Raw genomic sequence first — 72089 nt, forward strand, 5'->3', positions numbered from 1 at the left:
TAACCTTGCCCTGCATTTGCCCAGTCAGTCACTTCAGTCTGCGAAACTTACACCCCATAATAATCATTCTGCATTTGTAAGAAATCGGTATTTTAATGTGGATCTCCCTGCCTATGACCCTGGGCAGGGGCCTTTTTTGTACTTTTCAGCACCTGCTAAGCACATTCTTGTTTAGACAAACTTACCTACATATGCAAAATGTTGGCATGTGTTTTAATTTATTTTTGGTCTATAGCTGATTTTTTTAATTTTTAAAAAACCTTTTAAATAGTTGCTTTTAATTGTTTTTACTAATAATTTTTTCAGTAATTATTTCAGCAGTTAGGAATACGCTCCCTGGCTGTGCGCAGAAGAAGGGAAATGTTGATTTCAAAGATTTTTAAATAGACAGTTTTCAGCAGAGCGTGGAATCCAATAGTGTTCTGGGCACAAGGCTTCAGATGAGAGTCAGGTTTGGGTCTCTGCTTAGTATTCCAAAAGTTGCTTCCCAAACAACTCTGCTTCTTTTCTTTGCTAACTTCCTGGGATCTTATGGTGCTTTTGCCGCCATTTTAAAATGACATGAACACACTTGTACACTTAAGATGCCCATTATACAAAATCAAGGATGGTTGTGTTTTTTTAAGTTTCAGAGAGTTTTGCTTTGTGCCTCTGAGAGGATTAATGCAAGTACTCGCCATTTCAAAAGACTCTCCTGTTAGGGCTTGCTGAAAGTATGGGCAGCTTTGAAGACATGTGTTTTCTATTTATAGCTGGAGTCTTCGTAAGCAGCAGAACAAGCTTTTCTGCTCATGTTGCCCCATCAGATGTGCATCTCTACTTAAGGTGACTCATTTGGTCTTGATATTAAACACAACAGCAAAGGAGGTGGAGGCTGAATTAATATGGATCATCTACCTAGAAGCCAAAAACCTATCCCCAGTTGCCTACAAAAGCAGATTTTGTGTACACTACCAGAATGAGATGGTATCTAAAGCAGTGATAGGAAGCATTAATTTGTGGGCCTAATTAGGCCTGTTCAGGGTAAACTGCAGGAAAAGTTTGAGTCGTTTGCAAAAGAAGGCAGCTGAAATTAATCATCTTTTGAACCTCATGGCTTTTTTTGTTCAACCTGCATGGCAACAAACTTGGCATGGCAGTAGTATGCCTCTGAACACGAGCTACTGGGGAGCAGTAGTAGGGAGAGTGCTGTGCTCTTGTCCTCATCTATTCGCAAGGTTCCCAAAGGCATCTAATTGGCCAGTGTGAGAACAGGATGCTGGGCTAGATTGGCCTGATCCAGCACAGCTCATAGACCAGGCTGCTTAAAATATGAGAGAGTTTTATGTGCCCCTCCCCTTCCCAGTTTATGATTCTTCTCCCACAAGCATGTCTACACAGCTGCAAGGATTATAGCTTTACTTTTTAAAAAAACTGAAAGCAATACTTCAAGGCTATACGTACATTTCATGTACTGTACTTGCACTGCATGATGTGGAGATTTTTGGCTGCTCTCTGGAATGAAAACGAGGAGGGCTGCAGGCTAGAGCTGTAAGCCAAATTCTTTGAAGCAAAGCTTATGCACACAAAGTCTGAGTCCAATAAGCTCTGGCAAAAAAACCATTGACAAAAGCCACCTTATTCCATGCATATATTTAAAAAAAAAAAAACCTACAAGGTTATGTTGCATTTTCTTCTAATCCAAAGGCTTGGTAATGTTGTAGCATACAAAGAAGTACCTGCAGTGAAACAATGGATATAGTTTTGCTGAATTTGGTTTAAAACATTGCTTTGGTTTTGGGTGTTCCAATTGAAGACAACCTTTTATTATTATTTATTAGTTGAACAGTTACTGTACAATCCTATGGTAGGGTGTGGTGGTGACCAACGGCAGTAGCGCCTGTCCAAGCAGGGTTGGAAATGAGGTTTGAGGAGCGCTCCTGCAATCTTCCCTCTTTCTTTATCAGTGTCCCTGCCCAAGGAAAGTATTTTCCTTCCCATTTGAAACAATCTCCTGTGCTGGCTTAAATTTGTTATGTATTTAGGGGGGCTGTTAGGCACCCAGGAAGGAGTTGGATCCTTTGGGAGCCAATATTTTATCCTAGTCACTCCGAGACCAGATGTGCCAGCTTGCGAGGGTGATTTGGGGGAGTTGAAGTCATACGTGCAATGCCAGGACATCAAGAGGAGCCGGGGGTGGAGCTGAATGCAGCGGCAAACCATCCCCAGTGCATCGTTTTTTTGGCTGTACCGAAAAGGGCCATGACCACAAAAAATTCCACAGCAATGGAGCCAGGGGCATCTGACATCAGCTTCTGGAAGAAATCCAATTTCTCCTTTGGCTCCAGGGATATTCTCCCCAGGGCTTGACTTTTAAAATTAAACTTTGGAGTTCAACTTTTTATTTCAATTTGTTGCCTCACAGGATGAAAGAAAACCAATAATTTCAAAATCATCTCTTGTCAATGGGACTTTTGTCAGAGCAGACATTTTACGCAACTGCAGTCAAAATTACTTTTGTTCTTCCACAAATGAAGCTTCCAATATTTCTCATATGGCAGGTACTGCAAACCAGAAGCCCTTCGCAGGCTTTGTCAATAATTTACAAGTGGTAAGTTACTGATTCCTTTGGTGTTCATTAATGTTTAAAAATATAATATATTCTTTGCTACAGCAGTTACATTGGGTACCAATCTTTGGCAGTACTACTTAAATGTTTAATATATGGATATGTGGATTAGAATCCTATGCTGTCTTATCTAAGAGGAAGACCTTCTGAAAACGGGGTTTACTGATGACATGTGCTGTTAACAATAGGATGCCATGAAACGGTCAGGCTTTGATCCTGAGTTCTGTGGTTCATAGAACACCGACACAATTTGAAGCAGGGGCGGCAAAATATTCAGTGTTGGGAGTATTAATTTTGCATTGGTATTGCTCACAATTTCTGTGCAAAGCTCTTCAATGAACTATATGTATCATGCTGTGCTCTTTTCACACTATCACACAAGAAGCATGCATAATGATGTGCAGAATCATGCACCTTCATGGATTAATGCGTCCAACATAGATGTGACGGCTGCCAGTATTACAGCTTGTTTAGTACTCTGCATTGTTGTTCATGCCCAACTCACTGTGGATTATAGCCACTAACAGTAATATTTGCATTCTCATTTACTCAGAGCAGAAAAGTAGTTTGGAATTTATTGCATTTTTATCGAATATTATCACTATCGAAAAAAGAAAGCCAGTTATTTTTGATTGTTCATAGAATATATGGCAAATAAACACACTATGTCTTTTACAAGTACACACACTTATTGTAAAATTGTTTTTTAAGTGACTATAGTTGAGAATCATTCTTAATTTTAAGGCATTAGAATATTGCGTGAAATTTACATATACATATTTCCACACATGTACACACATTATCTGGAAAAGTGTATGGATGCAATTCCATATACACTTCCCTGGGAGCAAGCCCCACTGAACTTGCACAAGACTTACTTCTGAGTAAACATGTATAGGATTGCACTGTTAGTGAACTAGAGAGGAGATGCTGCATATGGAGAAAAATTAAAATGTGCATTCAATATGCTTGTCTAGGGTTGCCATATTCCAAACAGTGAAATTCCGGAAAGAAAAGTTGTTGAGCTCTTTTTGGCAAAGTTGTTGAATTTGGGTTTCTTTTGGAGGGGGGGTTTCCTGGACGTTTACCCGATTTCCGCATGGACAGCTGCCAACTGCAGTATTCCGGATATGTCTGGGAAATTCCAGAGGGATGGCAACCCTATGCTTGTCTCAAAGTGCTTTATTTTTCCACAATACAATTTATTCTCTACATGTTTTCGATCTATTTTACAGTTCTTTACATTGCCTTATGATGGCAAACTACTACACAAGCTTGTTTCAGTTTTATAACATTTAAAAATATGGTGATCTTTTACAAGTATTGGCAATCTGAAATGAATTGAAAAATCCTCGATAAGGGCTGAGAATACAAGTCGCTTGTTCCCCTATCTCATACAGATATTTGCTTAGCAGCAACTAATTTAGAACATTGCATGTCTGGAAAAGGCAGCCTCCAAATCAATAATACAGGCAAACCATGCATGCAAGTATAAGGCATTGAGACTGTTTCATGTTACATTTCCCCAACACTGCTGTACATTGTGCGGGGGGGGGGCTATAATGTTTGGAAGACACTCGAGGGACTTGTGTGCATAATGGAGAGAGTTTTGCAGCTTCTAAACATAATGGTTCAGGTCTTGAAATAAGTTAACTTAAGGAAGCTCATGGAAATAAAGTTTCCCATCCCTTCCTTCCTACCCACAACTCATCTGCTGGGAGGAGCGCAGGGAGAAAAAATACCATGGGGCTTCTGCAGCAGCACAACCAGATGTCTTCATCTGCCCCAGCTGCAACAAAACATGTCTCCCCTGCATTGGTTTCTACAGCCACAGTGGGTGCTGTGACTCTCTAACAGTTTGACTTCGTTCCCAAAGGAGCACTCTTCTATTGTCTCCAGAGACAGACGGATGTCATCAACAACAACAAAATAAATTGACCTGAGCCGAGACTAAATGAGACATGGCTTTATAGGAAAGAGTGTTTGTTCTCAGGCCAAATCAGCAAGATTTATATGAGTGGTATCCAGCTAAGTCAGACTTTGAACAGAGCCATAGAATTCAATAGTCGTACGTTAGCCACCCTGCACATTTTATTGTTTATGATATTATCTACAAGTGTGAAAAGCTATCCAAGAGGAATAGCTTCAATAAATAATAATAATTGGGTATGTAATAGTTTTCTTGCACAATCCACAATTATTTTTTTTGCGAGGTGGGGTTCTTTTTTTGTTTTTTGCAGCCTTGAAAGTCGCTGCTGCTGCATGTGTCAACATGGGACTAATTTAGGAATAAGATATCCAGGTTTATCATGTAATCACTGACAAAAACATGACACTTGTCAGCCATTAAACAGAGACCAGACCAACAAATTCAACACATAGAATGAACAGCTCTCATAAATGGGCAAACAAGCCAAAGTGGGTTAATGCAATCCCATAATTAGCTTTTTGGAAGTAAATCTCATTGACTCAATAAAACTTACTCAAAGGATCAGGCTGCAAGTCTCACATTTACAGAGCTGAACTTTAAACCTGCATTGCTTCCTTGATATACATCAATATATAACTTGGATTTAATTTTTATAGGTGCCAGCACCTAAAGTTTTTAATGCCCCATAATGTTAAAACACACACACCTTAAAACCAAACTGTTTGGTGCCCACTTTGACATCTTTTGTCACTTTGTATGTAAGATGTTCAGACTGCAAAGGAGATGGGTCCAATCTCCTTAAAAAAATTCCAGGACAGCAGAAGAAAGATACAGCCTTTTACGCCTCCCATTCTGTTCTTCTGCCCATATCCTGTTGCTTGCTGTGATTAGTTTTCCACCACAGTAGGCAAGGCAAAGGTGAAAGGACCAATGGAGGCACAGGTCAGGGGTCACAGTGACTGTTCTTTTAAGGAGACAAACAGGATCTCCAGACTGCATCCTGGCAAATATGGCATTTCGACTCATTTTATCCTGGTGCAGTTTCTTAATTAAAACCTCTCCCCAAAATTCAATTAACAAGTTGCATTTTAAAGTGACAGTAATACTCTTACTGTCTTAATATTCTGTATTTGTATTGTATGGGTATTAGTGAATGCTGTGAAGTCTCATTCTCGTCTCTAGAGGTGAGTCATACAAAACGCTAAACTCCCTAGTCTAAAAATTTACCTGTAGAATTGTCTGAAGAAGTTGCAATCTCAATTATTTCCAATGGATTCAATAACACCTGGGTCTGACAATGCCTCCTAGGCTAGCAGACTTCTCTCAAGGTTCCTGTGTTTTTTGTACTTGCATGACAAATGGAAATCCAGTAAGTTTGGCTTTTTCTGACATGGAGATGCAGTGATGGGAAAAAAATCCTAGCAGCTTAATTTTTCTCTTTTTGTGGAGTTATTAAAGCAGGGACCAAGAACTAATGGCCTTCCAGAGGTTGTTGACTTCCAACTCCCATCAACTTCAGCTACAATGGTAAGAGATGATGGAAACTGAAGTCCAACATGACCAGGAGGACCACAGGTTCTCCATTCCTGTGTTAAAGCCACAGCTACCAGAAAAAGTAAGCAACATTAGTCCCTCTCATCTATTTGCTTTCTTCTGCTTTATCCCTCTAAACCCTTCTTCCCCTTCCCTACTACTATGCCATCTTCTTCCAACCACTAGGCTCTTCAAATTTCAATTCTTGGCCCCACATACCTATTGGGGCCACTGCCATTTAACTCTCCCACTTAACCTTGGCTCCTGCTCTCCTTTTCTGCAGCTAGATTCCTCTTCTGTTCCTTGCCTCCCACTAGGATGAAGGCATCCATCCTTTCTTTGCTGCTTCGAAGTGTCAGATGCACTTCAAGAAGGAAGATGGTGCTGAAAATTTCTTCCATAAACTGCTAGTCTAGATATAATCTTCTACAGGCCAAGCTGGCACTAGTCACTAGGAAGTCTATGTAATTACTTAAATGCTTTAAGCAAAGGTTGCTGAGTGGCTATGTGGCATAACTTGCCCCCTTATCCATTTTGCACAGAAGCCCTTAGAACTCATTCTTACCTTGTCCCTAATAACTTACAGTCTATTTACAAGCGGACGCTTGGACTACTTTCAGTCTAGGACAGGCTCTTGTGCCTCATTTTACAGCTATCAAAGGAAGAGCCAGAACAAAGCAGAGAGGACGAGGCCTATAACTTGGCCAAAGCTGGTGCAAGACGATACAGCTTCCTCGTACATGCCTTATCGAAGACCTCCTTGGTATGAATAAGAAATGGGTTGTCGTGCTCCAGGCCTGACGGTAAATGTATTTGCAGTTCCACTATATTGTTGATTTCCATGAGAGGATCTGAAGAGGGGAGGGAGAAAAACAAAAATGTCACCACATGAATGGAAATAATTAATTATACAATATAATACAAAGTCCTGAGAAGCAATATGGGATGGGAAAGTAAGAAAATGATTTTTGCTCAGCCCCAGCTCAATGCAGATTGAATGTTTTCTATGCAGTCAATACCCTTGGCAAACAGACATGCTGATTTTAAGAGGAAAAGTGCTTCACATGTGCAGTTTTCCTTGCTCTTCACCTAAATCTGGTATTGTGACTACATACCCTTCAAGAGTTCTGATTTTCCTGGGACATCCCAGAATTACTTTGATCCCAGAATGTCCCGTTTCCCCCCTCCAGTGCTGCCACCGACAAGCTCAGAAAAGAGGTTTTGTTGGCACTTGCAGTGGTGCTTCACTTCTGCATGAGTCAGCTGGAGAAACAAGGCTAATATTCCAGAAGTCCTTGTCTTAGACTCTGTGAAAGGATTCTGTGGAACTGTAACAACCCTTCATGTGGATTATTGGACTCTAGGAACTGACAGGTGGAATAGACACTTATACATGTATGGACCTGATGTATGAACGGAATATAGAATGAACTGATCCACTGGGTCTTCTGCTTTTTTCATTGAATTTTATGAGACTTCTGTTGAAACAATGGATAGTATACCGTATTTATTCAAAAGTACAGTCGGTTACGTATTGTGTGGGGTACTGAGAAGAATGTGATAAAAAAATGGCCCGTCATGGATTTTCTACTCTTCTCTAGAGAGGGGGAAAGGACTGGATCTACTAGGTTGGGGGTGGAGAGCATCGGGTCCACAGAGCCATACATAAGCATTTCTAAGTTTTACATGGCTGGAGTGGAGCCAACTGTACAAACATAGGAATCATAACCCTTGCCCCCACCCACTACTGGCAGGCGGTCCCTGGAAGGTTGCCCACCGCAAGCGTATGAAACCCCTGGCTTGAAAAGGGTTTCCCCACCCCCACACTAGACAGTGCGTACTGGAGGATTTTATAGTTGTCGCCTGCATGCCTACACCTTGCCAGCAGCACTTTCCTTGAAGCTCCCAGATCACATTACAATTCCTGCATTTATGGCAAGTGGAACATACCTGCCAGCGGCTGCTGTGTTGCTAGTGTACTCTCCGTTCTGGCCTTTATACATGGCTTCACTAGCAGCATTACTGTAAGTCACCATCTTCCCAGGTAATTCCAGGGACACCCTTCGCCCTTGTGCGCTGTTTGGACCATTCCTGTGAGTGGAGTTGGCCCGGCGCATCCCTTCCGCGGCCTGAGAGTTGTATGACATTGTACTGTGGCCGTAGGAGGAGGTGGGTGTGCTCATGCTGCGAGAAGACATGGTGGGCCGGCTATACGACCTATCCGTCTCTGTCACATAGAGGCGCTTCTTGATCAGAGGACGGCTGTTGTCATAGGAACTGAGGTAGCTGGAGGAGTAGCTCCCACCTGGGTAATGGTGACTGTATCCACTGGGTCTCATGCTGTTTTCCAGAATTGATTTGGATGTCAGGGAATAACTGTTACTGTAGTTATAACTTGAAGGGTTGGAATTAGGTTGCTTATTTGAGGCCTGGTTGCCACCTGGGATATTGAGGGCTTTGTGGTTCTCCTCCCCTTTTGAAGAATCGTCTGGGACCACTTGGGCATCGTTGCTGAACTCGGGTGGAGGGGGAATGATCTCATAATCAAAACCCTCTTCCACCTCATTGTTGTGGTCATTGGCATGGTTTTGGGGTGCTGTGAGAGAGTGCAAGGGAGCTTCCTGCCTGCTGTGACTTAGGAGGCCTTGAACTAACATGGAAGTCCCATGCCTGTTTGATGAGGGAAGATTCTGGGAGACATTCATCTCCTTGACCTTCTGCACATTCCCACATTGTTCTGAGGCACTGGAAAATGTCTGAGGCTTCTGATCCCTCTGCCCCTCTGACAAGCCCAAGGTACTGCTGTCAGGTATACTTGCTCCATTACGCTGCTTGTTTTCAGAGGCTGCAAGTGATTCCTTTTGAGGAGACTTTGGTACAATCGTGACAGAGTTGGGCTTGGAGTCACTGTAGTAAATAGTGGGTGACCCAGTCTCTGACTGGCTGTTGCTGTGCAACTTCTCTGATAACTTGAACTGGGGCCTCTCTGACAAGTAGCTGTTCTGTCGGGATGCAGAGGCAGAAGATCTACCTCTTTGGGCCCTCTGTTGTGCAGCTAAGAGGAGAGCCATTGGGGATCCCCTCTCTACTTTTTCTCCTGTAACAGGGTGAACCAAAACTTCACTATTCACTTTCTCTGTCTTCCAAGAGGATGTGGATGTCTCTGAGGGCCTGCGCTCAGCTGAGTCTCTTTGGTTTTCATTATGATTTGTGCTGGTGGTTCCATCTTCTGTCGTTTGGGAAGAACTCGCAGAAGCCAGGCTGTCAATGGAACCGAACCTCGTCCTATGCATCTTGTATTGGAAAAGAGAGAAATCCATGTTAGGAGATGCATTTGGTAGGGGTGAGGCCGTGCCAGAAGAGGCCGGTGAAGGTGCAGATGGAACCAAGAGTTCATTCTTTGGTTTCAGAGGAGAGGCTGGGGGTTTACAAGTGTTGTCAGTTGCCGAGTGGCCAGCAGAGGTGCTAGGAATCTTAGGCTCTTTCTCTGTCACTTCCGTCTTTGGTGTATTCGGACTTGCTGTGGGTTTTGGAAGCCCAGGCTCACCACTATTGGTCTGGCTGCCACCAAACTGAAGAGTAACTTGTTTCTTTGGTTCTGGAGTATGTCTTAGGTTTGCAAAAGCCAAAGGTGGCCCCCCGTCCTTGGTTGGTGACAACAAGGCTTCCAGTTCATCTTTGAATTTCAAAACACTGTTTGCTTGCACAGAGGTGGATTTGTTGTCTAGTGTTGAGGCAGCATCACTGGGGGATGCTTTGCCCATGGAAGGTGTATTAGCAGACCTGATTCCTTTGCTTTCGCTTTCTGTAACCGCTGGTGATTTTGGGCTTCTCATGGCAGGCCTAGCTTGTTTTGGTTCATCTGGAACAACTTGGTTGCTATTGGTAACGTTGGCTTTAGTCTTGGGAGATATAGTTCTGTCTAGTGGCCTGTCTTCCTTTCTGCACGAAGAGGACAGCAGGGCAGACAATTCATTCTTTAGCTTGTCCAGGTTGCTGCGTTCCTTCCAGTCTTCATCATCAGAGGATGCCCAGTCCGAAGAATCTGTTTCTTTGCCTGGGGGTGCCTCATGCTTCAACAGGGAGGCAGAGGAGCCATTAGAATCTGATGTCCATTTTGAACTTCCAGCCTCTGTGGTTAACATGGAAGGCTTTTCCACTGTGGCTTTCCCTGCGACTTCTCCCTCTGGGTGAACCGTGGCTGCACTTCGTACAGTAAAGTTAGATGGCAGGGCAGGTCGGCTATGAGGAGTCAACTTGGGGAGCTGCTCATCTCTTGGGCTGGATTCTTTTTCTGCCGAGGATATAGAGGACGTTCTCACGGGAGTCGGGGGAGGTACTTTTAATGACCTCGGAAAGGTAAGGTGAGGCTCTGGGCTGGATTGTGGCAATAGTGACACCTTATGGGTGGGAGTGCTTGGAGAAGCAAGGTTCGGATTGGGGGAAATGGTTTCGGGCTGCCTCAGGTTCAGAACAGTCTCAGATTTCCATTTGGACACACCATTGGAGAATGGTGGGGTGTGAAGTGCTGGTGAAATGGGAGGCATACGAGGGGCTTTGCCATCCCTAAAAGCCAGAGGTGGAGGAGTAGGAGGAATGAAGTCTGGTGGGGATGGAGTACTGGGGGAAGACAAATTGGAATATGAGAATGAAGGTGGAGCCAGGGATGAAGGAGATGACGCTGGCATTCCTGGAAGAGGTGGCGGGGGTGGAGGCACCATTGGTGGGGGTGGGGGCGGGGGTTCCACAGAAGGTGGAGGTGGAGCTTCCATGGGAGGTGGAGGTGGAACTTCCATCGGAGGTGGTGGTATGTCAACCGTTGGTGGTGGTGGTGGAGGAGGGGGAACAGGTGGTGGTGGTGGAATGTATTCATCATCCAAGTAGTTCTCTTCAAATGCCTTGGGCCTCAGATCAAGAACCGAATTGTACTTTCTGTAATTGCCATTGATCTGAGAAGCTAGTCCTGGGGAGACAACAACACATACAGTGGTGTTAAGGTGGCCTCTCATTTTAGTCAACATTAAGGCATTTTTTCTGGGAGGCAATGCTGAGAAACTCTTTAATAAGATGGGTAGGTGGGGATAATAATAAATAATAATAAAATAATCATATAACCATCATCATCATCATCATAATTATACCCAGCCACTCTGGGCGGCTTCCAATAAAACACTAAAATACAATAACCTATTAAACATTAAAAGCTTCCCTAAACATGGCCCCCTTTCCCTGAAAAGAGAAGAAACAGACATAAAGTCATACAAGTCCATTCATAATAGTTTCTACTTTTGGTTTCCTTCCATTCTAAGTAACACATTCTGTTTGCCCCCCTTTTATTCACCTTGAGCAGACCAGAGTGAAGCCTGCTCACTCGCGGTCCGCTCGGCTGGCCCCGCCTCCACCAAAGCCACTGATTGGATTATTTGAATCAGAGTTTGGTGGGAACCCCCAACAACTGCAACATCAGGGGGGAGGGCCAGCACAACCAGCTGGCAAGTCTCACGTGGCTTGGGGGTGCTGCGCGCGGTCCTGCAAAAGGGCACTCACAATCGGAGGAGTGAGCCTTCATTCTGTCAGCACAAGGCTTGGCAATTGCGTACTGGATCTCCCTTCCCCCACCCCTGGGGGGCAGGGTTCCTCCCAACCCTTCAGAGCAAATTTGGGGAAGGTGCAGGGTATAGGAATCAACTCCTAGGGGCCCTGGGGGCTTTGGCCTCCACAATAAGCACCCACAAAGTTGCCAAGCACCCGCAAAGTTGATGGGCATTCCCATTCAAATGGTGTGTGTACACTGTGCCATGTGATTGATTATGTGGGGTGGGGTTTACCTGGGCCCCCACAATATTTTATTCAAGTTGGCACCCCTAATGCAGGGTGTGTGCAGGGAGAGGAGCGGGGGCTGAGTTCTGTTATGCAAGTGATAATTTTTGTGCTGATGGAGGGCATTGGATAAGTTTTGGAATTCCATGAAACTGAGAAGACTGCTTTGGTCCCTGACAGTTTTTTCTAACTAAATAGCTTTTATCACTTTTCAGAAACTCTTTCAGATTCTGTAACTGATACAAGTTGGAGATGCAAAAGGGAAACTTTATCAGTAACATGGCAACCACACAGCAGTTCTTGTCTCATTCCAGAGAACCATGTGTGCTCACATGTGGTTCAGAATCTCCTGTGCATGCGAAGGAGGTCTACGCAGGTAATTGGAGGGAGCTCAATCATCTGGATCAAAAAAATCATACAATCATAGAGTTGGAAGGGACCCTGAGGATCATCTAGTCCAACCCCTTGCAATGCAGAAATATGCAGCTGCCCCATATGAGGATTAAACCTGCAGCCATGGTGTTATAAGCACCACGCTGTAACCAACCGAGCTATGCAACCTCCCAGATGATTAGATAACTGCCTTGTTTCTTTTGCTGAGGCAGAGTAAGGGCCAAACAAGATGTAGTTCATTAAATGGACATTTACATCTAATTGAGCAGGTTTGTACAAATGAAAACAAGATCAGCTGTAGGGGGTGGGAGCTGATTATTGGGACCGCAAAAGGTGAGGAGTGGGAGTTGAAGTCTATCGTCCCCTGCTGCAGTTTTGGGGAAGATCCTTCCACTGAATATGCTGTTTGCTTTGGAGTACCCTTCCCCAGCTAGTGCTATCTGCAGTTTTAAAAAACCTGCACAGTAAATGCAAATATGCACTGAGCAAGTCACATCTAGTTTAGAGCTACAGAGCAAAACCACACATTATGGAAACACAGGAGTCATTTGAATGGCCAGTTTTCTCCTGAAACTGCTTCTTCCTAGCTCTTTTGCTGCCGGTGCTGGATCACCTTCCAATTTGAAACATCGCTGCTTTAATTCTAGGGTGACTGGCACAGGTGAGGGGTTAGCTCCTTTTCTGGCACCTATCTGTCAATGCTCTGGTTTAAACAGCCCCCAACATACCATTCATGTAGCCTGGGTGGTGACCCAACAGAAACATTCATCTACCACTGTAACAGCTACATTTGGATTTTCTAGAACAACCAGCAAAGCAATCTCAATGGGAATCTAATGGTTTTTTCTAATAGCTGCTCTGTGAAACTACATTCAGCACTCCACATAGCTGGTGTCCAGGAAATGTTCCTCCCAATGCAGGAACAGATACTGGAGCCTGCAAGACTGGCAGCCTTTTCCTGGGCTGATATCAAAACAAGCAGGGCGAATACTTTCCCGTTTCCTAGTGAATATGCAGCTGTAGCAAACATTATTAACAGGGAAGTAACTTTATATTTTTAAATATGTCTGATAATTGCCATGGCTGCCTGACTGCAGAAACTAGCTGAACGTGCTCTTGAAGAGGTTGATTCAGCTTTATGATAGCTGCCCTTAACTCGGTGCCAAGCTGTCTTCCTGTTAGCAACACTAAATATTTTGGGTGATATCCAACCAAGTGATACTCCAGGTAGGCCTATGGAAACAAATGGACAAAAGTTAGTCATCATGAGTAACTCAAGTCCATTGCTTTCAGCGAGTCTACTCTGAGTCGGACTTAGGTTCAGCATAGATTTCTAGAAGTTCTCAGACATGTTCTCAAGCTGGAACATGTTCTAACAGAAACTACTGAACTAATGATGAATATTTTAAAATAAATGTAAAGTGCTTTCTGGTTTGTTTTTCATTGATCATTAAAAATGTCCTGCTATAAAAAATAACAGGATGCCACATTAAAATGCTCATTATTGCTTTGGTATCTCATTTGCTTTGCAGGTTCAACCCCAGCATGAGAGAGAACCCTGCTTGAAATCCTGCAAAGTCACTGCAAGTCTTTGTTGACAATAACACTGAGGTTGTTTGTTGTTTAGTCGTTTAGTTGTGTCCGACTCTTCGTAACCCCATGAACCAGAGCACGCCAGGCACTCCTGTCTTCCACTGCCTCCCGCAGCTTGGTCAAACTCATGTTTGTAGCTTCGAGAACACTGTCCAACCATCTTGTCCTCTGTCGTCCCCTTCTCCTTGTGCCCTCAATCTTTCCCAACATCAGGGTCTTTTCCAGGGAGTCTTCTCTTCTCATGAGGTGGCCAAAGTACTGGAGCCTCAGCTTCAGCATCTGTCCTTCCAGTGAGCACTCAGGGCTGATTTCCTTCAGAATGGATAGGTTTGTTCTTCTTGCAGTCCATGGGACTCTCAAGAGCCTCCTCCAGCACCATAATTCAAAAGCATCAGTTCTTTGGCGATCAGCCTTCTTTATGGTCCAGCTCTCACTTCCATACATCACTACTGGGAAAACTGAGGTAGGTGGACCAATCACCTGACTCCAGCTTCTGTGTCCCTATGACTATGCGGTACCAAAGTGTGTGTCATTGTGCTGCCTTTGCAAGGAAGTCAATAGTGATGTTAAAAGATAATCAGTACAAAGGTCTGGGACAAGCTGAATTGAATGGTGTACATGTGCAAAGCAGGAGTTGTTGATTTAACAACTGTCATCTTAAGAACTGTCATCTTACCTAGAGCTGTTTTTTCCTCAAAGCCTTCTGGTACTGATGGCGTTGGCACAGCCACTCCATGAGGCTCTTGAGCATTCTGAAAAACGTTGGGAAAACAGACTTCAAAGACCATAAACAACAATTGGTGGAAGGCAGAAACATTCAGAGATTTAAGCACATGGCAAACAACAGGCTTCAGTTTCAAAGCAAACCAGAATCTATCTATCTATATCTATCATCTCCTGGCATTACAAGAGTCAATTCCATTGATGTATGGTTCTCTGGCTTTTGGCAATTCATTATTTATTTGGCATTTGTTATTTATTGATTTTGCACTGCAAATATTTGTAAATTGCTTATTGGTGTATTGCTAAGCATTAAGCAACATGGCAAAATACTGAAGAAAAGGACCTGAAGGAGGGGTGGCTAAACTTTCTCAGCGGAAGGACCACATTGCAGGATAGACATCCCTCAGAGGGCCGAATGTCTCTAACGCACACAGTACATATATGCTCATGCAGACATACATATGGCTCACACGCTCAGCCCAGCTACATACATACAGCACATGGGTACAGGAAGCAATCTGTCTCCCAATTTCCCAGCTGGGAGCAAAGCCTTTTGAATTCCCCTGCTCTAATCTCAGGAAGTCTTTTCAAGTTTCCCATCAGAGAAAAAGGAAATTCAGGTCTGGGACTGGTGTGCTATAAGGCATGGCTAGGCAAACTAAGGCGCAGGGGCCAGATCCGGCCCAATCGCCTTCTAAATCTGGCCAGCGGACGGTCTGGGAATCAGCGTGTTTTTACATGAGTAGAATATCTGCTTTTATTTAAAATGCATCTCTGGGTTATTTGTGGGGCATAGGAATTCGTTCATTCCCCCCCCCCTTCAAAATATAGTCCGGCCCCCCACAAGGTCTGAGGGACAGTGGACCAGCCCCCTGCTGAAAAAGTTTGCTGACCCCTGGTTGGCAGGCCTGATCTGGCCCACAGGTTCTCCAGCACTAGTCCAAAATGAACAGATTCATATATTGATCTGAAATATGCTAAGTTGGTTCCCAGATGTGCTCTGTTCACAAGTCAAAAGGGGACCTTTTACAAAATGGCCATGTTCCCTCTTTGCAGGCTGCTCCCTTGCAAAGCTCAAAGCAGAGTTCGCAGTTGGCCTGGGTTTTCCCCTCTGCTCTTTATGACAATTAATAATAATAATAATAATAATAATAATAATAATTAATAATAATAATAATAATAATAATAATAATAATAATAATAATTTTACTGCCGTATACCCGCAGGTCTCAGGGCCATTCACAGGATAAAAACACAAAATATATAATTAAAATAAAAACAAAAACAACCCAATAACCCCTGTCCCAACACATTTTAAAAGGGCATTGAATGTCAACCGGCCAAAGTGGAACATTATTGCCCGGTGCCTAAAGGCATATAATGAAGGTGTCAGGCGAACCTTCCTGCACCGCAGATGTGGCTTGGCTCAGGATGCTAAGCCTGATCACCTGCAATGCTTGTGAAAGATAATATTAGGCTATACTGGACACCCACCTTCCTCTGCTCTTTCCCTGAAAGCCATCTTAGCAGTCCAGAATGCTGAACAAGGGATTCTGCTGGAATCCAGCCCCATGGAATTGGACTCAACTCGCCTCTCCACTAGTGATTCACTATTGCCATCATTCCACAAAAAAAGGCATTTAATGCTTCTGCTACTCTCTGAGCCTACACTAATGCATCTAAATTACAGGGAGGTCAGTGTCGGGAGTTGAAGTCATGCTTCCTTCTTTTGGGGACAGTGATTTATTTAGTAGCACTGAGTTTCTGCCCCACCCAAGTGCAATGAATCTGCATCAACACCATTCCTTCAGCGGTTTAATTCACATATGAAATTGGGACCCTGCAGATGTTGTTGGATTCCCACTCCCATCACCCACAGCCAGAATGGCCAACAATCACTGATGATGGGGGCTGCAGTATGACAACATCTAGAGGACCATGGGTTCCCTAAAGGTAAAGGTAAAGGACCCCTGACAGTTAAGTCCAGTCGCAGATGACTCTGGGGTTGCGACGCTCATCTTGCTTTTCAGGCCGAGGGAGCTGCCTTTGTCCGCAGACAGTTTTTCCGGGTCAGGTGGCCAGCATGACTAAGCTGCTTCTGGTGCAATGGAACACCAAAACCAGAGCAGCAGACAGAATAGCCGTTTACCTTCCCACCAGAGCGGTACCTATTTATCTACTTGCACTTTTTGGCATGCTTTTGAACTGCTAGGTTGGCAGGAGCAGGGACCGAGCAACGGGAGCTCACCCCGTTGCGGGGATTCGAACTGCCGACCTTCTGATTGGCAAGCCCAAGAGGCTCTGTGGTTTAGACCACAGCGCCACTCACTTCCCTGACATGAGTTCCCTACCCCTGTATTATAGTTGCCCCACTACTAGTCATGGGGCAACATACTCCACAGTGTTTGCAAACATGAGTTGATCAAGGCAAGAGTCTTCATTTTACTACATAGGCACAGCTAAAAACATCATATCAGAAATGAAGCCGTTCCAGGTGCAAACATAATCTGGAAAATCTTTAAGCACCCACATTATTTTTAAGACATACAGTGGTACCTCGGGTTAAGTACTTAATTCATTCTGGAGGTCCGTACTTAACCTGAAACTGTTCTTAACCTGAAGCACCACTTTAACTGTCGGTGCCTCCTGCTGCTGCCACGCCGCTGGAGCACAATTTCTGTTCTCATCCTAAAGCAAAGTTCTTAACTTGAAGCACTATTTCTGGGTTAGCGGAGTCTGTAACCTCAAGCGTATGTAACCTCAAGCGTATGTAACCCGAGGTACCACTGTATATGTAATGTAGCTTTCGGTGCACCAGGTAAAGGTAAAGGTAAAGGTACCCCTGCCCGTACGGGCCAGTCTTGACAGACTCTAGGGTTGTGCGCCCATCTCACTCAAGAGGCCAGGGGCCAGCGCTGTCCGGAGACACTTCCGGGTCACGTGGCCAGCGTGACATCGCTGCTCTGGCGAGCCAGAGCCGCACACGGAAACGCCGTTTACCTTCCCGCTGGTAAGCGGTCCCTATCTATCTACTTGCACCCGGAGGTGCTTTCGAACTGCTAGGTTGGCAGGCGCTGGGACCGAGCAGTGGGAGCGCACCCCGCCGCAGGGATTCGAACCGCCGACCTTTCGATCGGCAAGTCCTAGGCGCTGAGGCTTTAGCCCACAGCGCCACCTGCGTCCCTCGGTGCACCAAGTTCAGCACAATTACACAGCTGAAAATGCCGGAAGTGTGCCTGGAGAATGCAGGTGCCTTTCCCTCTTGGAGACACTTGCGCCCATCATAGAAAGTCCACCTTTGCATGTTGCACAAGCTGCCACTTCATCCTACCATGTTCCCTGGTCATTTGTGTGAACCAGAGAGGGACCAGTACATAGAAGCATTATATGGGGTGACCACATGTCCTTCTAGAAAATGCACCACGAACACCTCCCTTGTTCTCTTATAATGGCAATGGCGCCCACCTGAGAGGTGCTGGAACTGAGTCCTGGTAAGTTCCAGCTGAAAAAAGCCCTGTGTCCTTCTTTACAGAAGATCAATCTCTATGTGAAAGGCTAGCAGAAGGCCTCTATTTGAGGGTGTTCTCTATTTGAGGGACTGTCTGATCAAAGTCCTGTTGAAAGACTGAGAACTCTAAGAAGAGAGAGCAGCAGAGGTCTTAATGATGCCCATCAACATTTAGCACCCAGAAAGAAGCCCCAGCAAGAACATGGGTCACCATGTCTCTATGATGAGGTGTATTTTATTTGAATTTAAATTATAGTAATTATTTCTAAATGTGCACTTATGAATTAACATGTAAACACTATGCAAATCTTTGTACTGTTCTGTCCTGTCCTCTTTTTTGGTCATCTTAAGTGCAATGCACCTGTTTCAAGGAAAACAAGAAGTGCTCTTATGATGCTTTTCACTAAAATGCTTTTACTCTACATCATCTCATGCATTCTTTTAACACTGGGTGTTCTTACAAATAATGAGGAAATGGGAATTCTTACTGGCGACATTAAAATGCTCTGCTTCATTTCGAGTGTTTTTAACTGCTTTGCTATGCATACACCCTTTGGTAATTATTAAGCCAAAAATCTGTGCTTTTCACTGAGCAGTTTTCATCATTCAAGGAGACTGCAACCAAAGACACACCACCCTGTACAACTCAAACCAGAATGTCAAAGAGCAGATAAATTGTGACAACCTCCCTTCTCTCTCTTTCTTTTTTGGTAAAGCAATGAGCTATACCAATTGATGAAGACCAGAACAAACATCATGGTATCCTGCCACAACCTACTAACCAATGAAATAGCTGTGTGGCCAAAGACCTTGAACTGAGGAAAGGTTTCCTTCTAACCTATGCAGGCGTGCAAATAATGTGGAAGCAGAATGAAAACAGTTACCAGTAATAAATTGTTGCAAGTATTGTTTTTAAATCTAATCTGGTAGTCTCAATTTCACAGTGTTAATTGCATGCTCTGAAGATGTGCATATTTTAAAACTTTACTAGCTTTGTAAATAAAACTTGAAAACATTCATTTGTTTTATCATTTTAAAAAGTTAGTAATTTCAATGTCTTAGGTGTTACGAAAATGTGCACATAATTCCTCATTCCCATTGCCCTGCTCTCTGCTGTGGAACCACCCTATCCTGAAATCATCTCTTTTAAACCAATTTCAGCTTTTGCCCTCATTCCCCATATGTCTGTCACAGACCAAAGCTAACCCTCTGTCTTTCATTATATTTTAAGGCTACCTACCATTTCTGTATTCATGTACCTGAAACTATTATTAAGCCTAAAGTTGATTCACTTGGCACACACCTCCGAACCTGTCTCACCCGCATGTCTAACCTGCTTAGGCCCATGCTATACATTTTTTAGGGACAGAGGAACACGAATAGCAGGATTGGGTTCGTCTCACAGTGACTAGAGGGCTTGAGAAGCATTACTTCCCTACTTTAAGGAAATCCTGCAGCTCTGAAATGCCTCTGGCTTCAAAGTTGGGAAGAGTCTGGAGCTGTTAGCAGAGTCGATTGTATACGGTGTGCCTCTCAACCAAGTGCCCAATGATGCTTTGATCCTCGTCCATTCTCACCCCAAAACCAACACCACACTTCCTGCTTCTGGTTTCAATTACCTTTTCCAGTGGCCCCAATCAGTCAATTCTCATGTAAAGTTGTTTGCAAGTGTCAGACACACCAAATCGGAACATCTCACACCGACATGGGGATGCTAGTTACAGGTGTTGGTCTGCTGTAGTCAAAAAAAAATTTAAAAAATCCTTCCAGTAGCACCTTAGAGGCCAACTAAGTTTGTTATTGGTATGAGCTTTCATGTGCATGCATACTTCTTCAGATATGGGGATGCTGATGATCTCTATTATGCTGGCTGCTGCAGTGCTAATACACACACACACACACACACACACACACGTTCAGTGTGGTGAGTGTGGCACCACTGAAATTAAGAAGTAAAGCATCAGCCAGTCCTTTGCTCTAGCTGGCACCTTATGGATTGAAGTACTTCCTCATTGAAGAGAATCAATGTGGTGTAGTGGTTAGCATAAGCCACTAGGGCCTGGGTGACCAGAGTTCAAGTCCTACCTTACAGGGATTTTGTAAGGATAAAAAGGGGAGAAGGAGAACCATGTTGCCACCTTGAGCACCTTAGAGGAAAAAGATGAGGTATAGCTTTTAATAAGAATAAGAATAATGAATTGAAAATGATAAAAGAAGCTGTGATTGGAAGGTTGTGTTTCTGTTCCAAAGCAGAAGGTAGCAGGAAAGGCACAATATTTCTAATCTAAGTCTTATTTCATGCCAAAAGAAATGTAAAAAAGAGAGAGAGGTTTCCCATCACTGAGTTTGTATTTTTTTTAAAAAAACAACCTATTTTACCAATACAGATACATACAATGCTTAGCCAAGCACATGACCAAGCACAAACACGTGAATCTGTCTTATGGTTGCAGGTTGTTGTTAAAGAAGAGAGACCTTGATGATGATCCTGGGTTCAGATGGCCCACTAAGCCAGATCTTGACATAGCTGCTGCTCTCGTGTGCTTTTTAGCCTGGTGAGGAGCTAGGTGAGTGTGAGCTCCTTTGCAGGAGCCAGCATAACATGCCAGCATAACTCTGGCTTACAACGATGGGCAAACCACTTCAAAATCCATGATTATTTTACCCATATTACAGAAGGTGGAGCTGTGTCAGAGAGAATGTGGATTATTGTGCCAGCCTTGCAAAGTAACCCAGTGTTATTATACTCATTCTGCTTGAAGGAGAGGAGAGAGAAGAGCAGTGTGTAAAAGCCCTGAAGTGTAAACGAGTATTGTTATTTTAAATTCTGGTGTGCTTTTTTTTTTAAAGGGTAGTGTAGTGCAGTTGATTGTATTAACTGGACAATTAATTAAGGGCTGGAAGGGCTGAAGGGAAGGAGGAAAAGAACTGAAAGTTTCAGCTGTGAATGGAAAGGCATCATCTGGATGTCAGATCGACTCATAGATGGACAGCATGTCTAACTGTTGAGAAACAAGAAAGATGATAGACCTGAAAAACATGTTTCTCAGAGGCCAGGTCTACCCAGGTCTCAACGCTGTTCGGTCACCAGATCTACCAGAAATAGTAGACATGCTGTGGTGCTAGTTATGAATGATTGTTTATAGTGTTGAACTGAAAAAAATTCTGCTGGCATCCATGCTTTAGTCTCTTCTCCTTTGTTATCTATTATTACACTAGGACCTTCTATTTGGATTCCTTTTTATGCTGTAAAATTATGCCTGTATTTGGGAATTGTTGCTTTGCACGTGTATAATTCTACCACATTTCTAATTTCAGCAACCACAAGGACTAGAAACATGACAAAGCTGTTTGGATTAAGCACAGATGTCGCATGTGCATTATTTCAAAGGGCTAACTTTTATTCTAGAACATCACATTGTCTCTATCCTACATTATAGAGACCAACATGCCCCTGACGAAGTGGCCTCTGGCCCATGAATGTTTATGCTTCAATATATTTGTTAGTCCTTAAGATGCTGCAAGAACTAATGTTGTTATTGTAAACCATGGGTGTCACTTTAATCCAAACCTAAAATATTCCTTGGATTTCTCTTTAAAAAGAAAGAAACTCTGGATACTCAGGAATTAAGCTTCTTTTCACTCCAAAGTACAGGAAAGTTATGATACAAACCACAAGTCTGCAACAGTACAATAAATAAAAGCTTGCTGAAAAATAACCTGAAGTCCCATACAAAAGGTTATTGATTGTACAGTGAAATATGACCCTTGATTTCACAATTCCAAGTGTGGCACACGCACACACATTTGAACACACAAATACTTCAAATTCTCAAGCTAACCTTAAGAGATTCTGCTAATATTTAACAAGCATTATTCCAGGCCAAGGTTGAGATTTGTTTGATGGGTCCCCACCCCCCATCTAGCAATGGGAACAGTTAAACTTGGCTCCATTAAAACATTGTGGGCTGTGCCAAGGAAGGCTGTTCACTGCATATAGAGTGCTTTTGTATTTGTTTTATTAATTTAGTCCACCTTTCTTCCATGATGAAACTCAATCCCAACAGTCTGGAAGTGCCAAAGAAAGAAAGAAAGAAAGAAAGAAAGAAAGAAAGAAAGAAAGAAAGAAAGAAAGAAAGAGCCACTCAGCAACAACAGAGCAAGTGATCACCATGAAAAGCTTAAAAAATAATAATTGGGTTTTAGGTAATTCAGCTGAAAAGTATGATCCCTGGCACGGAGCTGCTCTCTAGGGACCACTGAGAAATACACCTCCTTCATCATTTGGTCATTTCCTCATGGATATGTCTTGTAAGCCCTTTGTCACCTTCATATTTTAGAGAGTGCTGTGAAATAAAGAGTCAGCAGTAGTAGCAGGATCAGCCTTACCCTTACATTTATCTGACTTATCAAGGGTCACTTTCACAACACTGGGCGACTTAAAACCAGCTTTTCAAGCTTGGAGAATGTAAATCATGAGCAATTCAATGCATCAACCATCCTCTGTGGGACAAGTCTAATAGCAATACTGAAAAGCTATGTGATGGATGTTCGGGAGTAGAATACACCTTGGACAAGACCCTCATTGTCACATATGAACCATCAGAGGCATTCTCTGCACCCCCTCTTTCCATGGAAGTATGGTGGCTGTGTAAAAGAGACAGGGACCATTCTGTCATGGACCAAGACAGCAGAATCTTCCTCTTGTCCAAATGTTGCCTGCCTGGCTCCATCTCCTTCTGCCATTTTGGTGGGCAGTGATATTCCACTGTGTCTTTGGGATGTCTTTTGAACTGGATGTCTTGTTTTACTATTATTGAGAGAGAGTGTAACTTTTCCTGCTGAATGAGGTTTCAGAGGCAATATTCACAGCTGCTTTGGGCCATTTTGTAAAGGAAAATGAGACAGAAATCAGCATGTGGTCCACAAACGTAAGTGTCAAGATGGGCCTAAAGACATCTTGCTGTTCCATGTGACTGTGGCATACAACCCAAGGCATGCACTCAAGGATGCTAGGCCACAATTCTTGGATCACACATAGTTTCACTGGTGCCATTGAAACCCATCTTTTTGGCTGGTTCTACTGTTTGGCCATCACTACCGTAGAGGGGAAGAGCCAAATTATCAGGGGTGGTAGAACACATGCCCTGCGTGCAGAAAGCCTCTCTCAGCTAGAGCTAGGAATGTTCCCTCCCTGAAACACAGAACTGCTAGTCATGGAAGGCAATACTGAACTAGGCAGACCCATGAGGTCCCCTGCTTCCAGATTCTTAATGCAAGTAACTGGGAGGAGAAACAAGATGGCAGCATTAATCAAACCCTCCAGCTTTTAGTTAAGTTTTTATGGTTTTAGCTCCATTGTTTTTAATGTTTTTAAACGTTTTACGGCATAGGCCTATTGCTGCATCAGTCTTCCCACCTTAGCTTACTTAATTGTAATGCAGGTAACTACCTTCTCTTATTTCTTTTTAGAAAAAGAATCTGGCAAGTTCCGATCTAGTTTTTATATCATTGCTTCCTCTTACATATACTCTTCTTCCTTGAATTGGAGCAAAGCGGTAGAAGGAGAAACTCTGGATATGCAGAAAGTGGGACAAGGGGTTGTTCTTAATTTTGTTAGTTATTTATACCTAGGGTACTCTTCAACAGAAAGGCTCAAAGGCAAAAAAGTTTAAAATGAAATTATAAAAACAGTCCCATTTTCAAGCTTTATTAAAAACAATATTAAAAGGGCACAAAAGTGACAGTGAAAAGCCCCAAGTAAATTTTCAAAAGACTAGCAGGATGTTGCTGTTGCATCTTAAAAAAAGAGAGAGAGAGAGAGAGAGAGCAGATTTAAATAATAATAATCAATGTGTCAGCAGGTTTCACCTCATCTGATTTACAGAGCAGAGGTTGGGGCTCTGGGGGATGGGACAGGCATAAGAGATAGCAGAGCACAGATGAGGCAAACTGATATGCACAAGGGAACCCAAGAGAAGCAGACTGGCCCTGTGCAAATCTGCAGCTACGGATGCTGGCTAAGACATGCTCCGGCAAACATTGCTTAGAACACAATTCATTTCTCACAAAAATATGAAAAAAAAGCTTCCTGGATGCTTCACTCTGCATGTGTGAGACAGGTGAGAGACTTGGCATGCGCGAGACACATGCCAAGTTCAATACAGGGCGTGGCAAGGAAGTTTTAGTTTTACAGGGGGTTATTTTCAAAGCAAAGGAATATGGATGGGCTTCCATCCAATGCTGGGTGTACACAGTTCTTAAGCCAGTTCAAATACTGACTCATACCTACATCCATGGCAGCTGGACAAACCCTCATTCCTTTCTGAGACAGAATTGCACAGCTCTCAATGTCTGTCTAAAGGAAAGGCTTGGGCTTTGAAAGTTTCAGATTTATACATGGCTGAAGACATGGGCTTGGGCTCACGTACTTCATTTTTTAGGCTCATTTATCCCTTTAACCCAGTGCTGAAGAGCCTAACTACACATTACATAAAAATGCATGAAATGAAGCTACATGGCCATTCTTTGTAAAGAAAAGCATCTTCTGGAAGGGTGGGTCAGAGGACAGATGCATCAAAAATGTCTCTGTGGGATTTTCTCTTCCTTTTAATCTCTGTGGAGTTCCAGATACATGCTCACAAGAATAGCATCTGCCTGAAACCAGTGCGGACTGGTCCATTAGAGTGAATGGGGCACTGCTCCACCAACCTCAGTTTGCCCTCAGCCAGCGCTCACTTGCCGGCCTTCTTACTTTCAGCCAATCCAGGTGGTGGCACTGCCTGACGGCACCATCCGCTTACAGCTTATCCATACTTCCACTGTCACTTTCCCTCATGGAAACCTGCTCTTTAGCATCAAATTGGAACAAATCAGGTTTTCTGTGGATTGCCATTTGGTCCAATTTAGTGCTAAAGAGCGAGTTTTCCAAGGGAAAGCAGTGGGTCACAGGGCTTATTATTTATTTGTGTAGCTTATTTACTACAGCTGCAATCCTAAACACACTTACCAGTGACTGAACACAGTGACTTTTGAGTAAACATGCATAGAATTACACTACAGTTCCCCTAGAACCAGTGGCGTAGCGTGTTTGTCAGCACCCGGGGCAAGGCAAGTAATTTGCATCCCCTAACCCATGGATTTGCGCCCCCTAACCTGTGGATTTGCACCCCCTAACCCTAACCCCCAGATGTTGCGCCCGGTGCGGCCAGCCCCCCCCTGCACCCCCCACGCTACGCCACTGCCTAGAACAGTCAACCTCTTTCACCTAACCTATCCCACAAGATTGTTGTGATGATAAAATGCAGGGTTTGGCATATGGAGAAAGGGAAGGATTGTCATTTTCCCTGAGCAAAGCCAGTCTTAGTCTTTTCTGCTGCCCAGGATGAATAGTCTCATGCCTGCCACACTTGTCCACGTCACCGAAACACTTGGTTGGCCACCTTGTCTTCTGGCAACGGTGGTGGAAAAGTGTTTTCAAATTACGCTGGGCGTGCACATAAGCTTCCTAGTTAATTGAGGATGATGTCCTCTTTGCCTTCAAGCAACCACACTAGGATAATTTTATGTTACCTCAGCAGCATGGGAGCTGCTGGAGTGTTTCTCATCACTCCCATATCTCTGGGCCCAATGGGAGGAGGCTGCTATTTTGTTCCACACCAGGGTGAATAGGTCAGAAACATTCGCAGCTCACATCTTTCCCAGAGTGAGATAAATTGAGCTTCAAGGGCAAACAACAACACTATATTAAAATATACATAATGAAGTCCCAGCGTTTTTATTTTGAAAGTGGAAAGTAGCCTGGGGAAACCATTTGAGTAAAGTAACAGCAACCTTAGCTGCTTCCTACCACTCATCTTCCTGTTCAAAATCCCCCATTTGCTTTCCTACCTTTATCAAAACAGATCTAGATCCCTCCCAGGTAGTGGGGAGCAGTATAGTTGGGCAGGGAGCTTTTGGGTAGAAAAATGGACAGCAGGACAGGAGTTAAGCACTCCTTCCCTCTGCCACTCCTGTAGGCAAAACTGGATCATCCCCAAGCTGTTTTTCTTTGCTTTTTTAAAATGAACATTTGTTATATGCACTTGCCTGCAGATTTCACTATTGGGGGAAGATGCATACCACCTTTTCAGGGTTCCACAGGAAGCCCAGAAAGAACAAATGGTTCTTGTTGTCCCCACCTTTGCATTGATGTGTGACCCTGAAGCTTCCCACCCAACTAGCTAAAGACTGCAGGAAGCGGGAAAGGAATTGTGTTGATGTAGTTTAGAGCTCAGGGACTGCCCCCCCCCATCAAAACAATTAGTCAAATCTATGTGATTCAAAATCCAGTGCTCTTCTACCAAAAAAAAAGGTCTCATAATTTCTTTATCACTTTACCCTTACACTTTAGTGTAAGTTCTGATGTAGCAAACATGGATCTATTTCATGACAATGCTTGTAAGGGAAACAGTTGTGGTTTCTCTCCACAACAGTGTAAACATGTGGGCAGTCCCCAAGTGAAATGCATGCATGAATTCACCCCAAAATGTATGCTGAAATATTTCCATTTCATTCAGCAGCATTATGTGAGGCATCCTCAGAGTTCATTCATTTATTTCCTAAATGACACCTGAGCCATGATATTCCCTCCCACTTAATGATGCCTTTGGAGCCATCTGTTCAATGTCACTGACTTCTAATAATGCCTTCCCATGCCCTTTCTCTAGTCAGCACCACTTCTTGGTATTGCAGTTATTCAATGGACAATTCAGTTAAAGAAACAAAAGAAGGAACAGAAGCCAGTGAAACACATGTCTGTCTGGTAGGCATTAGGAACTGGAAGTGAACATTCAAGGCATCCTGTCTTCATATCACGAAATGCACCACTTGACTTGCAGCTGGATGTGCAAACTGACTTCATGGAAAAGCATTATGCCTGTCCAACTTGGGGGCGTTTGATCTTTGCCAGGCCTTTCACACATGCTGCAGTTATCAAGTGATGGACATGCATTTGGGATCCACCAGCCCTTAGTAGAGATTGCCTTTGAACGGGATTAAGAGCAATTCTGGATAACAGTTCCAGAGAAATGCTGTTCCCACTACTTCAAGAGGCACATATGTGATGCAGGATATCAGGTTTGTTTTTAGCAGAGCATAGCTGAAGATGACACTGGCAAATCACATAATGAAAAAGAGGTGTGGGATTCTGCTTAGTATGTGTGCCTCTCTGCATGGAGATAAGCACTGCAAAGAGCATAAGAAATTCAAAACTGCATGTGAAGCCACCCCAATTTAGTAAGGATACATTTCCCCCCGGACATGAACTTTTCCAAAATCATGGGAATCTCCTCTAGAAGAAATTATACAGGCAGCTAGTATCTTGGTATTTAGCCAACTACCGAAGGAGTTTATGCTGATTTTCCTTTACCTAGTCATTTATGGAATATTAATTGAGCAAATCTTAGAAATAGTTCTAAAACAATAAAACTATTTCCAAGATTTGCTCAGTCTTAGAGTCTGTATTTTTGTGTTTAATCTTATTTTTCGAGTCTGAATCATTGGTTCTTTATCCCATTTTATATTATCGACAGCTTCTGGCTGGGAACAGTTGATAAATCTGATACACACATGCACACACAAAATTATCTGACCCATCTTGGCCTTCTGTCTATTACTGCAAAGCCACACAGGCACAGACTTTCTTATCATAAACATGCTATTTGCCTACCAGTTTTAAAACCTGGTGTTATCAGGATAATATGCAGAAGTGGTGCTTTCCCAGCCTCTTCTCTTGTACTTGCTGTAGTCAGCAGAACTGAAGAGAAGGGTGGGAGAAGAGACTGCTTGAGCAAAAGGGCAGGAGGCTTTGCAGCAGATGGAAACTCTCTTGCTGTCTCTGAGCTTTCAGAATGTCAACAGTTAACGGGTCTCATCTTAGAGGGGCAAGGGGAATTAATGGGTCTCATCTTAGGCCACATTCTCACCATGCACTATGATTTAAAGCACTATGCTACCACATTAATTAGTCAGGGTTTCCCCCGAAGAATTCTGGAAGCTGTGGTTTCTTAAGGGTGCTGAGAGTTGTTAGACCTTACACCTCTCACAGAGCTACAGTTCACAGAATGGTTTCACCCTTCCTAGGGAGCTCTGGAAATTGTAGCTCTGGGAGGAGAATAGGGGCCTCCTAACAACTCTCAACACCCTTAAACTACAGCTCCTAGAATTCTTTGGGTGAAGCCATGAATGTTTAAAACAGTATCATAGTGCTTTAAAGTGTGGTATTAATGTGGTCTTTGAAGACAAGTGGAATTAATGGGTCTCAGAGGGATAAGTCACTCAACAATTAAATGGTCTCCAGCACTAACTAACCCTTTCTGATACCCACGTCTGTCTGGTTGGTTAGCTAAAGAGGCAACTGAGACTAAAATTTCACTAGGAAAATGCATTTGTTGGTCTGCTCCCTCCAACAGCCAACTTAACTATAGCAAACTTAGTACCACACAGCATTTCTGCTTGATTTATCTTAAATATTTGTCTCTGAAATAAGATACTGTATGCTATTTCCAGCTGCTTCTTGTTGCCATGGTTCCAGAAGCAGCAAATCTAATGCTGGTGCCCAACACAAATTAAATGAGTACAATACAAACCAAGCAACCCCTGGGATTGTGTTCCCCAAAGTATTGTTAAAAAGAGCAAATGAAGTGGAACAGCCAATTAATCACATAGGCTGTGCAGTTTGCATATTTTAAAAATATAGAATTCAGCATAAAGGAACTATCATGTCAAGACCTGTATAAATTATGAAAATTAAGAAAAAATGGGGGAGGAGGGTTTCAAAAGGGAAAGCACACCAAATTCTGTACCCAGTGCCAAGTTCTGAATTTACTTTTTGCACTGAAGAAGAATCATAGAATCCATATAGTCCATAAAGTTTCTCCTTTCCACACTTGGATAAAAGTAAACTTCAGAGAGTAGCACTCTTACTCCTTAGGGAACATTCAGCATACAGTATGCACTGCATGATCATTACTCAAATTGAGGGATGACTACAGTTCTTAAATTGTATTCATGGAGTCGTGGAGGATTGTAATGGTGTTCAGCAGAACATACATACATACTTCTTCAGACCTTCCCACTCAATGCGAGACCGTCAAAGTTGAAGGGGTGATGGGACTGGCACCCATGGCCCCATACTGTCTCCACAGGTCCAGCTTAAGAAACCCTGAATTCATTTTGCCATTTCAGCTACAGAATTAGCATCCTTGCTCACACTTCCTCCTTCTTCTATGCTTTTTCCTTCTCCCCCCACCCCACTTCTATTAGTCATTCATTTGATTAATTTGAGGCGTCACTGAAGTCAAGATTACCAGGCTGTGACACAACCAACAGGGAAAACTTCAACATGCATACAAAGCAATAGGCCCAAAATGATTTCCATTGCATTTGCATGAAAGGTGCAGATCCAGTCAACCAAGTTGAGAACGAGTTGAATGTATGCTGAGAATGTTCCCTGTACCTCATCTAAGCCTTTTCTGCCTTGGGCACCATCACCAGGAAGTTCTCCATCAGTTCTACTTTTCATTTGTGTTTTTTTCCTCTCTCTCTTTTGAGAGATAAGTTGGGAATGTATGGATACTACGTCGTTTGCAGTGACTTAAATTTCTCCACTCATGATAGCCTTTTAAGCCCATGTCCTACCATCTGAAGAAGAACATTAGGTAACAGCTTTTACTGGATCAGAGTGCTGGTGAGCATAAGTAGACACAGCAATCATTTAATAAGTGGTAACTTTTCCACAGTGTACATGTAAGCACCTAGTAAGCTGGCTGACTGCATCCTACTCAAAAATGTTTACCACACAGCCAAGGAGCTCAAGGTGTTGTACATGGCTGTCCCCTCTCCATTTTAGTGTGGGCCTGCTGACCAAACCTCAGGGGCACAGGGCACCACTCAAAGTGCCCCCCATCAGATCTACTGAAAGTCACCCCCAAACTAGCAATGGACCCCAAACTACCTTCTGCCCGCCTCTGTCTTACATTGCGTCTCATTTTATAGAAGCAAAATGGCATCTGCGTTCCATATATACCATACAAACTAAAGCCAAACCAACCTGCTACACATAGCAAATACTCACAAGAGGTAAGAAAGTCAACAAAGGTCGGACTCTTGGACGAGGCTTAAGTGTTGCTGTTCCAGAATCTGTCACTGAAGCAAAGCGATTATCCCCATAATAGATGCCATCCACTTCACCTGAAACAAGAAAGAGAAGCAAGTTAGCAACAAAAGGCAAACAAACCACACATTGTTTTGAAGGTGTGGCTGCGAACCCCATCACCTTGAGGGTAATGGGCAGAACTCCATGAGTTTATGTAAAAATCCATGAGTCACTGCTTAAATGGGTATCTTGGATCAGATAGCTATCAAGACGACAATTTAAGTTGGTCAAGTCTGTAATTTCTTCTGTATTGCTCCATATTGGAGCCACTTTTGTTTGTCCCCTGCAAACGGATCTTGCTTGTTAGGTTTGTCAAAGTGCCCAAGGATGTTCAGGGTTTGCTTGCATGGAAAGCAAGTATCTCAGATGAACTGACTGTTAGAATAACAGGCACATCAGGGCACCAACAATTCAGAAGCACCTGAGATTTACAGAATCCCTTGGAGCCAAGGGTCTCTTCACAGGTTTTTGTAGAAGACCTAAGGGCCATTTGACACACTATACAAAAGCAAATAGGAGTTTGCTACTAAATGTAAACCTAGAGCTGCCATCAAGTGAGCACTCCATAGAATAGATAGATAGATTACATGTGCTTGCAAATGTGTTGCTGGCATATCTATGCCAGCAAGAATACATACAGTAAGATAATAAAAGTGCTATGCAAATAAAAAATGACATTTTAAAAATGTCATCTTTAAAAATACACTTTAAAAAGCATATTCTCAGCTACATTCCTAAAATATATAATGGTTCAAATTCAACAGTCACCTATGAATGGCTTGCACTGGTATAAATTGTGACTAATGCTTGCATACTATTGGCAGTCCACCCATGTATATTACTGAAGGTAGCCACAATCTCTAAATATGCATGTATGACTTCTATCATTCATAAATGGTGCTGTTTTCATATGTTGTTGCTGTTCTCAGGTATCATGTTAGCATTTACCTTTTCCTTGAAGCAGCTTAAGTTAACTCATTGAGCAACTCTTGTGAGGGAGGTTAGGATGAGAGGTAGTGGCTTCCTCAAGGTCACTTAGTGCAGGGATCTGTGGACCTCTGGATGTTGTAGGACTCCAACTCCCATCTGCCTCAGCCAGCATGCGGAATAGTCATGGATGATGGGAGTTCCAGCCCAACAATATTTAGAGTCACAGGTTCATTCACATTCATACACACACAACTTTGTGAATGAGGATTCTCACCAAGGTACCTTCTGTTGAAATAAAATACTCTTGTTTTACTATATTCTGTGCTGGGTCTCATGTATGCACAAAAAGTGACAGAAAAAGGAGTCCTGAGAGCCAAGCTCCAGAACACCCCACTTTTTCTTCTTTTTTTAAGTATGAAGACAAGGACTCTACTGAAAATCTGGTAAAAAATACTTTCTCATTGATTTCCCCCATTCAAGTTCTAGCATAGAAAGCAGAGGGCTGATTTAGCAGATGGGCCAGGTTCTGCTCTCAGTGGGCCTCAAATGGTGGCCTTTGGCTGACAGGCTTTGGCAGGAGAAGGGATGGGACTGTGGTGCCAGAGTGCAAGCAATGTGTAGCCACACCATCCCTGCTGCTGCACACCCCCATGGGCAGGGAGTCTGTTTTCAATACACAAGCGCCTTGGGTTACTTTATCATTCAGGCACAGGCCACAGAGGGACAATAAGTCCCCAGTGTTGCTTGAGAATATCACTGCTTTCAGCTTTGCAGCCAGCACCCGCAGTGCCTTTTGTCTGGTGCCTTTGCAACAAACACCAAGCACAGGAAGTGAATTCTTCTCAGACAAGTGAATTCTCCATTCAGTGAATTTAATAGAGTACACAGTAGGAGGTACAGGGTGAGGCTTTGCATGAAACTGTTGGGTTTTTCTTTGCCTGGCTGCTTCATTCTTTCCTAAGAACGGCAATGCGGAATGGAAAGAATTAGGAAAGTATGCATGTGGTGACACCTGCGCCCTTCATAATTACCAGTAGAAATGTTCCTGCACAGCCCACTCGTTGGGCAAACAGAGCATCATCCACTGGGCACCAGCCCCAGGTTAGACAAGACAAATAGCTGCAGTGGCTCTTCCTCATGCCACTGTGGCAGCAGGCAAGGTAAGAGAGGGATAAAGTCAGGAACAGGAAACAATTCAGAGAGTGCAGAATGCAGATGGTTGAGACGTTTTGGTGCCTGGGGCAGAAAACTGAGAGGGTGGCAAGAAGATAATAAACAAGGTAGCAATCATTGACAAATGGCTGTCTTTTAATGTCACCCCAAATCTAGTCCTCAAGGCAGGTCACTCTTCTGTGCCTAAATGTAGGGACAGCCCTAGGGCACAACTTGGCTCCTCCATTCAGGTACATCAAACTATCACATTATTGCTCTGTTAGTGCTAGAAAGGTGTTTGCTTTTGCATTTTATTATCTGACTTATGGGTCCCAGCTGGGACATTGGCTAATATCACAAGAGATATGGAAACAGATAAAAGAGCTGTAAGATTTTAACCAATTGGATTGGTATGAGTTTTAGCCACTTAGTTGATTAAATCAGTTGATTTCCCTCCAAATATTTGTATGTAAGAAAACATCTAAAACAAGAATCATACTTTATGTTTGTGGACGATTGCCACATATGAGCAGAATAGGTTCCCTCATCTGTGAAAGTGAACACAAAATTCCACTTTCAATATTAAGTTTTCCCAATAATATTTACTAAGAGTACTCCTTTTTTTAAAATGCTGCCAGATTACTTGGGGTATAGTTTTAATCCATTATAATTTTTTAAGGCTACGCACACATATTCAGGAATAAATCCCATCAAAATCTGCAGAACTTCCAAATAAACATGTTGAAAGATTAATTGATTCAAAACTGCACTTCTATTAAAAGACATTGGAACAATACACTTTAAAACCAGCAACATCAAATTCCTTAATAACAGTGGTGGCAGCAGGCTAATGTCAAGTCAACCTTCAAGTCAACTCAGTCAATGCACCACACAGCTTCCAAGTAGCCTGCACCCCCTTTAAAAAAGGCTTATAAGATTGGCCTCTTAAGAAACAGCATTCCAAAGACAGGGGACCACCACAAAACATAGTTGCCACTGGAAGCTCCAAGTTGCCATTCCCAACCCATAATAGTTCTGAAGGGACAGCAAATTACCACTGGGATGTGGAGGAGCCTTTACTTGGTTATCTAATATATTAAATTCTTATATAATATATCCTCCCAACATACTGCTAACAGAGTAATTCAGTGGTTGAATACATTGAGGACTGCTTCAGCCATTACACATTAATTTCATGGAAGCATTTCACATAGGAAAAGGCATGAAAATCATGTGTTGATGGGTGCTGAGGGCAATGCAGGTCTCTTGTGTCATTGTTTGGGACCATGTTACTGCGTAGCCACAACTTTTGAGACCTTCCAATTACACCTCTGTAGTATGTGCTGTGCAACAGATGTCCATGTAGCCATCACTGATTGACACAAGATGGTATGCTATTTCCTAAATCCATGTCCTTTCCACACGAGACACACATATCATTTTAAATAGCTCATGAACCACAGTTCAGGTCAACTACATTCTCCCTCTCAGTTTCCATTTTCCAACTATAGTAATAGTGACTAACCATACAGGGTAGGTGTGAAGGCAAACTTAATCAAACCTGTATAACATATTAAGAGCACAGTCCTATACATGTCTACTCAAAAATAAGCAAAGTTGCAATTCTGTATACACTTCACTGAGCTTAAAAAGGTAAAGGTAAAGGTACCCCTGCCCGTACGGGCCAGTCTTGACAGACTCTGGGGTTGTGAGCCCATCTCACTTAAGAGGCCAGGGGCCAGCGCTGTCCGGAGACACTTCCGGGTCACGTGGCCAACGTGACATCGCTGCTCTGGCGAGCCAGAGCCACACACGGAAACGCCGTTTACCTTCCCGCTGGTAAGCGGTCCCTATTTATCTACTTGCACCCGGAGGTGCTTTTGAACTGCTAGGTTGGCAGGCGCTGGGACCGAGCAGTGGGAGCGCACCCCGCCGCAGGGATTCGAACCGCCGACCTTTCGATCGGCAAGTCCTAGGCGCTGAGGCTTTAACCCACAGCGCCACCTGAGCTTAGCAGGACTTAATTCTGAATAGAGATGTATAGAGTTGCACTGCAAGTCCTATTTTAAGTCAATGGGGCTCTGGATTATATTTCAGTTAGAACTACCTTCTCTGTTCCCGTTTTACATTTTTAGTTTGCCTTTATCTTCTTTTTGGAAATTGTATTCATCTGTTGCATGAATACTTTTTGTGCGTTGCCCTAGAATCTTTTGCTGAAGACCAGTTAAGAAATGCAATCTGAAAGCAAAACACTTCCTTTTATTCCTTTGTAGGAAGGCCCTTTGCTACCTCTAGTCTGCCCTCCGTCTAGCTTCCTGATCTGATGTTTACTCAATTTTTGTGCATGCAGCTGTATTATGGGAACTGCAGTCCACCAAAACGTCACTTCCTAACAGAGATAAACAATTTATAGTCTGCCCTTCACCAAATGAGCCCAAGGTGGGTTACAAAAATGCCACATGAACAAATGATCACTAAAGAGAAAAGAAATAAAACCACAGAATTAACAAATAACGAAGACAACAAAACAAAAAATGTGCAGTGTTGATACTGTCAACGCTATTGCTGCTGTCATGTTGCATTTGCAAAATCACTGAAATATCCAGCCTTTTTTAAAAAAAGGAAATAATAAAGAATCATGTTTCATTAAAAGGTTTTTGTGATCCTTTGGGATGAAAGGCAGGATACATACTGAAAAAAATAACAATTATAATAATTATAATTTTCTCCTTAATATTTTGTAAACTGAGGCTTCTGACAATTAAGTGGTTATGAATTTTATGATGATGATTTGAATGCCCATGACTCCAAGGTTTTGGTATACCCCCAATCTGGAGGAAACAGAGTATATATGCAAAGCCACTTCCGGCCTGCCCAGGAGGTGGGGTTGCGGGCTTCACGCCCACCCCCACGTGAGCGGGGGCTGGTTTCAGCCCCCGCGAGAACAGGGGAATCCCGGCCAGGTCTGCCCTATTTAGGGCCGGTGCAGAGGGGGCTTGCCCTCTTTTCGCCGGCTAGCCCTTACGTTTTCCCACCCTCCCTCCCTTTAGGTATGCTTTAGGTAGGTCTTTGACTTTGCTATGGACTTCGGTCTGTCGCCGCAAGGGGCATGGTAGGAATTTTTCCCAATTGGCAATTTGTAGCCTTTTGGTTTTTCGCCTACCTCGTAGCAACTCGTCACAACTTTTCGGCATTGGCGGTAGGCATTGGTAAGAAGGGGTTAAGAGGATGTGGGGGGGGAGGAACGCCATCACCTCCCCCCAGTGAGCGAAGGGTGGTCCGTTAAAGGACTCCGGGGGGCGTGGCCCTGTCCGAAGCCTATGGAGGTGTGGGCCAAAGGCACGCCCCAGAGCGGTGACCCGGGGGAGCTCCTAGCCGACGTGCCTCGCAGGAGTCTCCCCTGATATAAGGTTAACCCTTCCCCGTGTCTCCAGCAAATGGGCTGGAGCCGGATAGTCGATAGAACCAATGCCTAAGCCAATGCCTCTCATTCCTGAATTCAATAAAGTTGTGGCCTAATTCGCCCAATTAACCTTAATTATGGTGTCTCGTGTCTTTATTTATCCTGGTGGGGGGCGGGAACTCGCCACGCAATGTTTATTGTGAGGTCCCTGTCATGTTTAAACAAAAGCATTTCTGGAGTCCTTAAGTCTCAGCAAATACCTGATGGTAATAGCCGCTGGAGCCAGTCCTGTTGGAAAGAGAAACTATTTGAAGTATCTGATCTCTTCTGTGGGCACAGACATCCTTCCTAAACATTATGTTAATTGTAACTATTCCCCTTGCAAAGCTGACAGGGGAGGAAACCTGATGACGGAATTGGTGTCAGAGCTGAGAATAGAACTTGGGGACATCCTAGCTTCCATCCTTAAGCGCTTGCCTTGGGACCACACCTCTCTGAGCTGTTCTTTCTAGTAATGAGCACCACAACCTGTAATTTACTTTAATAAGGTTCTCAGCTGAACATTATGAATTAACAGGTATGATCAGCAGCGACACTCCGCTTCTATAAACCCCACCTCTGCTTAAAGGGCTGCTCTGCAGCACTTTGCTACCGAGAAAGTGAATGTGTTAAAGTAAAGCAGAGAGGAAGGTGCAACGTGCAGAATATGCACCATCAGCCACAAAGCAGGATGGATTGCCATATGGAGAGAAATGCCCACACCCAACCCTTTCAATTACATTTTATTGCTGATTCAGCCTTAGAAAGACAGAGAGGGAGAGTGGAAAGATAATTTCATTATCAGCCAGAGTGCCACATTCCCTGGGGCCACATGGCAGCAGTAGACAGGGTGAGAGCAAGAAGCAGGGCTGGATTTAGGCTTGATGAGGCCCTAAGCTACTGAAGGTAATGGGACCCTTTATATGTCCAGTTGTCCTTTGTCAACAATAAATTGTCGCTGTTTTTTGTGTTGAATATATGGTAATTTATGGACCTAATAGGTATCTAAAGCCATTTGCACATGCAGAATGTAGGCACCCTACATACAGAAGTGAGGAAACCAGTGATATTTTAGGGAGCAGGCTAGCAAGCGGGGCCCATTACTTACATCTTAGGAGCCTACAGAACACAAAACACTGTTGCTGTGTAGGTTTTATTTTATTTGTTTTTTTTCTTATATTTTGGAAATGTACATACAGGTTTTTTTCTCTTTAAATTTTTTTGGGGGCCCCCAAGAGAATGGGGCCCTAAGCTATAGCTTGTTTAGCTTATATGTAAATTTGGCCCTGGGTGGGAGGCAAAGTGGACAGCACAATAGATGTGATTATATAACAAGAAACACTTCAACCATGCCGAAGTCAGAGTTTTCCACACAAACACACTTCTCCAGGCAGACAAACAAGAGGCCTTATCACTGTTCAAGGACAGCCAGGCAAAAGCACTCAGGAAGAGCAGGGATAACATAAGTGTGGATGAATATAATAGTTCCCTACCCCTCCAAGAAAGGATTAAGTCAGCAAAGGTATACATACACACAGTGTTTAACCAAAGGCTGAGACAGCTTCTAGCCACTTTTCCTAGCAATGGACATTTGTGTAGAAATTGCAGCACACATTTCTCGCTATTGCAAGAAGAAAAACTGGGCATATGCTTCTCAAGGTGATACCTGTTTCTATTTATTTTTGCCTTACTCACTTGCTTGAAGCTGAAATTCTTCAGATACTTGGTTGTCTGGGCTGTCATGATATTAGAGGTTACTGACACCCAAAGTCTATGACTCTTTTGCCTGGCTTCCTTTCTAGATGGCCAAATTAAGCTTTAAAAAGGGAGCAGATAATCAGGTTAACCTTGAAGTTAGCAGTCTGGGTGAGGTTCCTGCCTGCTACAAATAACCTCATCATAACATTGATTCAACACATCTTCATAAAGAAGGTTTCCTCTAAATCGACTGCATGAGAGAAGGAAGTCAACCCAAGCTGATGGCAATAAACCAGTTGGTGTGATGTTTTCAACGCATCTCCAAACTGCAGCTCATCACTTCTTCCATCCATTTTTAGAACCTTTTCTGAAAAGGTGGCAAATTATAATTTGGATGTCTGTTTGTCGCAGTTGGATCACATCCAAGGTACACCAAATGGTACATATGAGGTAATATTGCACCAGTCACATGACTAGTTTAATTCCTGTTGTGTTGGTCACTACATGAGAACCTGTCCCATATATTCCCCAAGTGTTATGTTTATGTTATTGATCAAATTCTTAAAATGCTTATTAGGGAGTAAGGACCACTGAATGGAATGGCATTTATGACTGAGTAACCATGAATAGGATTGTGCCACATGGTTAGAATCCTGTGCACACTTACCTAGGAATAGTCTGCTGTACAGTCTACATCTTCTAAATCAGTTTCATTCTTTGCTTACTAAATTGCACTGGCCTTGTATCATAATGCATGAGAATTATATGTACCATGTACAGCCCGTGTTTCTTATCTCATGCCTGTGCAATCTAGAGGCTCCAAGGTTTTCACAAACTCACAAAAAGGTTCTCTGTGAGCTGCTCTCTTTACCTATACAGCAGTGCAGTCTCTGCCCACACAGACTCTATTCAGGTGGCTCGTCTGCCTTTCCTATGTTGCAACAGCTTGCCAAAGGCAGGTTTAGGGTGCCGTGGGAAAACCAGGCAGCTGCAGTATCCACCAACCTGTCCGCATCTTTCATTCAATGCCCTCACCTGGAGACCAGGTGCCTTAAGAAACTTTGATGCAGCGTTGTATCCAGATTTTAAGGGTGTGTGAGATGAATTGCATCTATATCCTTCTAGTAGAAAGTTGTTTGCTGAAAAAACTGCATCTATACAAACCTTTCAAAAACAAAAAACCAAGATGCCCAGAAATGATCTGGTGCAGAAATGTCCCTGTGCAGAAAATGTCCCTATGCAAACAGCAAGGGTGCTTCCAGACTACCACAATTCAATCACATACTGGCAAATTCAAGTTGTGCATTAATAGTGGATTGGGAGGTCTTGCACAACAAACTCACTTTCCCAGAAGATCGGACTTTTTGTAATAAGAAAAGCAATGGGAAAGTGCACTCAAAGGTGTGGGATACCACTTGCTTTGATGCAACATCATGCAACCTCCCTGCAATCAAGGAAAGGAATGTTCATTAAATAGCCAAAATAATTTAATCTCTCTGCAAACAAATGGGGTTGAATGCTCGGCAAACATGTCATCTGCTTCAGCTCATCTGGTACTTAAGGAATGGCCAGTAAAATAACAACAAAGAGATAAGTACAGAATTAAGGTGGTTTTAAGGACTAAATATATGCAACTCACTTTGTGAAACAGTTAGTATAGGGTTGCCATTCGTCTTGAATTTCCCAGACATAGCCAAAATAACTTTGGCCAAAAAAGGCTCAACTTCACTTTTTGAAATATGGCAGCCCTAAGCTGGTAGTGAATGCTTAACTAGGCTTGCCATACGTCCGGATTTGCGGGTGTCAGGAATTCTACTTTTTGAAATATGGCAACCCTATGATTAACCCTTTCACCTCCCATCATTTTTTGACTCGAAATCCCCTCCAGCGTCTTCCACCAAGGGGTTAAAAAGGAGACAAAAATGCATTTGAAACTGGAGGTGGGGAGGAAAATAGGTGGAAGAAAATGACTCCCATATTGGAGAGGAACTGAACTCCAAAGAAGTCTTTGGGAGTCTGTCTACCCCTATTCCCTTTGCTAGGCTAAATGCACCCTTTCCTTTAAATCATTTACAGCATTAAGCTCTCTGGACAAATCCTCATGAGCAAGACCTGTGCCAAGCAGCTGGCCTGGAATGAGAAGGAGGCTGAACATTGGAGAGACAGAGCACTCCTGTGAACCAAAAGCTATGATACCCGTACTGACACCCGTATGGGCATGTCTGTTCAGCATGTGAGTCAGTTGCAAAAACCAACTTGAATAACATGACAGAACTCAGCTGGCTTTCTCCAGGGTTTGGTATATTTGGCCAAGGTCTACGCCTCCAAGATCGTTGACAGTCCACAGATCCTCATGCCATCCTTGCCCAAAGCAGTAAGAACTGCCAAATTCCTGCAGGGACTGAAAAGAAGCAAGAGTCCCTGTCAATCTTTGCTCTGCTAGTGCAACCTCAAATTTCAGATTCCAACAGGTTTGTCCACTTGATATGAGGGCACCACAGAACTGGCTTCAGTCTTATACAGGAAGCTGTGGTCCTGGCTGACTCCAGCTACAAAGACCATTTCCCTAGAAGTCCTGAAAGAACTGATCCCTGCTCTTAAGTTGGACCTTTTCCATCTGATCCAGGAAGGGAGAGCCCTGACCAAGTTCAGCACTGAAGGCTGCCTCTGCTGCTCCTGGTGCTTAGAGATTTGGGTTCCATACACACCATAAATTTAAAGCAGCCCTTACAAAAAAGAATCCTGGGAACTGTAGTTTGTTAAGGATGCCGGGAATTGTTAGGAGTTACCTGGGAGGAGTGAACTAGTTTCCAGGGTTCTTGGGGTGAGGAATGTGCTCCAAAAGTATGGCGTGTGCAGACCCCGACAGGGATATTATTTAGGAGTTATTGTTGGGGTCAAGATTTAGCTTCAGAGATGTATTATTTTTGCTGTTATCTGCATTACGCTCTTGTATTTTTATTGGTAGACCTGATGATGAATGATCAGTGGATTGTTTAATTTTATTGTAGATTGATTGGAATTTTCCTTAGTCTGTTGTTCATATAACTGTACTTGTTAGTGCATTCTCTTATTATAATGTTGTTGGTGTTATTAGCTGCTTTGAGCACGATTTATCATGGAAAAGTGGCATACAAATAAACTATGATGATGACAATCCCTTTAGAAATAAAAAGGCCCAAACTCTACTGAAAGCAGAATCAACAAGGAGCTGCAACTGCCAAAATGGGCTCTTAGTCTTTAAAAGATACCATAAGAATCTTTTGCTGGTTTTTAAAGTAAAAAGTCTCTTGTGCAAGATGCAGAGAAGTAAAAATAAGCTGTGCAAGAGACAGTACAGAAGAACATCACTGTGGCTTGCATTTGTCCAGTTCCACTTAATGCAGAGCCATACAACCTCGGGGCGCTTCCACATTGTCCCTATTTTCAGGTGGGATTCAATCAAATACTGGCAAATTCTGGTTGTGTGGTTAAAATTTATTTGGAACTCTTGCACAAAAAACTTGCCTCGGAAACCTGCCTTTTTGCAGTAAGATAAAGGTTGGGAAAATAAATGCTCTGGAAAGTGTGTGATAACATTTCCTTGATGCAATGTTGTCTAGTCTCCCCATAAACAAATCATAATTAATGCTCAATAAACGACCAATATTGTCTAATCTCCCCGTAAGCAGATCAGAATGAGCACTAAGTAAACAGGTTGTCTGGAAACAACCTCAGTTAACATGCGGCTTTGCAAACTAAGCCACCTTGAGTCAGGAAAACACGACAAAGCCTTCTGGAGACTGACAAAGAAAACTGTCAGGAACAATGGGCAACTGCTGTCACTTTAGTTTCATATCTCATCATGGGAGAAGTCAAACAAAGAGGGGGTTCGGGGCATGAGATCAGTGAATGCTCTCAGAGAAGAGTGTAAACAGACCCCAAAAAGGAAAAATGGTCTTCAGTTGAATCAATCCACATACTGGTAAATACATACAGTACAGCCTACATGTCTACTATTTCCTGGTTCAATAAAATAAATCGAAAATAGAGTCTGTTGAAGGGTCAGGGAGGACCTGCACCTTTGCTAGCTGTTTGAGTATCCTTAGCTCCACCCCCTGCCACAATGACTTTGATAGTTTCACTAGGAATGGTGATTGTCATTAAAAGTGTGGGCATATCTCTTTCAGATATAAATAAATAAGTGAGTGTGCATTGTGCTCTAGGTTCATTAGTATGACCATTTGGTAGGACCCTATTTCACTTACTATTCCTCACATTCCAGTTTTATGCATAAACCCTGAACACAGAAGACAGGACACATTTATTTAGAATCATGGAATTATTTTTTTTAGAGTAGGGACCTTGGAAGTCATCCTGTCCAACCGCTTGCCTGTGTAGGAATCTTGCCACGATAGCATCCCTGACTGATAGCCAATCAGCCTCTGCTTAAATATGTGCAACACAGGACAGCCCAACATCAGATATTTAAACATCCCCAGAAATTATAGATATTGCGAATGTTATTTGAATGCGCCGGCCACAGTAGAACATATTCTTTTCTATGGTCTATTGTACAACCAGCTACGCAAACATGTGCTATCCCCTTTTTTGGGTAGTCTAACATCACGGCACAAAGAAAATATCACATTCTATCTGTCTGACATTAACCTGGAAGTAACTGCAAGGGTGGCTGAGTTTTTATCAATAGTATCTATAGGAGTGGTAAATGGCACTATTTAGCGGGAAGAAACTCCAATGAAAATACTGGTTATTACATATTTTTACATGACTGTTTCTTTGTGTGTGTGTGTGTGTGTGTGTGTGCTGTTTCTACTGAAGTGCACCCAAAATCTAGTCCCTTTTCTTTTCCATTCCACTCATTCTAGTCCTACCCTCTGAAGCAAGAAAAAACAAGTTATTTTTACCCCACACTGTCATTGCCAAAATTATTTCAAAATTATTGAAACTAAGAGGATAGGGCTGTGCATGGCCCTCTGATCCTATTTGGGACCTGATCTGATTTGGGATGGTCCAGGCCCAACCCAGATCTGGGTCCTGAGCTAGATAGGGGGCCTGGCACATTTTTCAACCGATTAAATATGTAGTTGAGTGGGGGAGAAGGAAGTGACTGAAACTCAGATGCATCAGTCCATTCCTTTCACAGCTGCAAAAGCTGATACAATGCTTTAGCTTTTTCATGACAGAAAGGATCCAACCCGGAGCTTCTTCAATCCACTCTGACCAAATCTTGGGTCAACTCAAATCAGCCCGAATTGGTTTGTGATCCAGCCATAGACGTTGCACAACACCAGTAGAAAATGCTAATCGACCTTGTTAGGAAAGTGGGATTCACATCTACTCTTTCACTATTTCCTATTTTGTTTGCAAACAGCTGTTCATTGTGTATTGGGTTCTCCTCAGTCCTGTATTCGCCCCCCCCCCCCACTCAGTGTCCACACAAAGCCACTGAACTGTCACTATTACCTAAATGCCTGATTCCTCCCCCCCAAGTGTGCTTCTAGTCATTCTGAAAACTCTAAAATTGCCCTTCCCCATACAGTCCTGGTTAAAAATGAAAGAGTAAATGTTTTGGGCCCTAAAAGGAACATTTGAGCAGCATCCTCAGCAATAAACATCCACAATGCCCAATTTGTTACTTGGAGAGAGGAGGTAACAAACAGTTATGCTTGTTGAGGATATAAAGAAAAAATGGTGAAATAATGGATAAGTTTCTAGTTTTCTGGTTACATTTGCCCAAGGGGCATAATCCAGTTCAATAGAATCCTCTGCCTGAACTTGACCCTCTCACATAATTTATATATATATATATATATATATATATATATATATATATATAGTTGTTTGGAACTATTTCTAAGACACATCTATGTTGTGTCAGTATAGCTTAGTTGGTAGAACATGACACTCTTAATCTCAGGGTTGTGGAGTTGAGCCCCATGTTGGGCAAAATATTCCTGTGTTGCAGAACACTGGACTATATAACCCTTCCAACTCTATGATTTGCTGCATTGCTCATGCGAGGTGTAGCTTTCTCTTTATGCCAATTGCATCCATAGCTTTAAGGGAGGTGTAGCAGAGAGGGCGGGGCCAGGGACTAGATTCAGGAATCTCTGAGTCAATGACACACACAAGCCCACACCCATCTCCGGTTGGGTAACCTGTGTTTACTTTGCAACTCATCAGACACAAACTAAGGTGGGGATTAAAGCATTCAATCTCTTTTAGCCCATGCAGCATGAAAAGCATGCAGCAAACATTTAAGGTGGTTGTATAACACAGGCCTAGGGTAACCTCACTGCTATCTTGACCCACTGGTGCTTCTCAAATTGGGAGCTTCTTCAAGGTATCTCAGTAGAAGTCAGTACAGACTTGCAGTGGCGTAGCGTGGGTTGTCAGCACCCGGGGCAAGGCAAGTAATTTGCGCCCCCAAACCCGTGGATTTGCGCCCCCTAACCCCCAGATGTTGTGCCCGGTGCGGCCAACCCCCCCTGCACCCCCCCACGCTACGCCACTGCAGACTTGGGACAGCTTTGCATAATTTTCCCACAGTGGTCCACAGCAAATCACAGGTGGCCGCTGGCCAGAGCCATCCTCACTGACACCCCCCCTCCTTTTTATGTGCATGTTTTGCTCTGTTTTGACTGGATAAGGGGTGGGGGTTTCTTGCTCTGGGTGGGTGTTGGCAACCATTCAAACCACTTGGAGTGAGAGCACAAATTTGTTTGAGAGTGGGGGCGAAAGGTGTTAAGTTACTCAAAAGCCACAGAGTGAGTCTGTTGGCACAGAGTGGGACCATTTGTTAATATCCCAGCAGTTGACTGCTTGGCTTTGAATATGTTGCTGATTGGATTTGGGGGTGTACCTGTAGGCTGGTTGATACGAACTGGTTCTGACAGTTTATTCCCCCAACGCAATCTTGCATATCAAACTGCATTGATATAGTCCATTGTGACTAGCAGCCATTTTCATAATGGCAGGGTGGTAGAAACTTTTGGCAGCTGTTGAGATGGCAGGATGGTGGTGGGGACACTGTTGGCCACTGCAGAATGTGTCCACACACAGTCCATCTGGAGCAAATATTTTTTTGTACAATGTTCTTCATGAGATGGACTCCAGGGAAGGTGGGAGAAAGCCACATTTCTTATTTGAACTGACCATATGGCAAGCTTACCAACACGTTCTCCAAGGGCATGGAGGACAACACAAAGATAACGCTCATAGCAGACTCCCCTCACCTGGTGGCCTTCAGAAGATTTTTGACTACATTTCCCATTATCCCACATCCTTGGCCATGCTGCCTTGCATTGCCTGGAGTCCAAAACACATGAATGGCAGCAGGATGAGGAAGGTGAACTTAGACCATCCAAAATCAAGTGAGCTAAAATAATGCCTTCTAAGCCATTTACTAAGGGGGCCCAATGTTTTTTTGTTTGTTTGTTTCCTGCCCTTCACTCTAAGGTCCCAGGGCAGGTTACAACTTTAAAACACAATATTAAAAACAATTTAAAACAACTGTCATAGGAGCATAGGAAGGTGTCTTCTCCTGAGTGAGATTCATCTGGCTCAATACTGTCTGCACGGACTGGCAGTGGCTCTCCAGCATTTAAGAGAGGGGACATTCCCAGCCCTCTCTGGAGATTGAACTTTGGATCTTCTTCTTACAAAGCCAATGCTCTATCACTGAACTGCAGCCCTTCCCAAAAATTGCTCCTACTTCATTGCTTTTGCTATTAAACTAATGCTGAATGTACACAGTTTTTAACCTACTCACATGGTTTTCTTTCTTTCAGGATTGACATTATATACCCTAACTGAGGCTTCTTGATCCAATAGAGACAGAACCATACCACACTTCTTGGGGGTTTTTTTTTTTTTTTGCAGTTATTGTTGGGCCAACTGGTCCATCCCCCTCTCCATCCTAGAACTTATTTTAGAATGACATTTGTCACACAGATGGAACTTGGGAAAATGCTGCACCCCACTGGAATCTGCTGTCTGAAATGACAGCTTCTCATTGCCTTGTGTAAGAAGGCCTATCTTGATTCAACAATATTGGTAGGTTTCTGCATGTTTATTACGTAACCCAAAGGACACCCACAGCCCAGAAAAAGGAAGCGTGCATGGATGGGAAACATGAACAGCAGCAGAGAACAGGAAGAAGAGCAACAGATAAATCCTGAGGGTGCAATATTATCATTATCGTTCAGTCTTTGCCCACCACATGGGAAATCCTGGACACAGAGCTCTGCGATTCTGCAAAGCATCCTATAAGATCAGATACTAGAAAGAAGCTTTAGCACCTATAAGAGCTCCAGTGTTGGCAGATACTGTCTCAGACTTGGGGCACAACTTATTAATTAAACACTGTGTAACTTTTTTTCCCCCACAGCAAAGAAGTGACTCATTCTTTGAACTAGAAGCAAGCCAAACGGCAAAGCTTCACATTTCATTTCATCCCAGAGAATTTGATTCTCCCTTATTATTACTTAGGTCTCCCTTTCATCTGAAATGTCACAGTCCCGGACACTGCGACAAAGTCAGTGCCACTGCCTAGCGTGAACCACACACAGCTACAAGTTTCGCAACACTGGTGGCCTCCAAAGGTGCCATCTATGAAGAACTCGGCTGCACACCCTCCATTTGTTCCAACAGCTCTTGTGTGGGATTTCTGACACTCAGCCTGTTCAGACACTATTCAGAGCTGGCACCCACCCATCTGAGCCTCCAGTTTGCTGTTCCACAATTACAAACTTCAAGACAATAAATACAATATGCAAAATAAACACATCTGCTGCTGTCAACACCAGAGAGACCTACCAGATATCCCTGTAAAAGCTGCCTTTGGGTTTCAGTCAGTGCTAACTCTAATCTCCCACATAAAAATATGTCAGAGATTTATTTACAACTGTCTGGGGGATCTGCTACTTGTCTTACGCTCCATTACACCCATATTCCTGCTCTACAGGAGACTTGCTGAAATCTGCACATTCTTCTTGGGTTGTTTTTTTTTTTTTTTAAAGAGAGTGGATCACAGGCTGCTAATTTAGTTTTGCAGGTTCCAACAAGTTTCTCTTTAATCCAGTCATTCCTACCAAAGGCTGTTGTTTTCCGACGGCACGGCTTATTAATAAAGCTTTCTCAAGGCCCCGATGGAAGTATCCAGAGCAACATCAAAACTGCGCACCCCACCTCTGAGTGTGCCGGTAGCCCCCCACAGTTGAACATCCTACAAGCTGAAGCCTGATTTTTTTTTGGGGGGGTGGATAGTGGAAGGGCAAACAGGCTCCTCCGAGTCCTCTCCCTGAAAGCTCAAAACGAAAGACAAGCCATACTGACCAGTTCTCGCCAGGTTGTCAGTGGTGACCTCCTGAGTGAAGATCCAAGGGGGGTTGGTGACGTAGAGGGAAGTGGTGGAATTGTTGCTGGCATGTTTTTTCCCGAAGAGCCTGCTAATAGTCCCCTGCACAGAGTGATTCTTCTTCATCCTGACTGCTGCCTTCTCCAGCGTGTCTACAAACGCTCCCTCTAGCAAAACATATTTCCACTTTGCTCAGCTACCACCCAGCACACAGAGCTCCAGCAGGTGCTCGTCTGCTGAGCTAACTTTTCAGCTTCTTTAAAAGCTAAGCCACCTGAGCAGGTAGAGAGGGCTGGCTGCTCTCACCTGGCCACACCCCGTAGCAGCTCCTTTGCTCACATTCTTTCCGTACTGCTACAATAAGCCATTGTTACACCCAAGGCAGCTCTTAAGCCTGGGAGCTCGCAGAGGTCTTCCCTAAGGCATTGCCATGTCCAACAGGGACTGAAAGGTTTACGATGTTTCCTGGTTTAAAAAACAAAACACAGCAAAATCCAGAATGCCTACCAGGTTTTTAGAAACAAAGCCAAATAAATAAAAAGCATTGGTCTCAAACACATGAATTCTCCGACTGACCACACCAATATTGATTTAGGATTATCACCTTTCCTGTTTGGTAAGTCTCAGAAAAAGTTATGTTTCTAAAGCGCTCTCTCTCTCTCTCTCTCTCTGTGTGTGTGTGTGTGTGTGATCTATAGCTAGTCAGATAAATATTATTTTTAAACAAAGATATAAAATATACAATTGTAAGAACTTCCTACTCATCCACAGTCACTGCATTTCTCCTTTTGTAAACTCTGTAGAAGCTTGAGCTAAGGCTTTGGTCAACCTCCCCAAGGCTAGGAAACAACTTCTGGAAAATTCTCTTCTTGCAAAATATCTTTTTCTTTTTTAAAATTGACATTCAGAGGGAACAATGAAAAGGTTGCTTTCACAATGAGAGAGGTGAAAGAGGTCTACGGAAATGCTCTCTTCACGAAGACTCATCTTCATCCCCTCCATCATGTTTAACACATGTCAACACCTGCTATTTCCTCATCACATGGCCATTTCCCTGTCTACATGAGCCTCCCCCAGGAAGTGTGCTGTGATGTGCCCCCATGAAATTATGAAGGGCATGTTTACTGTACATTAAATTATGGCATCAGAGACAAGTAACCAACAGGAGGTGTTTGGGGGAAGTAAATCAGAAGATCTCCTGTGGCTTCTGAAATGTGTATTAGTGTGGTCACTCCATTTGGGAGCTTCTATGTCTCTACAAAGCATGGCGGGTGGTGCTGTGGTCTAAACCACTGAGTCTAGGGCTTGTGGATCGTTTCGAATCCCTGTGGTGGGGTGAACTCCCGTTGCTCGGTCCCAGCTCCTGCCAACCTAGCTGTTCGAAAGCATGTCAAAGTGCAAGTACACAAATAGGTACCACTCCGGTGGGGAGGTAAAGCGTGTTCTCACTAAAAGGAGAGCACGGGTTGCGGATGGGGCTATACAAGGCACCCCATGATTGCTAGGCAAGTTAAAGCCAGGGCTTGTTTAGATGGGAGGATCTGGTTATCTGGGGAAAGTTGATGTTGCAAACTTAGGGGTGGGGTCAGTGGCTATTTAAGCAAGGTCCACAGCTTTCTCTTTCTCTTTTGCTGTGGACATCGGATCTCCCGCCCGCCCTCCCTTGTTGGGCTTCGCTTGACCTTGCTATGCCTGTCATGGGGTCGTTCGCCTTGGTGCGGGGGCCCAGTAGGAATTTACCTCTTGGCTGATTAGTGTGTGCCAATTGGGTTTTGCCTACTGCGTAGCAAATCGTCACAACTTGTAAGGTTGGCGGTTAGGCATTGGTTAAAATTGGTTGGTGGAGGGGTATGGATAGGCTGGGCCTGCCCCTCCAATGCTGCACGGGTATTCCGTTAAAGGAATTCTGGAACTTACCATCCCCTTCGTCCAAACCCTTGGTGCAGGGTGCGGGCCGTGTAAGTTCCAAGGAGCATGCGGGGATTAGCTGAGGGTCTGTTTCGCAGCTCCAGTTGACCCTGATCTTGCTCTTCCGCACTGACTACGGAGTCAGGGCTGTCCCCAAGGCGGGGAGGACAGATAGTCTAACCAATGCCTAAGCAACCACTCACAATTTGTATTGATAATAAAGTTGTGGCCAAAATTATGCCAAAAACCTTAAACAAAAATAATGTGTGAAGTTTGAGTTATTGGGTTTGGGGTGTCTTGGGGACCTCAGCACGCAAATGGCATTTCTGTGCACTGCTCTGGTTTCGCCAGAAGCGGTTTTGTCATGCTGGCCACATGACCCGGAAAAACTGTCTGCGGACAAACATTGGCTCCCTTGGCCAGTAAAGCAAGATGAGCACCACAACCCCAGAGTTGTTCATGACTGGACTTAACTGTCAGGGGTCCTTTATCTTTTTATGTCTCTACAAAGTCTCCAGATTGTTAGTACTGAGCACTGTGAATCTGCAAATTCACATTTAAAAAGCAGAAGTAGAGCACAATCTGCATTGCAGTGTTTGGAATCCAGTTTCTTCATTTGAATTTCAAACTCAATTTTTTAATCCTTAAACTCACATTTTTGTGCACATTCACTTACTTCAGCAGAAAAATTATAAAGCAGAGTAGAAAGGCTGTCCTGAAATTCTCCACCTCATTTGCCAGTGTCAAAATTGTGTGCGATGGTGGGAATCACTTCACCAAATATTCTGTCAGAGGAGGAGGAATTTTCCACTTTCTTTGTGGGTGAAGTTTGATCTTTGTGGTGGCAGTAGCACAGTTTCTTTCCTCCTTTTTTTCTAAGATTTGTTTTGCTGCTGTTGTGGTAACTGCACTGGCAGCCTGGCCACCGTTATGTTCTCTTCACAGTGAGCTGGACCTGGGATCATTCCAGGACATTGTGATGGTGGTGAGGAATTGTGACCACCACAAAAAAATAGTAATGAATATTCAGAAAATGTTTGGCAAAACAACCTTTTTTTTCTAAGAGCTGAGATTGAGAAAAATAAAGTTTTCCTCAGAAAAATATATTTGGATAAATTTTGGCCCTGTTCTAAAAAATTCTACTGACGAGTTCAGCTAAACATGTTAACATCTTTTCCACAGTTCCACCTCAGGTACCAGCTGTTATTCATTGTGTCAACTGGGCCAAATTAAAAAGATGAGAATACATGTGGGAATCTTTTCACATTTGAACTCATCACACTTAGAACAAGCAAAAGGCTTTTTCTTCTTTATTATTTCAAAATTCCGATTTGAGAAACCCAACAATCCACAAGCTCATGAAGGAATACAGACTGAAGAAAATATTATGGCAATGAGGCAGCTTTTACCGTAAGAATCCCCCCCCCCCTAACTTTAACACTATATTTCTGTCTCTTAATCCAGGGGTGGACAGATAGCGCTCCATTGGTAGGCTACTAGCCAGCAAGTGCAATTTCAGCAAGGTACATAAAAGATTCCACAATCACATAATAAGAAGGTCCCTATTAAAGGTCTGGGAAAAATATAAAGAGTTACTGGAACCTAAATCTCCATGGTGGATATCACCTGTTGAAGCATTGTCACTCAAAATGTCCTCAAAGAAAGGAATATGGCCAACATATAGAGAACTATTAATTGAACAGGAAGGAAAATTGAAATTGAAATAGCATGACAAAATAAAGGGATATCTACAGAGTTGGTTGAACCATAGGCAACTGAATGAATTTTTTAAAGAGGACAATAAAAAATGATTTGCCTATACAGTTTCCAGATTTAAAAGGGATGTTATAGATGATAACTCTAAACTGTTAAAAAAGGCATATGGCATACTTCTGGAATGAGAAATTAAAGATGAGGAAGTTAAATCAGTAATGATTAAATGGGCACAGGATATTGGGCATAATATACAATTGATGTTTGGACAAAACTTTGGAAAGTGGACTTGAAGTTTACGGATTGTATATTGTTAAAAGAGAATTATATGAAGATGATGTACGGGTGGTATGTTACACCAACAAAATTGGCAAGAATGTATAAAACAGAACAAAGGAATTGTTGGAGATGTAAAGAAGGGGAAGGTACCTTTTACCATATGTGGTGGAAGTGTGAAAATATTCAAATCTTTTGGGAAATGATATATAATGAATTGAAAAAATATATTTAAAATGACATTTATTAAAAAATGTCAGAAGCTTTTTTGATAGGAATTTTAGGTCAACTGCCAAAAGAAAAACAGACATTATTTATGTATGCGATGACAGCGGCAAGAATTCTGATAGCACAGAACTGGAAGACTGGAGATATACCATCAAAGGAACAATGGCAAGAGAAGTTGATGAACTATGCAGAGTTGGCAAAGTTAACAGATAAACTGTGTGAAAAAGACAATAGTGATTTTGAAAAAGAATGGGAACCTTTTACATCGTATTTGCAGAAACAACAAAAAAATATAGAGTCATTGGTAGGACTTAAATAAACATTTGCAATTTTACTTATAAAAAATAAGAAAGCTAATAGTAGGACAATATAGAAGTATATATAAACAACAGAATGTAACATGAGATGTAATAAACCAGGGATGGAAGTTGAGGGAAGTCAGTGGGGAAGGGGGAAATTGAAATTCGAATGTAATGTAATGATTACAGATATTGTTTTTTAAAAAAAACCAATAAAAATGATTTAAAAAAAACAACCTCAATGCAACACTAATACCACTAACATTTCTACTGCATGCTGCAGGCTTTCCCATACATTATCACAGTAATCCTTACAACAGCCCTGTAAGGTAGTCTAGAATCATTATCCCCAAGTTACAGATGAGTGTCAGTGGCAGGGAGAATGGTGTCTTATCCAGGGCTGGATTTAGGTTTGATGAGGCCCTAAGCTCCTGAAGGTAATGGAGCCCTTTATGTCTCCAGTTGTCCTTTGTCAACAACAAGTTGTCACTGTTTTTTGTGTTGAATATATGCTATATGGTAATTTATGGACCTAATAGGTATCTAAAGCCATTTGCACATAACAGAATACGTATTTTATCAAAGTAATTGTAATTAAGAATTAAGTAATTAAGAAGAAGTATATTTTTGGGGGGTCCTCAAGAGAGTGGGGCCCTAAGCTATAGCTTGTTTAGCTTATACATAAATCAGGCACTGGTCTTATCTAATGCTTCTTAAATGTGTTTGTGGCTGTGTCAAAAATAGATTTGAACTCAGGACTTCCTGGGAATCAGAAACTCCTGGAGGTCCAACAGCAGATCTCAATCCACCTTCTCCCCACCCACTGTTTTACAGCACGTTCACACTATCTCAAATCAGTCCTGGTCTGATCCAACACAGAAAGTTCATGACACATTTTATCACCTGCTACAAGCTGATCACAACCTTCCAGCAAGACTGAGGAAGTAACAAGAGGGCACCACAGGGTACATCTGGGTACCTCAGGCAGTGATCCGTATCAGTTATTTGGAAGCAAATTCCACTGATATTTATGAGAGTTCTAAGCAAATATTTGCACATTTGAGCAAATAAGACAAAGATGAAAGAGAGAGAGGCCTGGTTCACATGACATACTAAGCCAAACTATGACTTACTGGAAGCAAGTGGACAGTGTCAGCAACCACTGTTGCTGCTTTCCTTCTCCTTGGTTATTTTTACTCCCAAACCATGCTGAGCTAAACCAAGTTTTAGCTTAGTGTGACATCTGGACCTGGGCATGTGGTTAAGCTCTCTCCATCATTTCAGAAATTCTGTTCAGTTCAGCTGATCAGAATCTGCAAGGCTTTCATCAGGAAGGTTTCGGGGAGAGTCTGTTGTGGGCCTTTTACAAGCACCCACACTGTCCCTGGTTGATCCTCCCGCATGCCAAGGAAAACTGATAAGCAAATCAGGGTGCTTTCAGATGGCAGCTTCCACTGTAGCTATGCTACCAAAACAGGAAAGTAAAGGGGGAAAGGTGAAAATTAACCTTATGGGGGTGGCACTGTTTTGGTTGACTGTTCACCATAGCTGCTGTGTCAGCCATGCTGATCCTGCCTACCTATTTGGATTAACAGTGATCAGCTCACAGAATCTCGATGCACTTGCAAACCCTTCCATCTGAAAGAGTATTAAAAATGAGAATTGTTACAGAGTAGCTCAGTTCATCTGGAATTCTGTACATGCCCAGAGACAGTGTGCGTGATTTGGTTTCACTGACCAATGAGTGTGTCATTGTAGACAGCCCCTGGTTTACAGCCAGCCCAAACTAGCAATAAACATAAAGTTGTAATTTTCCAATTGATCCCCTGAACCAATTTTCATATCAAATACAAGTGAATATCATTTGCTCATTAATCATCCAAAGAATGGATGCCAGCCCAGCCAGTCTTAGCTCTGTTTGCATTTTCCAAAAGATCTAACTATGGTTCCTTTCAGTTTTGATAAGATTATCCCATTAAAAATAAGATGTGGCTGGCGGAGGTGCCTTTGTGACTTTTATTTGATTTTTCATTTGACTTTTGGGCCACTTTTTAGGCAAAAATGTCTCTCAACTCATCTATAATACAGATCCGTAAAACCCAGCAATAAAATAACTAAACATTTTCAACTATCCACTTCCATCCAAAGTGTAGATCAATACATCATACAATAAAGTGGGGAGGGAAAAGATATTGAAAGTAATATGCAATCATCATACTTAAAAGGTAAAGGTAAAGGTACCCCTGCCCGTACGGGCCAGTCTTGCCAGACTCTGGGGTTGTGCGCCCATCTCACTCAAGAGGCCAGGGGCCAGCGCTGTCCGGAGACACTTCCGGGTCACGTGGCCAGCGTGACATCGCTGCTCTGGCGAGCCAGAGCCGCACACGGAAACGCCGTTTACCTTCCCGCTGGTAAGCGGTCCCTATTTATCTACTTGCACCCGGAGGTGCTTTCGAACTGCTAGGTTGGCAGGCGCTGGGACCGAGCAGCGGGAGCGCACCCCGCCGCAGGGATTCGAACCGCCGACCTTTCGATCGGCAAGTCCTAGGCGCTGAGGCTTTAACCCACAGCGCCACCTGCGTCCCATATAATCATCATACTTAGTGGCCACCAATGGGCTTTCCTATATACTGTAGGCTGCACTTCCAAAGCAAGATTCTGTCATTCCAACATGCACAGAATCCAAACGTTTGGTGTGTGCTTTCTACAGCTTGCCTGTCTTGGGTGCACCAAATAAGAACCCCCAAGTTTGGAGGGCGACCGCTCTGCATGCAAGCACCCAAACAAAAAAAAAGGCATTTCTCTTTCCATCCCATTTTTGGATGTGCTAGGAAGTTGTAGAATATGAATGTCTTTTATCTTTGTTTTCCTTGGAAAACCCTTTATAGGTATACTGGTTTTCTAAACTTCTTAGTACACTGTTTATGTACAATATCATCTTGGTACTCCTCAGCATGTGATTTGTGGCCATTTTTCTCTGCAGTCAACCATGCATGAATATTGCGACGACATTCAAATCAATACAAGTTAATTTTTACCACTTCCGCATTAATGACTTATACTTCCAGGTGAGCATAATTGTAGGCCCTTTCTTGTTAATCTAAATCAGGTGATACAATGAACTATAGTTATATATTTACACACAATCACATAGGGCCCAGCTGTCCATTTACATGACACATATTGGCCATTGTTCAAAAGTCACAATGGGGAAATTATTGTACAAATGCTTTGTGGGAATAGTGGAAGAACACATACTATTCATCTGCAGTCGAAGAGTCTGAAATTCAGTGGTACCTTGGGTTACATACGCTTCAGGTTACATACGCTTCAGGTTACACACTCCGCTAACCCAGAAATAATGCTTCAGGTTAAGAACTTTGCTTCAGGATAAGAACAGAAATCGGGCTCTGGAGGCGTGGCGGCAACAGGAGGCCCCATTAGCTAAAGTGGTGTTTCAGATTAAGAACAGTTTCAGGTTAAGAACAGACCTCCGGAACGAGGTAAGTACTTAACCCGAGGTACCACTGTACTGGTGTTTGGACCCGGGATAACTAGTCTTTGCTAACATGAAACCTACAAACATCCTTAAATAGGACATACCTTAAGTGGGTATCTTTGCAGGTGCTTTCAGAAACTGGAGGTTTCTGAATATTTGCACTTAAATTAGCCAGTGTGCTGACATTGTATTTGTGGCTTGATTTCCTCTCGTTCTTGGTGGGGGTGCTCTACTAATGGGTCTTCTATTCACTTATGGTGGGAATGTGAGGCTGTAAGCAAGTTTAGGGGATGCTTTGTTCCACATGATTTCTACAATTCTGAAGAGTACAGTGGTTAAAGACCCAGGTCTGGCCTTGCTATTGTTATTTTGAGGAGCAAATGGATATATTTTCTTTAAGACATTAATAAACTATTTGCATGTTCAGACCCAGAAACCTCCCCCCTAAATAAATTCACACTTGACTCAAATTTTGGTTTTGGTTTGTGGCAGAATTTAGGCCACAACTTTATTGATTAAAGAGGCTCTGGTTCGACTAGCTCCCTGAACCGTTGCAGGTGGCGCTGACCCAGGGTTCCAGCATAGGTCAGCCAAGGGTGAGCACCTGGATAAGCGGGAAGCCAGGAACAGGCTATCTCCGCCACCCAAATGTCTCCCTGGACTCAGGCACGGGCACAACCCCCTCTCAGGGGTTGACCAAACCATCGAGTCCCTGGATTCCTTTAACGAAATAGCCTTCGCATAGGGATGGCGAGAGCATTCTCCCACCCCTATCACCTGAACCAGAGCCTATCCGCAACCTTACAAGTTGTGACAATTTAATACGTGGCAGGTGAAACCCAAATGGCAACAGCCAGTCAGCCAAGTGGGGAAAATTCCTGCCACGCCCCTGTCCCAACGACAGACGACACAAAGCAGCATAGCAAGGTCAAGCGCAAAGCCTTAAAAGTAGGGAGAGGTGGGCGGGAGTTCTGAATGCACGTGCCGAAAGAGGAAGCTCTGGGTCACGTGCATGAGTATAAATAGGTCCCTCGAACCATTTGGACTGCATCCCATTGGCCAGATTGCACCCAGCTACTAGGGACCTACCAATCAGGTGTTGTGGCTGACCAATCATACCCACCCACAACACAAGGTGTCAGTTTTCAGGTCTCACCACAGGTCTCACCTCTTTAAGGGAGGACCCGATTTCCTGGTAGCAGCCTGGACAGAGATTGCATTCTTACGGAGAAGTGATCATTTGTTAACTATGCAAAACTGGTATGATAGGGTTTGGAAGGTTATGCTTGCAGACCAACTAACACAACATTGCAGAGTAGTCAGAGGCAACATAATCAGAGATAATTTTTTCATTTAGGTATCACATTACCGGCTCTCTCTAAGGTTTAAAGGTGGTTGTTGTTAACTTTGCAAATCTGCTATTGTAAAATATGCTATGTATTTGGCATTTGTAGATACATTTTTTCCAAAATGTGTAATGAAGACGCACGATTCACTTGCACTTTTTCTCTTTCATAGTGATCTTTGAAATGCTTTGATCGTTTTATATTTGTTTGTTTTAATGTACTGCCTGCAATTAAAAAAGAAAGTAAAAAAGTTAAACAAAGAGAAAGAAACTGACCTGGTAAGAATCACTTTTATTATATTATTTCCATGTGTCTGTGCATGTGCCTTGCATACTGTAGCTATGTTATGTGATTATGCTATCTATCTGAAATGACGAAACATAGTTAATAAGTAACATCACTATTTATTTAAAGAGAACTATATAAAGAGAACTGCACTATTTTCAGCTCTCAAATCATATTGGCTAACTGCATGGGAATCACAGTAGTAGTACTATACTATCATCTCCGCCAGCTAGATCTCTGAGTAGGGGATGTGTTTGTGCCTGGCACTTATGAAAAGGACTTAAGCACTCATAAATTGCTTCCAAATCCCACCAATGCTCAGAGCCCAGATCCAGTAGAAGCTTTCACCTACAATGGTCCCCCACCAATTTTCCACCATGGCATACACTATGCAGTCAGCCCTTCTTGCTTCCAACTCTTGGTGCATGGGCATATCGTGAGTTGCATGTTCAAGTGATATTTTGCCACATTCCAGCTGGGCAAACCCAGCCAGGTACATGAAATCTGCTTTGTAACATGCCCTTAAAAGCACATTGTAGATTTCAGCATGTTTGATTATGTTAAGACTAGGACACCCCCAAAGATAAATGAACTCAATTTAGCTTCTATTGGGGTTTTTTAGGTCTTCTCGCTCCCTCTGTATTTAAATATCTGGTGAACATTCCAGAAGTGTGCAAATATATCAAATGTGTTGCTTTGTGGTTATTTGCATCTCATCCATGGAGGCCAGCTTGGTACATATATATATTTGTGCAACCAGGTTCAACCCTGCCCTGCAGGGATGAACCTTTGAACCAAGGCAACTTACAACTAAGAAGCAAGATACATATAACAATATCTGACCATGGTCAGCAGCTTCCAAAAAGATGTAATAATATTAGCCAGGACTTTCCAGTGCTTAGATCATGTTGCTTTGTTTTTAAGCTAAGGCTCAGCCCCCAAACTCATGAAGAGGTGATTTTGATAACTGTTCGTCTGAGCACACACAGAAAGTATTTTTATATCCCTTTCCACACATGGGTTTAGAAACAGAGCTTCCATATCAGATGGTGCAGTTTCCAAACATGCTGGAATGCCAGTGTACTTTTCCTTTTAGACATTAACAATGGGACATAATGCTTCACCAAATTGCATGAGCCTGTAGAGCCATGGGAAGCGTGGGTACTCACTGGGTGAAATTCACAGGGGGACCTGGGGCAAGTAACTCTTTCTGAACCTAACCTACTTCATGGGGTTGATGTGAGGATAAAGCCGGGCGTTTAACCCTGAGATCCTTGGATGAAAGGTGGGATATAAATCTAATGGATAAATAAAACCACTCAAGTTTGAACTAAGGTAAATTGAAGTAGGTAATTTTCTCATTTTAAAACATACCATTCTCATACAGATCTTCAAAGGTCTCCAACACCGACTGCACAGGCCCAATACATATTACCTGGTTTCAAATTGACATTAACCCCTGATGGAAACTTTGTTCATGCCAAATCTAACCAACTCTTCGGTTGTGCCTGACACAACCCAAAAGTCAGCCAAATTTGGGTTAACGAAAAATAGTATTGCACACCAAGCAGTGTGAGATTGCAGGAGTTCCAGCTGCTTGCCCAGGGTTCATGTTTCCTTTTGGAATGAGGCTCAGCGGAGACTGTGGTGTCTTTAGGATATACGGTTTATTTACATATATGCAACCTGAGCCTACGATGGGGGGTTCACAGCATCAGGGCCGTCTTAAGCATATCCAGCACCACGGTGCAAAGATCCCTCCGCCCGCTCCCGTTTCCCAGAGTTGTCAATCTTTTCCCAAGCCCCTGTGGGAATCGCTCTCCTCCCGCGGAGGCTTGGGAGGGAAGCTGCATACTCTTCAACCATATGGTTGACGGGGCGCAGCTGGTGGGCGTGCAGGGAAAGGGGAGGCCGCCAGCAAAGCCACGCAGCTCCCCTACTCGCTGGGGCACCCCTGAGAAGCCAGCGCCCTGGCGCAACGCGCCACTAAGCCCAATGGGAAAGACGGCTCTGCACAGCATCAACACCCCAAAAAGGTTTTGCTTCTTCCATAGCCACAGGCTTGGATTCAAAGAGACATCAAACATTCTCTGTCTTCCAGCTTGCTGCTTTCCATCTGGCTCACATCACTGCAACTCAACTCTAAATTCTGCTTCATCCTTCTAACTAACCTTGAGATGGGGAGGAGCCCTACCCATCTGCCATCTCCCACAGAGCCCCTTTCCTTTGTATCCCTTAATGGCCCATCACCCAAGCTATCACCTCAACACAGGAAGGTAGTCTGGCTTATATTTTAACGTTTGTGGGATCCAAGAGTCAGAAGGATCTCACATATAGCCTGCTTCCTCCCCTCCCCAACTCATAACCAGTGGCTAAGCAAGCCAATCAGGCGCCTGGGGTGGTGCATGTGCCCTGTGCCCAGGGGTGGGGCCAGCCGCTCGCAGGGCAGGGCACTCCGGGGGACCTCCAAGAAGTCTGCCTGCCTCCTCCCACTCAGCCGCCCTACAGTTGAAGGGGAGGCAGTGGGCAGACTGTTTGGGGCAGTGCAGAGCCTCTGGGCACCCAAGCCACTGCGTCACTCCCAGGAGATGCGTGCCTCGGACGCACTGCAGGCCCCGCGGTTAGTGCCACCCAGCATTTTGTCACCCCCTTCAGTGGTGACAACTAGGACAGACCGCCCCCACCACACCCCCATTTCTCTGCCCCTGCTCATAACACCAGCAATTTATATATTTAGTTGGATGTGCACATCTCTATCTGTTCTCACTTCTACAGAAGCCATTGTGCTCTCTTTATGTGATAACATTGTTCAGACCTTGTATTTTTCTACCCCTGCTTGTTGAAAATGCAAACATATCATCAAATCTTGATAATAATAATAAAAAAAACCAGCAGTGGGAATATTAGTTTAACCAAACACAAACACAAGGTGTGAGAGAGCTTTGCTCTTTGCCCATTTTATGGTGTGGAAATAAACGCCTTTGTTTTATACAACAACAGTCAAAACACAGTTGGTACCAGCACCACGGCAGTGAATTGGAACACGCTGAACAATGAGAGTTGTGAGCTAGAAAATCTAAGCAGAATATAGCCAACAGTAATAATGAGTAAACACATTTAACAGTTTTCATGAATCTGTACAAAAGAAAAATATGTATCTGATCTTCACAGTGCACACCTTGGTATTTAAGTTTCTTGTCAAGTTTCTCCCATTACTCAAATGGGAGGGAATGATGTTACCTTGCCATTCTTTGAGGTGTTGCCTGTTGATATTCTACTGATTGACGTTTCCCCTTGTTGAACAGCTAGAGTTTGTCATGAGGTGCTTCTCTGACAGCACCTGCCACAGGCTGGGTCTCAGGCACTGTGCAATTAAAATTGCATTTAATATTGCACTGACAGAAAGGGAACATTAGAATTTGGTACTAATCATACAAGGGTTGCTCCAATTTGCACCAACTGTTTATTGCTATGGATGTCAGTGTTTTTTGGACAATGTTTTTTTCTAGCGGAGTAGTGGTTTGGGAAATTTAAGTATCATTGATTGTATCATCTGCTTTTAAGTGGAGAAGAGATAAGTTTCATTATCATTCCCCAAATCTGTATTTTGTAGTAAATCAGTACTTTCATTTCTAGGATAACCAATATTTCAGCAATTTGTTCCTTTTGCTACAGGTACTGAAAGAACACAGTGGGCTAGAATTAATTCCAACCCACTAAGCAATACTTCAGCAATGGTGGGGCCTGGCTGGGTTTTGACCAGGGCTGGATTTAGGTTTGATGAGACGCTAAGCTCCTGAATGGGATAATGGGGCCCTTTATTTGTCCAGCTGTCCTTTGTCAACAACAAATTGTCACCTAATAGGTATCTAAAGCCATTTGCACATAACAAAATACATATTTTATCAAAGTAATTGTTGAACTGAAATACAATTCAGAAGAAGTATATTAACAGTGAAATACAATTAAGGAGTGGGGCCCTTACGTATAAGCTTGTTTAGCTTATACGTAAATCCGGCACCGGTTTTGACTAATAGAAATGATATGGGTGTTTCATGTAAATCAGTTTGCAATGGGCTAGCAATGAGCAGGCACCAATGTGACTTATCCCCCCCCCCACAGGAGGGTCCTAATAACTCAGCTTTCTTCCTTTTGCACAACAGCCAAATCAGGCTTATATGCTAGGTAGGAAACAGTGTGATTACCTAAACTCTGATACTTCTACACTAATCAAAAACCTATTTCACTTCCAGGAATAAATTTTATAGTGGGAGATATACCATGTGGCTGGTTAGAGATATAGCAGATCATACATTTTCCAAATCAGCCAGATATAATGATTCAAGCATCATGCAGCTTAAATCGTTTTGAGCAACTACTCAACTCAAGCAACACACTGGGAAAGGGAATCATCTCCCATATATATAAAATCCCCACACAACTGGCTACCCTTCCTCTCACTTTATTAAGACTAAAATGGGGGAAAGATTTTGGAGAAGTATTAGAGGAAGAACACTGGGAACAAATTTGGATCCATCTCAATTAGAACGTGAGAAAATGCTTTAAAGACACCACATTGCTGGTAAATGTGCCCAGGCAGATTATGTAGAATTAATCATAACACATCCAATTTTTGCTGAGGGCAATGCAATTTACCTAGCTCTCTAGAACACATGTGGTAGCTTTGCCCCCAAATTATTCCCTGTTTTTTTAACAATCAAATGATCCTCCTTTTATTAGCTGCAGTTAAATTTTTGATTGCAAAACACTGGAAAACTTTAATTGCAAATCTTTTTGTAGCCTGGATTTTGCAGGTATGGGACATTGTACTTATGTATCACAAATTAACCATTTGACAAAAAGAATATTGATTGGAGTTGGGGAGGGAGACTCACACCTTCTAAATGACATGGTATCCTTTAAATGACCTTGTTAAGACAATTAAACATTTTTAACCCTTTATCAATTCATGGAAACTGATTGAGACACTTTCATTTGACAGCCTTTCTTGGCACATCTAAAACTACAACCATCAGCCACTAGTTTTCTTTCTTTTCTGCACAACTACTAAGCTCTGTATTCTTTGTATGGGTATGTTTTGTTACTTGGAATTAAAACTCCATTTTTAAAAATGGATCTTTAAAACGAGATCTGTCTGATTTCTCCATGTTTCGTGCATACTCGATATCCCCTAGGAGCAGTCGTGCAACAGAATTCTCCTGCATACGTCTGGTGACAGGACTGTGACTTCCAGAACTTTTCTGTAGTTTGCTGTGGAAAACAATGCGATATATACATTTGGATCCAGACCAACACAGTGCAACCCTACCCTGTTTGAGGATCATCCTATTTTAGTCTTCAATCCTTCATCCAGTTACATGCATGGCAGATTGCAGAATGGAACAGGGTGGAGAAACTTACAATGTGATGATACAGTATCAGGTTGTGAGTTAAGTATAACTACATATTATGAAAGGGGAGGGGAAGAACACGACAAGTTGTTGATGGAACCAGCCCTGCATCATGCTCAGGGCTAGTTCTGCCACAATGATCCCTAGGAGTTGTGGTGGGGGAGAAATTGCAAAGGTAATTGGGGAGAGGGAGACATGTCAAAAAGGAGGGGGTATTAAATCAGTGACACATGATACTTGTTCAAGAAATGAAGAACCCTGGAACTGTATTCAAGTGTCTTGGAAGTTAGTGAGATGCAATTGGTTCTGGAAAACACAATGCAAGCTGCTCAAATATAGGTGCATGATACCTATACGTGCCCATCCTCCACAGATCTATATAGTCAGCGACAGCCACAATGCTTATACTAAGCAGGTCATGGTCTCTAGGACTGATCATTTGCAAAACGGATAGAAATATAGCACGGAGGTTGCATAATGAATAGCAGGACACTCCCTTTCCTGCAAGTATTTGTTATGACATGACGCAAGTTATTCATGCCGCTAACTCACATGAAACTCAGCTATGCGTATGCACAAAAATGGTGCATACCCAGAGGGCGTAGTCCCCATTCTAAAATTCTTCAGATTTTAAAGAATGATACGACTGTCACAGCCAAGCAACCAAGAAGCAAACTGATTTATATAGCACTCCATCAACATCCAGGGTACAATTATACAGCAGTGACTTCTTAAGTATGTAGGACTTGTTTGGGGAATAAACCCAATACAAAGCTTATTTTTAAGTTTATGTGAACTTCTTAGCAGCCACATATTAAATAATGTATTTGTGTGGCACTGACAGTAATTAAAACAGTGCACAGATGATTTGGCTGTAAAGTACCATGCTGATCGGCTCAGCACCTTACAATATTTTTGAATAGTACACAAAATTTCTTAGGACTACATTTGGGTTGCTTTGAAGTACACCCCACCAAAAAGAAAGTCATGGGAACTATTGTTTACCCCCAAACTATGATTCCCAGCAACCTTAATAAACTTCTAGTAGGGAGTATGCTATTTTAAAAAAAACATATAAAATATTTTCTTGGTATATAAAAGGATGTGCATCGTCTCCTTTTTCAGGATGTAAAGTCTTTTCTACAGATCAGTTACATCTGTTATTAGACAGTAGTGTTGAGAACTGTACAGTGGTACCTCGTAAGAACTTAATTCGTTCCAGAGGTCTGTTCTTAACCTGAAGCACCACTTTAGCTAATGGGGCCTCCCGCTGCCGGAGCACGATTTCTGTTCTCATCCTGAAGCAAAGTTCTTAAGCCGAGGTACTATTTCTGGGTTAGCGGCGTCTGTAACCTGTAGTGTCTGTAACCTGAAGCGTCTGTAACCCAAGGTACCACTGTATAAGGTTGGGGAAGAAGGGGGTGGGGTGGGGTGGTGAAACTTAAATTCTTTTATACTGTACGTGTAGTGTACGTGTAGGGTTTTGTGTCAGCGTCAACTGGGTAGGTTCTCTGACTATTCACTTATTACACTTCCTTGGTGGCAAGAGGGATTGGGGGGGGGGGAATATGCTATTTATCAGAGTTGTAGCCTGTTCCTGCTCTTCATCCAAGGAGCTCAGGATAGGAATTCTGAATGGAAGGGTGGGCTTAAGTAGAAGACATTTTGCTACTTGATGCAAGAGAAGATGGTGTCTTTCACTTGCAGCCTGATGCAAGAGAAGATGGTGTCTTTCACTGCTCCCTGCCAGTGGGGGGTGCAGGGGGGGCCGGCCGCGCCGGGCGCAACATTTGGGGGTTAGGGTTAGGGTGCTCAAATCCACAGGTTAGGGGGCGCAAATTACTTGCCTTGCCCCAGGTGCTGACAACCCACGCTACGCCACTGCTCCCTGCCATTCCACCAACAAAAGCTGACAGGACTGGTAGCTTTAATCTCATTTCAACACTGGGAACCAGGCCATGTCCTCCAGCACACCTAAGGTCAGCTTTAGGTGCACACCCTGTTGTCCAGTGCTGCTCTCTGCCCATCTGTTCCCTTGTTCTGCCTAACAGTATTAGAAACATGAGGTAAGTGTTGCGTGGATGGCTGTGTGAATCTATTTCTCACAGGTCCAAGTCCAGCAGCAGGCATTCTATCCAATACATCGGACTCCTTCTCGTGCAGCAACATGGAAGGAAGCGCAAAATGCCTCCCGATTCGAGCAAACACTCTTAAGGTGACTTAACGCCTCCAGCACGTTTGCTGCAGGTAAGGAATGTCCTTTGAGCGAGGCAAAAAGTTCATTAAGGGCTCGCCCAATGTACCCCTGCAGCTTCCCGCTGAATAGCAAGCTGCGTAGGAGGAGCAAAGACGTGGGCGCAACGTCACATTGCAAGCGAGCACCACTGCGCGGCATCCTAAGATTACGGATTTGAGGGGGCGGGCGACGACGCCTGACTTGGCTTCAAACCCATCCGTGGAGTAGGCTCAGACCAACTGGCCTTAGTTCTACAATACGGTTTTTTCCAAATAAAATAAAAAACAGTGTCTCTGAGCATGTCTGGAGTTTCTCATCACATGCCCCGAGCCTGGAGTTGGGTCGCGCACACGGCTTCCCCCAAGGCGAGCGCGCTTCTCCTCCCAAGCCCCGATCCGCCACGGGATCCCTCGCCCCAGGATCGCCTCGCCGTTCGCTTTCCTTTTCGGGATCGTCCGGCTCTGCGTGGCCGGCTGACGCCCTGCCCGAGTCACAATGAGCCGTCCCCGCAGGACGCGGCGCTGCGCCGCGCTCTCCCGGGCTGCAGAGGGTGGCGGCACCAGGCGGCGAAGGTCACCATGCGCCCGGGCGCAGCGGCCCAGCCTTCCCTCCTCCTCCCGGGCGGCGCTTTTCCCGGCGCTTAGGGAAATCGCGAGGTGGCGGAGGAGGAGCTGCCGAGTGACGCGACGGGAGGACACCGCGGGGAGGCTTCCCTCGAAGGTAGGCGGCGGCGGTGGCGGGGCTGCTGGGCTCCGAGGAGAGAGGGGCGGAGTCCCACGAGGGAGTCCCTGGAGCATCTTTCCAGGATTGGAGAGCGCCAACGCCGGTCCCTTGAAGGTGTCCAGTCCAGCAGTTTATCCGGAACACCAGCCGCTGCGGGACGTGGGCTACGTGCCTAAATCAAATCCACCTTATCTGGATTGCATAAGAAGGACGTTGTCTTCCTATACCGTAAAATGCCCAAACACAGAGAGGTTTTCTCTGGCTGCAAAGGAAGCAGCTAGGCGCAGGATGGGAAAGAGGGGACCCCATAGAAGGGACTGTATTTAGAAGAGTTATTGGGTGGAGCTCAAGGAATGGTGCGTTTGGATAGCCAGTGGCTCATAACCACTGTCTGTGTGTTTCTAAATGCCAGTTGCTGGAAACCCCAGAAAGAGAGAGATCTGATGCTCTCAGGTCTTTCCTGTTGGCTTCCCATAGACATCTGCTTGGCCAAAGTGAGAACAGGATGCTGGGCTATATGGACCACTGATCCAGCAGGCTCTCCTTATATCCATTCATATATCCTTTTTGTACTTGTATGGAATTTTGGGAGTCACCAGGTGGTGGGAATTATGGAACTGTGTTGCCTTGATGGGGAAAAGATCCAGCTAGCAACAGTCTGGATAGCCACCAACTTATTGACTCAATATTTACAGCCACAGGCATTTTGGATCAAATAGTTTTTGGAAGGTCTATTTTGCCCTATACCCTCTACAAAGACCCTGCTTTTATGTACTGTGGCTGTAGTGCAGTTGGGGGTGCGGTACCTTCGGAACCCCTGCAGGAGCATGTATAAATTTGAGTGTACATGCATAGGTCCCTGTGCAAATGAAACCAAGATATATGAAGGTCAGGAGAGGTGCCAGTGTGGGCATGATATTGATCTCTCCAGCGATGGTTTTTCTTGGTCACAAAGATTCTGATCCATTCTGTCGAGCGGCATGTTTGTTTTCTATAAAGCAGCCAATGAAACAGTAAACCTAATATGAACTTAAACATTGTCTCTATAACAAGCACTTCATCAGAGGCAGGCAAAGAGCAAATGTAGGAACCGTGAGGAAAGAATATAGAACTCATCAATAATGTAAAATGATGAGATGGAGTCGAGAGAAGAGCGATCTGGAGGTGTAATTCAGGCTGTTTCTCAGCTTGATCTCTGCCCTCCCTTTGAACTCTGCCTGGAGATTACTCTGGAAGCTAGGTAGCTGATGGTTTAAGAATGCCTAGAACCTCTCTGTTGCAATTCAACAAACTATCTGAAAAACGGAGGTGTCATTTAGCCATACCAGCTTATAGCTCTTGACAGGGGTATCCTTCATGAAATTGTTCTGTCCTTCCTCAAAGCCTTTAAGATACGGCAGCCATTTTGAGACTGGCACAAACACTCCAAATGTACCAACTGCATTAGGGCAGTTGCGTGTGTGTTTGCAGGCATAGGAGTGCACAGCAGGCCAGTAAAAAAAGGTGACACCCTTATTTATAATCCTAGTGTGGATCATTTCTTAGTTCCCATGACTTCATCCCAAGTGTGTGTCTGTGTTTCTGGGAGGTTTGTTGCCCATGTCATTTCTTATGGGCACATTACTAGTTGCCGCAGGCTTTGAAAAAGGTTGATAAGACAGCTTGCTAGTTAACCTGGAAAATATGTCGTGTTAGGAAACACCCAATATTTTGCACCTCTATGAGAAGCTTTAATGAATACAGGAAGGCTGAGAACCATTTCTTTTGCAGTTGGGTCCTGTGGAGCACTTTTCAAACAGAAACAAGGGAGGGAAGAATCTTTAAAATTTGGATTTATTTTATTTTTGCTTTATTTATCTTCTTTATTAGCCGATGTATATCCCAGTGTTTCTTACTGGAGTGGCTCAGCATTATTTTTGGTATCTGAACATGGTTCCAGTTGGGTGCATGTAAGGGAAGCATAAGGTACACATGCCTCTCAGCTTATGGACTTTGAAATAAACCTTCAGAATGTTAAAATCATGGCATGCTATTCTACAGAGTGTAAGTTTTCTACTAGAGCTAGGGTGGGGAAATGTTTGCAGCCCAAGAGGCTATTTCCCTTCTGGTCCACTTTCCAAGGGTGGGGCTGCATGCCAGTGATGGCAAAGCAGCTGGGACATCAAATTTAAAATTTGCATTTATATAGTAGACTTGTTTCTAGAGTTGCCAGGTCAGGAACACCCCAGCCTCTGAAAGTTCAGGACTGAAACTTGAGATTTTGGAATGGCCTCTGGAGACAGAGGTTAATTGGAATAGAAGAGTGTCTGTCCTATACAGTGATACCTCGGGTTACATACGCTTCAGGTTACAGACTCTGCTAACCCAGAAATAGTACCTCGGGTTAAGAACTTTGCTTCAGGATGAGAACAGAAATCGTGCTCCAGCGGCATGGTGGCAGTAGGAGGCCCCATTAGCTAAAGTGGTGCTTCAGGTTAAGAACAGTTTCAGGTTAAGAACGGATCTCTGGAATGAATTAAGTACTTAATCAGAGGTACCACTGTAATTTGAAGCAAATGTCTACTGGACTGAGGTGTGCAAGCTACACACATGGTCTTCTTAATTATTTTTATTTTTTATTGCAGGCACCCTTGCCCACCTAGAGATTCAAACACTCCATTAGCCACCTGGATTTAAAAAATGCAAAGGCAGAAAGTAAGTGACCATTTGCTCTGGTATAGCATGCCCTGCCAAAAATAGGGGCATGCTTGCAATAATTCTATTTTCATAACAGCGACTGCTGCCTGACACCCATTATTAGACATTGCTGGAGGTTCTGCTGTAGCCTGATTTAAAATATGCTGGTGTTTGTTCTTTTGGCTCAATAAACAGTCAGAAAGCAGAACTGTCCCACAGCAGTTGGTACCCTCACAGCTGCAGCGTGTGAAGTTGCAGATTGTGCTTTAGTGCCCATGTACATACATTTGCTTGCACCAGAGAGTAGATGAATCCTTCTCATAGAAATATTATGCTACATGCCACCCCAAACTCCAAGTGGTGAGACTCCAGGGATACCAGCACTTTCCAGGGGCTCAGGTTCCTTGGAAAGACAGCAGAGACTATGGTCTCTTTAAGTTTTATTTACACATATATACAACCTGAGCATAGGATGGAGGGGCTTATAGCCCCAAAAGATCTTGCTTCCCCATTAGTCACACCTTTGGATTCATTACAGAGCAAGACATATCTATGTCCCCAGTTCTTGTAGCATCTCCCCTTCAGTTTTCAGCTCACTCACATAGCTGTTCTCTAGCCCAGGCCCATTTTTTTGCTCTTTTGGTTGTTGCAGACATTGCAACCCAGCTTATCCCTTTGGAAAGCCCATCAGGACATTATGTGGCCAGTTGGTCTTCATCTCCAAAGAAACTTGATGGACTGGTTGCCCAGCTTCCCCCAAACACAGTGCTTTTTTCGGGGGGGGGGGGGGACTCAGTACCAGCATCTCTTTTCTGTTGTTGTTAAAAAGTGTGGCACTTCCTGTAACAACTTCATGGTGAGTACCGGCTTTTCAAGAGAAAAAGCACTGCCCAAATGTATAACAATAAGAATAGGCCAGTTAAATCCAGCCAGTGACCAGTCTAGTCCAATATCCTGTTCTCACAGTGGCCAACCAGGTGTCCATGTCACTCTCCCCTCCTACAGTTTCCAGCAACTGGAATTCAGAAGCAGAATGTCTCCGACAGTGAAAGTAGAACATAGGCATCATGTTTAGTAGTCATCTCCCAACTTAATGATTAAATTCTGGGGGAACTGGGCAGTAACACTGAAGAACGACTGCTCTTAGCATCTCACACTAAAAAAATTCCAGTGGAACATTTCTGAAAAGGCAAATAGGGACAAAACAGCCAGTGATTCGCTTTCTCAGACACAGGTGCCAAAAAAGAGGGTCTGTCTCCCAAAAATATAAAATAAAATAGGGGCAACTGGTGTGTTTTGATAGACAATGAAGCCCTGCTGGGATAGCTGATTATATCGTGAGTGCACTTTTTGTGAAACTGAAGAGCTTCCTTGCAAGAAGAAATCTGGATCGTATGTATCTGTTGCTTGATAAACCATTTATCTAAAAAAGGCTGAAGGCTCTGTCCCCCTGTTTGGAAGAAACTGTTGGTTATTTCATTGCACTGACTTCCTTGGCGTCATAGCCATTCAGTGATGTACATGAATGGTTGCCGATTCCCCTTGTTACACGATTAATAGCTTTACAAGCCAGTGGACAGAGCCAGATCTAGAGGCCTAAAATAATGCAGCCTAATGAGCTCAGAGCATCATGGAAAGTAGAAAACCCGTTAACAGAGTTTAAAAATAAGCTCAAGTGCCGTCAAGAGTTTAAACAGGATAATCGACACAGGTTTCCATTCAATTACCTGGGGCGCGGGTGTCACTGGCAATAAATAAAGCAGCTATATTGGAACTAGCTGGTTAAGTAACAATTAAAAAATAGTTCTCACACAAATATTTCTTTCCAAATGACTGGCACCAATAGAACCGGCACTTGAATTGAAGAAAGAGACAATTGAGTTATAGAATTGCTGGCTATTACTGGTTGTTTAAAAATCATGTATATTGTCATCAGAGGAATTTCTGTACCTTCAGTTTGGAAAGATGCATTTTCTTCCTGTTATCTCTATTCTTTTTGTTGATGTTAAGTTCAAAATGCTTTTAAATTTTCATCTAATCCAATTGGATATGAATTAAGGATTGGGCCAGGGGAGAGGCGTTGATTTGTGGGGAGGGGGGGCAATTAGATATCCGGGGGGGGGGGGCTCATGCAGTTCCCTGTATAACAAATTGACTCAACATGTCCTTCTTCCATGTGGCCTTTATCTTCACAGACCAAGGCACCCATGAAACCCAAAGTATGCATCTGTGCCTGCAAGATGTCACAGGAGAAGAATGCAGCCAAAGCTGCTGTAAACAAGCATCAGAAGCCATTCCCAGTAGCTCTGGGCTACAAAATGGAGCAGGCTTTAGTTTCTCAGTATGTCCCTGTTGTCCTCCACCCTGGAGGACACAAGCGTGAGTCTCTCCGATATGCTTTCTACAACCCTAACTACTCCAACACGTACACACCATTTTACACTTTGCAAAAACCCACCTGCGGTTATCGGTATTGTCGAGACACAGATCACACGAGGAAGGTGATGGATGTTGAAAGAGTGGATTTCTCAAAATGGAAACCCATTTTTGGGAAGAAGCCAGGCTTGTCTGCAGCAGGCTCAAAACACTGAAATCGCCATGCAGTTAACCCGGGACTTCCAGTCAGAGGCTTGAGCTCACTCATTTTCTAAGGCCACTCAGAAGGAGATTGTTGTAGGAACTTCAGAAGAAGCAGATCTGCCTTAACAAGAGCTTCTGGGATAAATTGCAACGAAGTCACCCAAGTGCCACTATAAAGCGGGTACCAAAACCCAGGTTTTAGTTGGCACTTTAAGCTAAGGCTCATCCTGGAGAGAAACAATAAAGGCACCTGGCTTTCCACCTTTTGACGTGAGTCAGCAGAATGCAAAAAGTAGCAAAGCAGATCATCAAAAACTGTGAATAAAACACCAAAATGCAAAGCCCGTTGAGGAGATTCTATTTATCCTTGTGGCCTCATGCACTCTGTGTTTTTGTTCCCCACAGTAATGGTAAGGGCAGAAGCAGAAATTATTTATGCTGTACTTTCTTCAGTTTTGCTGTAACATGGGGTGTCAGTGGGGGCTTTTGGATCTCACGCATGGAGAGTTCTGTCTTCTGAGTTTCAAACAGCCACTGGAACAGGGAAGGTTGATACACAACTCTGTTATACCTTCTCCACTTTGGTATAGCATGTGAATGGACTTTCACGGGCTGAAGATATCACTTCTAAGGCAGGTGAAGAAGGTAGGCAGCCAGTTTAGTGATCTGGGAATTTGCAAAGATGTTAAGATGGTGGGTGGAAGCATGGGAGGGAAACCCACAGTATCCTAAGCAAGCAGACAGGTCATTGCTACAGCAGGGCTGTGTATCTCCACAGCTTTGTTATATAAGAAGTACCCACCATTCTCTTGAAACCTGGAGTGCACCTGAAATAAGGCTCTGCTGTAGTCTAGTGACATGTTGAGAACATTGGACTTCACACAACCTATTTGTGTGTATCAGAAACATCTTGGTTATCAGGGATGTTATTTGAGGGGCAGGATCAGTATGTGCTTACCACATTTGGATGTAAGTGAAATGATACACATTACCATATGAAGAGATTGTGTGTGTGTGTGTGTGTGTGTGTATGTGTATGAGAGAGAGCATTAAGCCCAGAGTCTAAAATTATTTGTGGGCCCACACAAGTAGGACATCTTAGTACTGCAGGGGGGAGGAAGACACAACAACACAAATGCCTGGGACCTCTAGGTGTGCACTCACTTTGTAAGGATGAGACTGGAGTCAGGATGACTCCTGCTGGGGAAGTCTCCAGCTTCTATCCTCTTGCAAGTGCTGAGCTATTTATTTTTCTGTTTTACAGTATGTGTGTTTTCCATCTGCTTTAACAAGGCTGAAGATATTTTAGATGTTATGCTGATGCTGCGTTTCCTTCATGCAGATGTCATTGGGTTCCCACATATAGTGGTACCTCAAGTTAAGTACTTAATTCATTCTGGAGGTCCGTACTTAACCTGAAACTGTTCTTAACCTGAAGCACCACTTTAGCTAATGGGGCCTCCTGCTGCTGCCGTGCCGCCGGAGCACGATTTCTGTTCCCATCCTGAAGCAAAGTTCTTAACCTGAAGCACTATTTCTGGGTTAGCGGAGTCTGTAACCTGAAGCGTATGTAACCTGAAGCTTATGTAACCCGAGGTACCACTGTATCCCTGTTTGCAAGGAGGAAGTAGCACGAGAAAGCACCCATAGTTGGTTGAACTTTATCCAGGTCCAGTTATTTTAAGAATTTCCACAAGGGCAGCCTGCTGCACACACTATAAAGTATGCATGTCAGTCCTGATACTTTATCTGCATGGACACAGGCAAGTTACACTCATGCATTGCTAACTGTTCCACGACAGCTCAGGAATCTTACTAAGGAGCATTTGCCACACTTGTTCATTTTATGCCAGGCTAGGTTATGTAAGTGACCATTGCTGCTGGAATCTTTATTTTAGGGAAACTGAAATAATCCCAAAGCAAAAACAACCCCAGCTGGACTCATTGCATGGGGCAAAGTTTAAAACTGTCCCCATCTCGGAAAGAATGGGCTAAATGCCAAGGGGCTTTCTGAAAGAGATG

General features: G+C 43.5%; 2 protein-coding genes across 4 annotated transcripts; one reads left to right on the top strand and one right to left on the bottom strand.

Moving 5' to 3' along the window:
• Positions 1–4590: 4590 nt before the first annotated feature.
• LOC310847556 (uncharacterized protein C6orf132 homolog) lies at positions 4591–49707 on the bottom strand. Of its 3 annotated transcripts, none has more exons than XM_083745403.1 (5): positions 49472–49707; positions 30224–30339; positions 14554–14629; positions 8022–11034; positions 4591–6922 (listed from the first exon to the last, which is right to left on the bottom strand). In XM_083745403.1, exons 4-5 carry the CDS (start codon positions 10865–10867, stop codon positions 6817–6819), a joined length of 2952 nt encoding a protein of 983 aa, XP_083601529.1. In that variant the 5' UTR covers positions 10868–11034; positions 14554–14629; positions 30224–30339; positions 49472–49707; the 3' UTR covers positions 4591–6816. The 3 variants fall into 3 exon arrangements, with proteins under 3 accessions (XP_083601529.1, XP_083601530.1, XP_083601528.1); XM_083745404.1 differs by having other exon boundaries at positions 49450–49707; XM_083745402.1 differs by lacking the exon at positions 49472–49707 and adding an exon at positions 46866–47359.
• Positions 49708–64616: 14909 nt separating this feature from the next.
• Positions 64617–70408, top strand: CIMIP3 (ciliary microtubule inner protein 3). Its single transcript, XM_083745457.1, has 3 exons — positions 64617–64808; positions 67436–67505; positions 69683–70408. The coding sequence occupies exons 2-3, from the start codon at positions 67491–67493 to the stop codon at positions 70076–70078; spliced, it is 411 nt and encodes a 136-aa protein (XP_083601583.1). The 5' UTR covers positions 64617–64808; positions 67436–67490; the 3' UTR covers positions 70079–70408.
• The last annotated feature ends 1681 nt before the right edge of the window (positions 70409–72089 follow it).

Source organism: Podarcis gaigeae, assembly GCF_964106915.1.
Source record: "Podarcis gaigeae genome assembly, chromosome: 6".
NCBI classification, from domain to species: Eukaryota; Metazoa; Chordata; class Lepidosauria; order Squamata; family Lacertidae; genus Podarcis; species Podarcis gaigeae.

What these genes read in the sequence shown, in the direction of transcription:
- LOC310847556 (XM_083745402.1), bottom strand. Translation starts at nt 47,013, where the DNA reads ATGAAGAAGAATCACTCTGTGCAGGGGACTATTAGCAGGCTCTTCGGG. An exon ending in TGACAACCTGGCGAGAACTG is followed by an intron (nt 30,340 to 46,865) that starts GTCAGTATGGCT and finishes TTCTTGTTTCAG; the next exon opens with GTGAAGTGGATGGCATCTAT. An exon ending in TGAGGAAAAAACAGCTCTAG is followed by an intron (nt 11,035 to 14,553) that starts GTAAGATGACAG and finishes TTGTCTCCCCAG; the next exon opens with GACTAGCTTCTCAGATCAAT.